This window comes from Psammomys obesus, unplaced genomic scaffold, assembly GCF_907164565.1.
Source record: "Psammomys obesus unplaced genomic scaffold, mPsaObe1.curated_primary_1811, whole genome shotgun sequence".
Taxonomy (NCBI): Eukaryota; Metazoa; Chordata; class Mammalia; order Rodentia; family Muridae; genus Psammomys; species Psammomys obesus.
This window is the reverse complement of record NW_026592510.1, coordinates 24,143,658-24,204,787: the sequence shown is the minus strand read 5'-3', so window position 1 is coordinate 24,204,787 and position 61,130 is coordinate 24,143,658. Positions and strand designations below refer to the sequence as shown.

At 41.7% G+C, this 61,130-nt stretch overlaps 3 protein-coding genes across 5 annotated transcripts in view; all 3 read left to right on the top strand.

Moving 5' to 3' along the window:
• The first annotated feature begins 7,844 nt into the window (after positions 1-7,844).
• Positions 7,845-21,833, top strand: LOC129681716 (membrane-spanning 4-domains subfamily A member 6B-like). Of its 2 annotated transcripts, none has more exons than XM_055613798.1 (7): positions 7,845-7,951; positions 9,715-9,862; positions 11,040-11,174; positions 12,109-12,165; positions 15,468-15,671; positions 20,373-20,474; positions 21,278-21,833. In XM_055613798.1, the coding sequence occupies exons 2-7, from the start codon at positions 9,731-9,733 to the stop codon at positions 21,371-21,373; spliced, it is 726 nt and encodes a 241-aa protein (XP_055469773.1). In that variant the 5' UTR covers positions 7,845-7,951; positions 9,715-9,730; the 3' UTR covers positions 21,374-21,833. The 2 variants fall into 2 exon arrangements, with proteins under 2 accessions (XP_055469773.1, XP_055469772.1); XM_055613797.1 differs by having other exon boundaries at positions 9,715-9,877.
• Positions 21,834-25,613: 3,780 nt separating this feature from the next.
• LOC129681720 (membrane-spanning 4-domains subfamily A member 6B-like) lies at positions 25,614-41,562 on the top strand. Of its 2 annotated transcripts, none has more exons than XM_055613804.1 (7): positions 25,614-25,719; positions 33,082-33,220; positions 34,185-34,319; positions 36,486-36,542; positions 39,045-39,230; positions 40,121-40,222; positions 41,014-41,562. In XM_055613804.1, the coding sequence occupies exons 2-7, from the start codon at positions 33,092-33,094 to the stop codon at positions 41,038-41,040; spliced, it is 636 nt and encodes a 211-aa protein (XP_055469779.1). In that variant the 5' UTR covers positions 25,614-25,719; positions 33,082-33,091; the 3' UTR covers positions 41,041-41,562. The 2 variants fall into 2 exon arrangements, with proteins under 2 accessions (XP_055469779.1, XP_055469780.1); XM_055613805.1 differs by lacking the exon at positions 25,614-25,719 and adding an exon at positions 29,652-29,758.
• A 17,466-nt stretch (positions 41,563-59,028) lies between these two features.
• Positions 59,029-61,130, top strand: part of LOC129681721 (membrane-spanning 4-domains subfamily A member 4D-like) — a 25,888-nt gene continuing 23,786 nt past the window's right edge. The window contains exon 1 of the mRNA XM_055613806.1: positions 59,029-59,142. The gene's annotated coding sequence lies outside the window, so the exon portion shown is untranslated. The remainder of the gene's footprint in view (positions 59,143-61,130) is intronic.

Sequence of the window (61,130 nt, the reverse complement as noted above, 5' to 3'; positions counted from 1 at the left end):
ATATATATATATATATATATATATATATATATATATATATACATATATATATCCTATAAAAGCACTTTTTTAGTGTTGTGGTTGAATCTACAATGCCCCGTACAGGCTCACATGTTTAAACACTTAGTTTACAAATGGTACCACTCTTTTGAGTGACTGCTTTCAGATACAAGGCCTAACTTGTGAAACTATGTTACTAAAGGTTGGTTTGAAGGTTAAACTTACTTCCAGTTGAAAGTTCATGTCACAACACATGCTGGAGAGGATGTGGAGAAGGGGGAACCCTCCTCCACTGCTGGTAGGAATGTAAACTTGTACAACCACTCTGGAAATCAATCTGGTGCTATCTCAGACAATTAGGAGTAGAGCTTCCTCAGGATCCAGCTATACCACTCCTAGGCATATATCCAAAAGATGTTCAAGTACACAGCAAGGACATTTGCTCAACCATGTTTGTAGCAGCTATATTCATAGTAGCCAGAAGCTGGAAACAGACCCAGATGCCCCTCAACTGAGGAATGTATACAGAAATTGAGGTACATGAAATTTGCAGGTAAATGGCAGGAAATGGAAAAGATCATCCTGAGTGAGGCATCCCAGAAGCAGAATGACACCAATGGTATATACTCACTTATAAGTGGATATTAGACATATAATATAGGATAAACATACTAAAATCTGTACACCTAAAGAAACTAATCAAGGAGGACTCTGGCTAAGATGCTAAATCCCCATTCAGAAAGGCAAAATGGATGGACATCAGAAGAAGGAGAAAACAGTGACTAGGACAGGAGCCTACCACAGAGGACCTCTGAAAGGCTGTACCCTGCAGGGTATCAAAGCAGATACTGAACCTTATAGCCAAACTTTGGGCAGAGTGCAGGGAATCTTAGGAAAGAAGTAGGAAATAGTAAGACCTAGAGAGATCAGGAGCTCCACAAGGAGACCAAAAGAACCAAAAAAAATTGGGCACAGGGGTTCTTTCTGAGACTAATATTCCAACCAAGGACCATTCATGGAGATAACCTAGAACCCCTACACAAATGTAGCCCATGGCAGTTCAGTGTCCAAGTGGGTTCCATAGTAATGGGAACAGGGACTGTCTCTGACAGAAACTGATTGGCCTGCTCTTAGACCACATCCCACTGAGATAAGGGGAACAGCTTTACCAGACCACAGAGGAAGACAATGCAGCCACTCCTGATGAGACCTGATAGACTAGGATCAGAAGGAAGGAGAGTAGGTCCTCCCATATCAGTGGACTTGGGGAGGGACATGGGTAGAGAAAGGGGAAGGGTGTGGGATTTGGAGGGGAGGAGAGAGAAAGCTATAGGTGGGATACAAAGTGAATAAACTGTAATTAATAAAAAATAAAAACAAATTTCATGTCACCTTTCTGATTAAGAGAAACATACAAAGATTCTGCTATCAGGCTAAATTTCCCAGAAAAAAATAATTGTCAGTAAATTCTTAAATAAATTGATTCTAAATGTGTGTTAACAATTATTATTCATTATAGAATAAGTCTGGATCCTGTGTTCATTTGGCATAGCATGGTTTAAATTATTTGTATATTTCCAAGCAGCCATGTTACATCTACAGGTTTCAATGTGTCCCAGGAGACCAAAGCCTATCAAAACCATAAGCCTGCTGCTGTTTCTTTACTTTTTATCTTAAATTAACTTTTAATATAAACATGTCAAGACAGTTCTCAGAAGTAAATTAGTAAGACACAACAAACAGGACTACAGAGATGGCTCCGCTGTTAAGAGCAGTTGCTGTTCTTGGGGAGGACCTGGTCCTAGTTCCCAGCACCCACATGGTTCACAGCTATCTTAACTCAGATCCCAATGGATAGAATGCCTCTTCTGACTCCTGTAGACACCAGGAACACAAGTCTTGCACATACACACACCAGACAAAAACACATAAAATGAAATAAATAAATAAATCTATAAGAAAACATAAATAATACGTAAGACAAAAATGCAAAGCAATTGGTCCAAGACCAGTGCCAATAAGGAAATGATTGATCTGAGGCTGTTTCAAGTAAAAAGAGGGATATTTTTCCTCACTGAGGTCACTCAGATGCCCAGAGTCACAGCCACGTGTGTGCTTCCAGCTGGCAATGCATCACACTCATGAGGAATCTCAGCACTTTGTTCAGCTTCCTCACGTGTTATTCTTTCTTTGTTCTTTGTGTCACTTCCTTTGTGTTCTTCTCATTACGGGAAGTGAGTTCTCAGCTATGGATGGGATGTCCCAGTCAGTCAATGAAAGTGCCCATGCTAAGCTCTCAACCCTTTGTTCTGCAAATCTGGTCAACACTGGAGCAGGTGGCCAGACTGTATTTGCAGCCTCATCTTTCCTATTGCCCAATGTCAATTTAGCCACAAGACATTATGAGCAACATTATTGCAAAATAATGCATTTTTTCTTCTCCATTTGATGCATTTAGGATTTTTTTTTCTTCTTTCTTTACCAAGAGAATACAAAAGAATAGTAGAAACGGTAAGGGAGAAAAAGCATTTTTCCTATAACTACAAGGTTTCATTTACTAAAACTGTAAAGAATTTATTCAATTTTCTTATTCTGTCTCCAATCTTACACTGCAAGTCTGCTTGGGAGAAAACACAATACTGAGTTTTTCTCTCAAGAGGACAAGATGCCTGGCCCATTGTGAGGTGGTCTAGGAGGCTGTTTTCTGTCTCATCTGACACAGAAATATGACAGGAGATAGCCTTCATACCATTCTGGAGCCCCACTGTCTCCCCACTGGGGAGACTGTAGTTCCACAGTGACCAGGGATCACTGTAGATGCTGAGTTCTAGAGGATAAACAGTGAACTAATTTAACTGAAAATTTTCACACACAAGCCATCTCAACACTGTTTCTGAGTAGTTCCAAACCTCCTGTTTTCTTGAGTGTGTGACAATCTCACACACATCCTCTCTGGAAATTCAGGGAGGCATAAGTGAGATTTTATTGTATGTGTACAACTATGGGGGGGGGGGAGGAGGAAAGTGGGCTGAGAATTTAACTAAACTCAGATAATCAGGTAATATGTGGCTCTTATCATTACCAGCTTTTTGATCACTTCCCCCTGACAGGATTGCCTTGCCAGGCCACAGCAGAAGAGACCTAACTCAGTCCTGATGGGACTTTATGAGCTGAGGTGGGTGGGTAGAGGAGCTTCCCTTTTCTGAGGAGTAGGGGAAGGGGAGGAGGGGGAGTACTGGAAGTACCCACTTGATAGGACAGTGAGATTGGGTGCTGGAGGTTGGAGCCACGAACCTCTGGTACCCAGAAGATATCTAAAGCTACATGTACCCAGAGGGTATCCACAGGACAGTGAGAGCAGCACCTGAGGTTGGAGCCTCGAGCTGCTGGTACACGAAAGATATCCACAGATGGTGGAATTGGATGGGTGGTCTGAGGCCTCCCGTGCTAGCAGAAGCCCAGGAACTTTCCCAGGATTAGATGGGTGACCTGAGGTTAGACCCATCCATTTCCCTCCCCATGGGCTCTCCTTTCATCTGGGAAAAACAGATGTTGGGGTTTGGGGACCACAGTATGGCCTGTCTGTCGGTCTCTCTGCTCTCACTGTTGTCCTGCTATTCAGATAGCTTGTGTAATCGGTGCCACCATATTGGGTCTCTCCTCTAGTTTATTTCTTTATTTATTCCCTACCCAGTGGTCACTGAGTAGTTTTCATGAGTTTGTAGGTTTTCTGTTATTTCTGTTGTTGAGGAGTTCCAGCCTTAGTCCATGGTGGTATGATAGGATACAATGGGATATTTCAATTCTTTTCTATCATTTGAGGTTTGCTTTGTAACCTAGTATATGGTCAATTTTGGAGAAGGTTCCATGTGGTGCTGAGAAAAAGGTATACTCTGTTGTGTTTGGGTGAAATGTTCTGTAGATATCTGTTAGGTCCATTTGATTCAAGATGTCAGTTAGTTTCAGCATTTCTCTGCTTAGTTTCTATTTCATTGACCTGTCCATTGGTGAGAGTGGGGTGTTGAAGTCTCCAGTTATTAATGTGTAGGGTTCAATGTGTGATTTAAGCTTCAGTAATGTTTTCTTTTATGAATGAGGGTGCTCTTGCATTTGGAGCATAGATGTTCAGAATTGAGACATCATCTTGGTGGATTTTTCCATTGATGAGTATGAAGTGTCATTCCCCACCTCTTGTTTGCTTAAAAGTCTATTTTATTAGATAGTAGAATAGCTATTTCTTCTTGTTTCTTGGGCCCATTTGCTTGGAAGAGCTTTTTCCAGCCATTTATTTTGAGGTAATGCCTATCTTTACTGCTGAAGTGTGTTTCTTGTATGCAGTAAAATGATAGATCCTGTTTTTATTGTTCATCCATTTTGTCAACCTGTTTCTTTTTATTGGGGGAACTGAGTCTGTTGACATTGAAAGATATTAATGAGTAATGACTGTTGATTCCTTTAATTTTGATATTGGTGATTGAAGTGGTCATATGTTTGCTTCCCTTCTTTTGTTTTTGCTGGTGTGAAATTAATTATTTCCAGTGTTTTCTTGGGTGTAGTTACCCTTGTTATGTTTTTTTTTTCCTTCTAGTATCCTCAGTTAGTGGAACGAATTGTTTAAATTTGGTTTTGCCATGTAATATCTTGTTTTCTCCATCTACAGTAATTGAAAGTTTTGCTGGGTTTAGTAGTCTGGGCTGGCATCTGTGGTCTTTTAGTGTCTGCAAGATATCTGCCAGGCCTTTAAAAGTCTCTGCTGAGAAGTCTGCTGTAATTCTGTTAGGTTTGTCTTTATATGTTACTTGGACCTTATCCCTTGTGGCTTTTAATATTCATTCTTTGCTTTGTACATTTAGTGTTTTGATTATTATGTTGCAAGAGGACTTTCTATTTTGGTCTAATTTATTTGGTGTGCTGTTGCATAGAGGCATTGATGGGTTATTTCCACTAACGAAATAAGCCAATCCAAGCTAGATTAATAGTACAGAAAGGGTAGGTTTATTTGGGAACTGAGGCTCTGGGGTGAGTTCAGCAGTCTCAGAGGATGAGGCCAGAGGAAGTCACACCCAGACTATGAAGGTCAGGACTTTTAGGCAAAGGAAAATGACGTGTCTGCCATCTGCTGGACTGGGGGAGCTGGTGGCTCCAGGTGAGGTGGGGGTCAGATTGAGGTGGTCCACAGGAACTGAGGGGCTTTCCTCAAAGGGGGCAGGGTTGGAGAGAGAAAATGGAATTTATGGATCATGGCAGGAGGGCAGGGTGAGAAACAGGAGATGCCAACAGAGCAGGCATTGCTTTCTTTAGGTTAGGAAAATTGTCTTCTATGATTTTGTTGAAGATATTTTCTGGGCCTTAGAGCTAGGAACCTTCTCCTTCTATTCCTATTACTCTTAGGCTTGGACTTTTTATGGTGTCCCAAATATCCTGGATGTTTTGTGTTAGAAAGTTTTTAGATTCAGTATTTTCTTTGAACAATACATTGATTTCTTCTACCATATTTTCTATACCTGAGAGTCTCTCTTCCATCTCTTATAGTGTGTCGGTAATGCTTGCATCTGTAGTTCCCATTCTCTTTCCTGGTTTTCCTCCCCAGGACTGCCTCCAATTGTGTTTTCTCTATTGCTTCTATTTTCCCTTTCAGGTTTTGAACAGTTTTATTCATTTCCTTCTCCTGTTTGCTTGTATTTTCCTGTATTTCTTTGAGGAATTTATTCATTTTCTGTTTAAAGGCCTTTACATCTTTATAAGATGAGATTTAAGGTCTGTGTGTCAGGCGTGTTAGGATATCCAGGGCTTGTAGTAGGATAGCCTGGTGCTGGTGGTGTCATATTGCCCTGGGTCTTGTTGAGTGTGTTCTTACACTGCCCTGTAGCCATCTGGTTGTCCCTGGTGGCTGTTGCCTCTGGTAGTTACTGAAGGCTGCTGTCTCTGAGATTGCAGGCAGATCTGGGACTGGTGAACTGGTGCATGGAGGGGATGGGGAAAACCTCCCCGCTGCTGGTAGTCCCCACTGACTGCTGCTTCTGGAAGCCCAGGCAGAGCTCTGCTGCTAGTCCCTAATGGCTGCCACGTCTAGAACTGCAGGCAGAGCTGCCACCCAGGAACCGGTGGTGTGGAGGTCATGGAACAGACCTTGCCACTACTGGTCCGGAGTTAACACTTACCTGAATACTGTTCTCAAACATTGTGCTGTGCTTAAATATGGCTACAACAAAATAATCTGGGCCAGACTCAAAGTCGTGGTCCTGAACTAGTTACAATAAAATCAGACTGAGCTGAGTTTCACTCTTTTCTGTTCGTGTATCATTTCCCCCTTGCCCGCTGTGAAGACTGCAGAGACTCACCACACACAACACGCTGATGTGACAGTGACAGCACACGCTGAGTCTTTTCTGGCTGACTCCCGGGAAAGGAAGAAGGAAGTTTCCAGAGTGCGGCTGCTCAGCTGCCACAGCTGGCCCCGGTTCCTCTGTGCAATGAATTATATCAAAGTCAGCTGCTGAACTGTGCCCACCCAAGGGCCTGATGACACAAGGACACCTGTCTTCATGACAGCACCCTGAGGGCAGGATTGTCAAAGTCATTCATAGTGTGTGAAACTTCCATGCTTGCTCCTTTCTTCTTCTATGACTTTCTCAGGAGTGCCCAGTGATTCCCTGGGCCCCTCCACGGTTGCAGAAGTCCAGTGGTCTAGAAGTAGGCTAGAAGAAGGAAAGGAGGAGGGATCTAGTGTGAGTAGAAGTTAATGAGTGCCGCTTGCCACTTTTTCAGAAGCCGAGGAATTAATGGGGAAAAGTACAAAGAACGAAGTACCCAAAATGCTGTAATATGTTCAATTATTAGAATTAATTATATATTACTGAATTATATATTAATTAAATATTACTGAATAGTCCTTCGTGCCTCAGAGTATTATACTGCATTATATATTGTGAAATGTGCTGTTATAAATGTATGAAAATCCCAACCATTCTATCTTACCAGTAAAGACTCAGGAGCCAGATGCTGGGGTGGAAACCTGCTGGCTTAGAGAGGCAGAGAAAGCACCCAGCTGACCTTGCTTGTCAGCTCACATTCCGAGGGAAAAAGGCCAAAAGGCTCACTAGCTCAGCTGACAGGCCAGAAAGAAAAAGACAAAAAACGCAAGGCCAAAAGCTTACTAGCTCAAAGCTCAAAAAGCCAGAGAGCTAAAGCTCAAGAGCTAGAGAGCTAAGAGCTCCTTCTGCTTCTACACAATGTCTTAAATACCCCTCAACTAAAGTCCTTCCTACTCTTTAATCCCCATCAGCTGGTTTCTTGCTCTGCCTCTTGACCTGGTGTTAACTTTATTAAATCCTGTGTACAGAAATCTCTTGTATTAAATGTGTGTGCTAGGGAAGGCTGAATCACACCATAATCACCTGTTTACAGTCAATAGAACACCACCCCAAACAAGAAACAGTGTTTTACAATTCACAATTTTAGGGTTCAAGCGGGATCAAATATCCTGCCACAGAAATGTTTTATTCGTCAATATTACTATGACTGGTGATATTATTAGTAATCAAGACAGTTCATTAAATATTACTTAGAAGCAATTTAGGCTTTTCAAAGATACTTCCTCTCATCTTCATGCATTTTCCCAGCTTGCTACTGTTCTCTGCTTAACACTTAGACAACTGAGGTTCAAAAATGTGGACTTGGGCAATACACAGCTCTGGAACGTGGTTTTGTTAGTGATTTTTCGGAAGTTACTGGGAGTTTCTGAAATAGGAAGTGCCAACTTCATCCACATGTCCACAGTCTCTAAGCAACACATCCTGTGTGGTAGTGAACGCTGAAGGAGGAAATGCTGGGACAGTCAGAAATTCAGAAGTAGGAACAAGGATCGGACTTCAAGAACCCAGAGGTAAAGCTCTTGGGGCTCCTGAGAGTCCAGCTGGGAGCAACTGGGAGGCAAGGCACACAGGCTCAGGTAGGCAACCCTCGAGATGCTTTGCTCTGCAGTGTTGTGTTTCCGGGTCTGTATTAGGGAGAATTTTTGGTCTTCATGAAAGTGATGGAGACACCTGGGTGCTTCAGAACTAAACGGGCAAAGGGATGGGCAGCTGGCTTACCTCTGTCACTGCTATTTGTATCTGCATGATCTTGGAGGTCACTGGCCTAAGGTCACGTGATTAACAGGAGCAGAGCTCTTTTCCCTGCAAAGGCTCTCAGGATGTTCACTAAATGGGCAACCTGAGGATGAAGAGTGGCACAGAGAAAAGAGAGCCAAGCTGAGCTCAGAAACCAGCACCACAAGCAACTTGGTCCTTCTAACTCACAAGGACACAGTTCTGACCTTGAAACTCAGGTTATGACTTCAGGACTTCACACACAAATGCATTCAGCTGCTTCTCCACAATGAAGTGTCTCAGACACAGGCTGCCATTGGCAGATGGAAAAACAAAGAGAGGAACCTGAGTCAGAGACAGCTGGGGTTCAGCACCAAACTTTGTGTAGGCGACCGGCAAATAATGAGAACTTTAAATATTTATTTAACATTGATTTTATGTCAATGTACAAACATAGAGGATTGTTTGTAGGACTAAAAACAGTATAAGATCACATCTACTAAAACAGGATAAAACATGAAATGCTACTTCTAAAAATGTTTTCATTAGATACACAAAATAGACAAATGGAGTTAATTATTTTGAGTGGTATGTAGAATGAGTTAGAAAGTGCTGAAGGTTGAATTTTAATATGTCATGCCTACCAGAATAACCAGAGGGTGAAAGTTATTGAATTTTTAAAATGTGTTTGAACTAGGTAGAATTGAAGAACGAGCCAGAGCTACAAAATTTTGCAAATTTTGTGTGAATATTTGAGTATGGGCACAGGAACCTCTGGTGATTCAGACTGTCCCTTTCTGTTGTGTTTATTATCTAAAATCAGTGGGCTGTTGTAGAGGAATGTCTTGTGTGTTGTATGAATGCAGCAGCTGTCAGTAAAAATCAGATTGGCCCATTAGCTAGGCTGAGAGAGGAAGGTGGGACTTCCTGAAAAAGAGAGTGGGGAATATTGGGAAGGAGAAGACTGAAGGTCTTTTCAGGGGAGAGACAGAGTTACTGATGGACCTGAGAGGATAATTGGACATGTGGCTGGGTGAGGCAAGGCTGACCGGTTAGCTTAGATGAGCTAGGTGACCATCTGCCCAGCTAAGGCCTAACCCTTGAAAATGTTAAAAGGTCTTGGCATCTTCATTCTTATGGTCTAATGGCCTCCTTGGGGCTTAGGACTTTCTTCACCAGGAGACATAAGCCCCGGACTTCAACAGGCTTACTTCATATTATGCAGAAAGGCCTCCTGAGTCTGAGGTGTGGTGGGTTTTCATTTCTCTGTACCACCAGTTTCTTCTGCGGGAGGACAGGTCAAGAATGCACAGAGGTGCACAGTCTGGGAGGTGGGGGCAGACCATGGGGGCACGGTTTGTTTGTTTGTTGTCAGAGTCAAAGCATTTGATTTATTATTAAAAATTCATACAATATATTCTGATCATGGATTCCCCTCCCCTGTCTCCTCCTAAATCCCCCCTACCCATCCAGCTTCGCACATTCTTTCTTCTCTCTCCCTCTTTAGAAAACAAACAGGCAAATCAAAGAGAGAGAGAGAGAAAGCAAGCAAACAAAAAAAAAAAAAAAAACCTCGACAGTGAACACTGTTCTTTTTGACAGCTGAGTCCACTTTCTCTTCCAGCTGTGGGAGCTCCATCATGATTCCACAAGTAGTGACCAATGAGGCTGTCACAGTGATTTCACCAAATGGAATCCACTTTCCCCAAACAGACAAAACCCAGCCAACCCACCAGAAGCAAGACAGCCTGAAGAAACACCTAAAGGCAGAGGTCAAAGTGTTGGCGGTAAATCCCACCCAGACCACCCTGGGGGCGGGGGAGGGCACAGGGAGGAGACTGTGTATTCGAACTGGAAACAGATTTGGGGTGTGAATTTGACAGATTGATCATGGAGTGGTCTGCGGCCTGCTGGAAACCCTTTGGCAAGCTGCTTACACCTCTAAGACTTTCCATAAATTGGCAAGTATTTGCCTTTAATTTGATGTACCTGGAATGAACTCCAATGAGTCACTGAGATTTTGTTTAATTAATTGTTTTCCTTTTTGGAGAGCAGTTGCTGGTATTTTAGTTCTGGAAATAATTTGTACATACATTCTAGGTGCTCTCTGAGTGTAGAACACCCTTCCCCTCTCTTGTGAGATGCAATGATACAAAAGGACCATTGGTTTGCCTCTGTGCTCCTCCTGGACTTACTAAAGAGACTTTGTTTTGGGTAAAGGAAGGAGCTGAGAAAGAATGGATGTTCTCTGCTGTGAGGAACAATGGAGTTGTTTTTCACACCAACACTATCTGCATGCGTGTCTGTGTTATTCAGTATCAGAACTGAATGGAACTGATGGCCTTGCCTTGTGCATTTAATCCTCTGGATTCCTTTGAAGTACATGTAACAAGTTTAGAAAACTGCTTAATTAAAACTACAAGAGTTGTGCATCTGTGAGGTGAAGAAAGTGTCAGGAAGACAAATTTTCTTCTGAAATGGAGGCAGGGATCAACAGAATGAACACCTGGACTACAGATGCTGTGGAGCTGGCCCAAGAGGCTGCCTCTATGTGGTGTTCTGTGGATTCTGGGAGATGTGCGGAGAGGTTCCCACAGTCTAGTGTTCACAGTAGGAGGGCTTTCAGATCCTCTTCTTCCCACAAGAGGGAGCAGCAGACTTGCTAAGCATGGACTCATAGCTCAGCCCTGGCCAGAAGCTGCTAGGAAGGGTCTTGAAGCATACAAGTGATTCCTAGACAGAAATACCTGAAGGTGGCCTGAGGCTGTGGCAGAACCACACCCCCTCCAGAATGAACTTTCCTCTCTCACCCCAGAGCTTTTACAATGTCTATGTGCTCGCTGGGAAATTGTAGAAAGACACAATCATGAGCACTGTGGGAGAAGCGGAACAATGACAAACCTGCTTGCCACTGCTGGCCTTAATCTTCAGTCTCTCTTCTTTCAACAGGCCATCCAGATCATGTGTGGTGTGGTGGTGTTGAGTCTGGGCATCATTTTGGCATTTGTTCCCTATGCCCAACATTTTACCTCAGTGTTTTCTGTCCTGTTAAAATCTGGCTACCCGTTTGTAGGAGCTTTGTTTGTAAGTAGACTTCTGTGGGGAGGGCAGGGAAGGGAGCTGTCACCTGGCTGCATTTCTGTGTACTGGGAACAAGAGGTTGACGGTAGATCTTGTTTTTCTGTGTGCCATCCATAGAAAGTCTTAGTGTAGACAGGCAGTAGGAACGTCATTTATTTCATATAACCATGTCTTTGAACACCAACTTTTTACCTCACCCATTGAGTTATGATGACCTACGTGGGCTCTTGGGTTTAGGGAAATGTCCAGGAATTGGGATCAAAATGACCCAGAGCTTCCTGTAGAGTTCAGTGATGGCCAGGGAACCACCTGCAGAAAGGAGCATTCATGCTTATAATCTGCCATTGTTGGAGACACTCAGGGTGAAAGGATGGACAGTCCTCTGAGACTGTCCCCGTCTGGAGCATGACAAGAAATGGAATGTACAGGCCAACATCCTAAAAAATGTAGCTCAAAACTCCTCACTAAAATATTAGCATGTTAAAAACTACATATTAAAAAGTTGTTTCAACATGTTCAAGTGAGATTTCCTGAAGGAAGTCTGCATGGTTTATATATGTAAATCAGAGTGTCATAACTATTAAGGAAAGGAGGGACAAAAAAATCCCATAACGATTTTCCATTCTTTCTCCCAGTAGACCAATGCCTGAGACTCTAAAATCATCTAATCCCAAACTTTCCTTTCCAATTAACAAAATATATTTTTGCTATCTCTTAAAGCCTTTATGAATTTTAATGGGATAGATTTCTGTTCTTATCTACCTTTTTCTTGTCTTTTCTGAATAGCACATGGGCAAAGACACACCTCTGTGAGCCTAAGTGTATGTATCATTGGTCATTTGTTCCATGGGAGATTTGTCATAAACACTAAAGGGTAAACTGTGGTCACTCTGTACATAGAAACTGGCCTGACAGTGGTTTCCTCTTCTCTGAGCAGTTTATAATCTCTGGAATTCTGTCCATCATCACCGAGACAAAGTCAACAAAGGCTTTGGTGAGTACAAGAAGCCATAACCCAGAACTGATAAACGTGAGTCCCAGAGAGGACACATCAGGGCCAGGCTTTCCATGTTGAAAGTTACAAGCTAAGCTCTATGGTGATTATTTGTTCTGTTTGTAAGCTGATTCTGGATTCTCCATATCCCTCTATAGGGTATTTTCCTCCTATCACAGTGACCTAATCATAGTGCACCTAATGTCTGAGAAGAGTGCCAAGGAATCTCATGTAAAGATACTGCTTTCTGGCTGGGGAGATGGCTCAGAGGTTAAGAGCACTATCTGTTCTTCCAAAGGTCCTGAGTACAATTCTCAGCACCCACATGGTGGCTCACAACCATTTATACTGAGATCTAATGCCCTCTTCTGGCATGCAGGAGTAGATGCAGATAGAGCACTCATCTACATAAAAATAAATAAATATATATCTTTAAAACACACACAATTTTTAAAAAAAAAATACTGTTTTCTTGATGCCAATGTGTAGGCAACAGGCTGTGATGATTAATCTTGATCATCAACTTGACTGGATTGAGAAACACCTAAGCGATTAATAAAGAATATCTCTGGGTATTGGTTCCATTCCCTAAGATAAAGATCCAGGTGAAAAAGAAAAAAGAAATTGAAATGTACTCAGCAAAAATATCCTCTCATAGACTCTCTGACCACTATGTTGTGAGCTGCTCTTCTGTGCCACAAGTCACACAGTGATGGGCTGAGCCTCTGAAACTGACCAAATATGTATTGTTCATGTGAGGCTTTTTGTCATGACAATAAAAGTCGATAACACCAAAGCTTGCAATTTTATTCTTCAGCAGTGAAGATAATATCTTATTGTTAAGGAGTTGCATTTGAGAATTACCAGACCAATATATATATATATATATATATATATATATATATATATATATATATACACATGTATATATATGTATATGTATAAATATATATATGTATATATATATATGTGTGTGTGTGTGTGTGTGTGTATTTATACATACACACATACATAGAGGTAATGCTCTTGCCAGACTTGAGTATGCATTTTTGAACTGAGAAGCTGTATATTTGAATTATAGAATGTTACGGTTATTTTTATAAAACTGTGTTTGTCTCTCAGGTTTTCTCTTCCCCCAGCTAACACACAAATAGTTGAGACTCTTTTATATTTGTTTAATAACAAGTTTCAGGACACAATCCTGAGAAGTATTAACTCTCTTCTTAACCCTCTAAGCTAATCTGTCTTCCTCCCTCCATACATTCCAGAGAAACTTTCAATCTGTAGCTTTTCTTCTCCCAATTCTTCTCCTGATGTTTATTGGACCTCTCCCTGGCCGAATACCCTTTTCCTCTTCTCACTTCTCTATTCTGGGTTGGCAGAAAGTCCAGCCTTATTCTCTTTCCTGCTCAGTGATTGGCTGTAAGGTGCTGTATTAACCTTATATTGGGGGACATTTGGGGAGAAGAAAGCTGAACTATAGGAAGAAGCTTTTGAAATCTGTAAAGATTCACCCAGTCATAAGTCAACTCATGCTCCTCAAAGAGTTGATTCAATAAGTCCTGGAAGAGAATGCCATGTAATGCAAGAGTTTAAGGATTTAGTTCGTAAGAGCTGACTGAGACAGTCTTCCAATTATGTAAAGTATTAATTACTTTTCTGTTGCTGCAGTATAATACCATGAGTAAAAGCAACTGAAAATATAGGTACTTTCTAAGTAGAGAAAGGTTTAGGAAATATGCTTAAACAATGCTAAAGAAGGTTCTTTTCATTCAGTGAACGGAGACAAAAGAAGAATGCCAGCTAGAGTAAACCTAGTTTGTTCTAAGAGCATACACACTATCAGCATCCTGATTGCAATTATTGTTCAAGGCATCCAAATGTTTGATTTTAGTCACTGTTTATGGAAAGTGGCATCCAAGTTCTGAGTGAGTTATACAATCTGTCTAAAATACAAGCGTTCTAAAATTAAATCCCACTCCAGTGCAATACAGCTGGGTGCACCCTGGAAATGCCTACCTATCACCATAGTTCTCAGATAGTCTTTCGCTCAATTTTCATTTTCTATAAGTTGAAGAAGAAATCCACTATTGAGAAAAGTTTATTTTGTTGACACCATAAATGTGGTAGAGATGAGATCCCAAGTGAACATTGGAAATGATTAATCAAGAACAATGAGAGGCTGAGGACCTCTGGCACTGAGGCTTCAAGTTACCAACATCTAGTCCTGTTCTGGGTTGTTTGTTTGTTTGTTTGTTTGTTCGTTTCTGCCTCACACTGTTTCCACAAATGACAACATACTTTCTCCACATGGCGTTAGTTATAGTCTATCATAAGACTTTCCAGACTCTAAAGAACAAGGCCCCCCTCTGGATGTATGTGCTTCTGGGAGAGGTAGTGGGTAAGGAATGAAGTTCTTCACCAGCCTTTTCTGTGTGGTTGATCCATGGGGTGGGGATGGGAAGGATGTGGTATTCTGAGTGTGTCAGCCAGTATTGGGTGCATCCAAATTTAACTCTTGAGATAACTCACAAGCAGGAATGGTTAAACTGGGCTCATATTTTTGAGGATTAGTAGTGTCCACTGTTGGTGAATTCATTTTTTCCAAGCTTGTATACAGGCAGTGGGTATGTCATGCTAACAGAGCAAAGACATGTGCCATATAGCAGCAATGAAGAAAACAAGATGAAGGTCTCTTGTTCTGGTCTACCCCCTTTATGGGCTCTTCTCCGATGTCCAATCTTTGATCCGGAGACACTTTTTAAAAATTCTGACACCTCATGGTATCATCTCTCTGGGGTTAGGTAATTAACACAGGGTGTCTCAGCCACATCAAATTCAAACTATAGCATTGAGAGGACATATAGCATTGAGGGACAGGGAACAGAGCTGGTGTCTGTACCTCATCTTGAGAACTTTCCAGCTTCACATTGCAGGGTTTCATTAAAAGTCGTGGGTGAAGTTTTTGCCAGGAAAATATTTTCTTTCTCACCATTGAAATCTTGTTTATTCATCCAACTGCATTTAGGCTTCAGGTTTGTGTGTTCCTGGACTTTCTCTGGGCCCAATACATGCAGTGGTAGTTGGCTGAAGTGATCTAGCAAATCTCATCTGGGAAATGGAGCATGGGAAAAATAGGGATGGAAAACCAGAGACTCTGCTCTTTCTGATGGTCACAATTAGGAGTAGGGGAGAACAGAGAAATAAATTATTAATCTGTTGTCTGCTAATGAAGACAAATAAAGAGAAACTGTGCAGCATTTTGGAAAAGGGGTATAAGTGATGCCTGCCGCTCATTTCAGGTAGATGGCAGCCTGGCTATGAACATCCTGAGTGTCTCACTTGCGATCATGGGCGTCGTCATCCTCTCTGTAAACCTGGCTGCTCTGCAGCCTGCTGCCGAGCGGTGTGAATCCAGCAAGGAGATCGCGCCAACTGCACAGTTCCCTTACCACTATGGGTACGGATACCGCACCTACTGCTCCACCACCAAGGCTGTCCTGGCAGTAAGTGCTCCTAACGGCTGCATGGAATACTTTCAGTTTGGGGGGAAATGGTGGTCTTTTCCTACCTTTTGAAGAATCTTTCCCTTTTCCTGGTTTGAAATCTTGGAGAAAGGTCAAAACTGAATAGAGCAAAGATAAACAATGTTAACGCTTTTAACCCCAAATCCTTTTTTTTTTAATCCCCCAAATGATTCTGAGTTAAAAGCATTAATGCACTTTCCAGAGGGCTGCATATAGAGAGAGATTGGACAGAGATTTTTTAGCACAATGGGAACTCTATACTTAAGTCTATACTTTTTAAGTCTGTACTTAAAAGACAACCAAAGGAAATTTAAAATTTTGGTCTTGTGACTACAATAATATTAGCAGTATTTTCCCAGAAATTGAATAATAGCTTATCGGAACTCCATTGACTCTTAAAATTCTATTTTTTTTTTAAGGAGTATAACAATAGTATAGCTAAGAAAAGAAATTTGAAGCACACTTCACTTTTTAAATATACCTTAAGTCATTTTCTTAGACCTCTACAACTTACATTGCCACACCTTAAAACACTTTCTTAAGTTTAGATCTTTACGATTTGCGTCTAAAAACACTTTTTTAGACCTTCAGAACTTACAGAGATCTAGGAAAGTGAGGGTTTTGGAAAAGGGTGGGTTCCAATAGAGGGAGAGGAGCAAGTGCCTTAGTAGGCAGAATTGCCCATGTGGTGGGAAACGGAAGGGTGCATCAGGGAGATGGTTACATGGGCACTCCAAAGGGCATAGCAGGGAATTGACCACATGACTGGTCTCGGCCTTCCTGCCCGGGTGAGAAGGTATCCAGGAAACCCACAACTCTGAAGCCTGGGAAGGTATCCCAGCTCTGAGGTACAACAGTGTCCAAATGGAAGAGCATCCTGAGACATGAGAGCCCAGGAATGATACAAGTCTGAGAGGAGGCCTCCTCAGCAGAGATATTGCAGCTCCCAGGAGAGGGTATCCCTAGCTGAGCTGAGGAGCTCAGGTGCCTAAGCTCTGCTTCTTCTCCAGCCATGGAGCTCCCAAGGAAGTGTTTCACCAACCCCTGCTGAGCCGAAAAGCTCAGAAGCCTAAGCCCTGCTCCTTCTCCGCTTCTTTTCTGGGTTTCTTGGCTTCTTCCATTGAGAGAGTCACAGCAGGCAGCAAATGTCTTAAAAGAGATTTATTGGAGGGACAAATCCAGGAGAGAAAGGATGAATTCAGGAATTCAGGAATCTTCTGCTCCCAGGAAAATATAGCAAAGAACTGAGCAAACAGCACCTTTAAGTAGGATGTGTAGAGGGAGCAGAACTTTCTAGGACAGAGATTTCCAGAGTGAGGATTGGTAGGATTTCTTAGCCATGAACTTAGGGGAAGCTTAGAAATAGCTGTGGTTTTATTCAGACTTTTCACCTAAAATTAGCATAAATCTGAGAGGGGTCCACTAAGGGTCCACTAAGGGGTCCACTAAGGGGTCCACTAAGCTAGAGGAAGCTTAGAAATAGCTGTGGTTTTATTCAGACTTTTCACCTAAAATTAGCATAAATCTGAGAGGGGTCCACTAAGGGGCTAGAGATGGCCATTGTGACAGAGGCTCAAACTGCCTGTTTGACAGTTAGAGAGGTGTGGGGAAGGGACCTAATTACCTAATGCCTCAAGGGGTTTACACAGACTTGTACTCTGAGCTAAATGAAACAACTTTCCTTAACTAAACGATGACTTTATACCCAGGGCTCAGATTCCTGGTCCTGGTCTCTGGCTGACAGTGCTCCCCACCTCGGAAGGATGGCTGTTTTATACTGTGTTGCCACAGACAGGCAGACTAGCTCCAGCTGGACACACCTCGCTCACCCTGAGCTCCCTGTCAGCAGCAGCTTTAACTTAGGCCTCAGGTGCTGCTGCTTCCTCTGTGGCTTCAGCTTCTCAGTTTCTTCAAGAGTCTAATCTCAGGTCCCAGGGCCTTGGGGTTTAGCCTCAGCTGTTCTGGAGTCCTGAGGTATGGAGAGGGGAGCAGCACAGCCTGAAGATCCAAGCCCCACTTTCAGGGGCCACAGGTGTAACAATCAGGAGCAGAAGAGCTGAGGGACTACCCAGGGAAAGATGTAGAGGGAGTGCAGAGGACACACACACACGAGCACACACAAACACACACACACACACACACACACACACACACTCACACACACTTTCCTACAAAGCATACAATGTTTACAAAGCATGCAATGTTAACAAAGGGAGTCTGGCGGGGGAGGCTTTCTCTGCTGTGAATTGCCAACAGTGGCTACCCAAAAAGGCATGACAGAGAGCAGAGAGATGGATGTTTAGATAAGGTGGAGGGAAGAAGGAGCTGAAGAGGCAAGCTCTAGAATCACATTTGGTGGGTGGTGAAAGCCAGCAGAAAGGAATGATCCATACACACCTCAGGAGAGGCCTATCAGCAGCTTGATTAGGAACAGCAGCCTTCCTTCAGGAGGAAACGCATTTATGCCACAGCTAGAGTGTCAGTACCAGATGAATGAAAACATAAAAAGGAAACAACATGATTGTTCCTAGGTATGGTGGAGGAGAATGTTTGTTGTAGACAAAAAAGGAAGCCTGTCATCCGGAGTCAGAGACACCTGGTAAAGTCTAGAGTGAACATGCCCCTGAGCCCTGTGGGGAAAGGGAGAGGAAGAGGGAAAGGGACCAGATATGGTAGGCAAGAGGACAAAGGCACAAAAAGGGCAAGTTATCAAAATGGCTGGATTGCATAGGGATGAGTAAGCATCCCACCTGGGCTGGAGAGGTCAGGGTGTGGAGTGGGGCATGCAGACTAGGAGGACCCTAATAATAGGTAGGGGCTGAGGGATGCTAGGAGAATCTGGTGGCCATGTTCACTCAGGTATGCTAAATAGGCACCTTAGCCTCTTGTCCTAAAACCTGAGATGTAACAAATAAGAACATGGAATTAAAAGGCTAGAATAAGGGGTTACATGGTATTAACACGGAGTTGAGGGGAAATTACTAAATAAATGTAGGTGATGAAACCATAAATATTATTGCTATTAAGAACTGAAAGGAAGCTTTGATTTTAAAAAGCATAAATCATGAGAGCTCAAACCAAGAGCCCTGGCCCACAGCTTTGTGAATTCAGAGGAAAACATACCCCCAAAGACTCAGGTGATCTGGAAATGCCCACAAGGAAGCCATGCACGCGTGTGTGTGTGTGTGTGTGTGTGTGTGTGTGTGTGTGGTGGTGTGGTGGAGGGCATGAAGTGAGCTGAGCAAAGCTCAGCTGAGCACTGAGAAATGGATGGTAGGAGGGGCAGGGGTAGGGGTGTCAGGGTGTCTGCTCCCTCCAGTGATCACAGTAGGCAGCACCAAGGCCCCTGTGGAGGCAATCTCACTGCTCTTTCAGCACAGTTCACAAATGAGGTGGTTAAATGAAGAGAAAAGAAATACAGAGAGGTGGGGAACAGTAATTGGCGGTGCTGTGAGAAAACTCTATTTTCTTGGAGGTAATGAAATGGGACTAACATGCCTTCAATGAAAACATCTAAGGACATGCATTTGGTCCCCAACTCATGGAGAGAAAGTTGGGCAAGATAACAATGAAGAGAGCCTGCATATTATTCATTCTGTTATGAAAATAAGAATGGGGGCGGGGAAGCTACCCCGGGCAGGAGATAATCAGGCTAACCTCAAGCTTTCTCAGATCCTAGTAGAGCTGGGTCCGGTGTGTCTTCCTCAGTTAAAAAGAAAAAAAAAAAAAGAAAAAAAAAGAAAAAGTCTACGTAAATTAGATTCATAACAATAGGTTAAATTACCACCTAACCTAAGCCTGACTTTAGAAGCCTGAAGCATTGAGAAGGAATCTGCACAGACACCAAGGATGATGGCATCCTTGTGTTCACATTTGAACACAAGGTTCACATTTGAAGTCAGAGAATGGGCTGAGCCTATTTGTGTCTAGGCATAGTGTCTAGGCAGTGGAGGCCTGTTCTGTCTCCACTCTGCCTGTGTGTGTGTGTGCAGATAATAAAGAGTTTACAACATGACATTCATGTTCCTTTCCATCACGTGACCTTCATGAGTTACAACCTCAAGACAGAAGTCATAGGCTGTATGTTCTTAACCTAGACCCTGCTTTCAATTCACTAATGATGTTGCAGACTATAAGAACTGAATTGATTTTCTGCTTTTTACCATCACAAAAAACAAATGCACACCAAGGAAGGAGGTTCTTTCAATGCTGACATTTACAAAGAACTTTTACTGTCAGAACCTCACTAACCCTCACAAGTCTCTGCAGAAGAAATATTATAGGCGTGTGATAAGTGAGCAGACAGGAGCCAGAGAAGCATACTTGCCCGTCTCACACTAGGCAGCAGAAGAGAGCCAAGACAGCAGTGTTGACTCTGTCCTGGTGGCCAATGCTCCTCTCTGCTCCCTCCCTAAGACAACAGTGTAGTCAGGGATCCCTGCCCAAGAGCGGGGAGGAGAAGCATCATGAAGCAGCTTTGTTGATTTAGTTTGTCTTCATCAGCCACTTCCTCCAGGGACCAGGCATTGATTTAAGCTCATTTCTAGGTTAGGGAGGATCCATTTTCCTTCTTGATGGTGTCTCTGATGGTGGAGATGGTTTCATCTCTACAGTCACCTCCCACCAGGCATAGGGCTTCAGCTGAGTCAGTCACACCAACCTCTTCTCTCCTGGATTTAGGGAGCCCTTTCACTGATGCTGATCTGCAGCGTGCTGGAGCTTGGCCTGGCTGTGCTCAGCGCCACACTGTGGTGGAAACAGCGTCACTCTGACTTCCCTGGGGTGAGTGTGCTAGAGGCCTAACTCAGTCATGTCTGTGGTTTCTTTAGGAGGTGTGGTCTGTGCTGCCATGCTGTCATGAATGGCACATAGACTGAGATTAGTCACCGTGGCGTGAACATCAGGAGGTTTGGACTTGGAGGGAGGACAGTACATGAAGGCAGAGAAGGCAGTTGTGCAGCTGATGAGGACAGAGAACAGGTGAACCTGGCAATCACCTGGCTCTTTCCTTTTCTTCTGCAAACAAAGGAACTGAGGCTCTGGGGAGTTTATGTATCTCCTGGCATCATCCTGAATTTGCCTGTGTTTGTGGTTCTGGAGCCTGGCTGCCTCTCTCCTAACTAGAAATATTTTCTCCAGTAGTGACTAGTCTCTTTAACAGTCTGGACTTGATAAAGACCAGCCGCACACTGGAATGTATTCAGTCAGCATCCCAGGCTCTGCTCTCCTTCCTTCTGGTCTTAAAATGTTTTTCCTGCATCAAAGATATTAAGGAAATAATGTCTAGTAGCTGCATGTAACTTTTCTCAGCCAGCTCTCAGGGTGCGCGGCTTCAGTAGCTTCGCTCTAACAAGCTCCTCAATAGAGTGTAGAATGAAGATTAGGTGATATGATCAATATGTACATTAATAATTGTGTGATATTCTCATCTTGGAACATCTACAACATTGAATGAAATTCTATCATGGGTATACATGTGTCTATATAGCTATCTAGCTTATCTGCACACCATATGTGTGCTTACATATATATATATATGTATATATTCATTTGTAGTCTAAAACGATGTATTTTCTTTATTCTAGAATGTGATTTTTCTGTCTCGTAACTCAAAAAATGAATCCAACATGGAGACAAAGGCACTTTGTAACCCTACATATGAGGAACGAATGGTTTCTTAAAGAAAAAAAAAGGCAATATACAACAGGGAATACATCTTCATGCTAATGCAGGAAACCCAACCATCACAAGGTAGCAATGATTGTTTCTTAAAATCTAGGCTGTTTATACACTGGATAACAGTAATGAGTTGAATGCGTACAATAATACCCTATTGATTTTCGTGACCTTAGATTCAGCCAAAGCTCAGTCCCGCAAAGAGTGCCCAAAGGTTCCCAGATATTTCTCAGAAAGTTAACAGAATGTTTCAGGGGATTGTGGGGGAGCAAAGTGGCAATATTTTCTTGTCCCCTGCAATTAACAGCAATAGTTAACTGTTAACAGCTCCTATGTTCAGAATCCCTGTGATGGCATGGTTCTTTCATCATATCAATTTTTTTCATTAAAACAAAGGACCAGCAATGAAGTCTCAAGAAGTATACCTGTTGTTGGTTTCAAAATAAAGGCTTTGTGGTTATGTTTTATTTGTGTAAGAGTGTTTTCCTCGTGTGTTTGCTTTGCCTTTAAGCACAGATCAAGTCAAATCCCCCCGTGATATATAAACACACCAGTTTGATATTCCTTTGTGCTTTATCAACCAAAACCAAATCAAAACCCCAAAAAATAAAAACAGGGGAAAAATAACTGGGAATCTCAATTTCTCTCTCATGTATTTTGGATGTACCAGATAACACACTTATTTCTATGATTACCACCACCACAACAAAAAGACATTTCTTACTTCTTCCAGGAGGCCGGAGAGATGTTTCAGCAGTTAAGAGGACTGACTGGTCCTGTGAGAACATGAATTTCATCACCAGCACTCCCGTGGCAGCTCACAAATATGTGTCACTTTGGTTCCAGGCGATCTGACACCCTTTCTGGCCCTTCTGGGCACTAAACACACATGTAGGGAACACATCCACATATATCCAGACAAAATGGCCAGTCAGCATAAAACATGTTTTTACAGAAATTTATAGGGAGGGGGCTACAGTGGGGATACAAAGTGAATAAATTGTAATACATAAATAAAGACATAAATAAATAAATATTTGGAAGAAAAAGAAAATATTTTATAAATAACAATATATAAAGCATGGTTTAAAATATGATGAGATGAATATTTATACTCATTATTTTATAACTTAAATATTCGAGTCTTTAAAGTTTGATGTGCTCTCTTTACAATAGCCTGCCCTTGGGGATTACAGGGCATGCCAGTGGGGTGTGAGATGTTGAAACCCAAAGACCACCTTTTAAAAGCCTTTTAAAAGCCTTGTCTGTTTCTTTTTAAGCCCTTGGCATTCCCAAACTTGTAAAACAAATATTCTACCACATCCTTGAAAGCTTCTCCAGACCTAGCAGAAGCACAAACGACATGAGAATAAGTATGAATGGCAGGGGATGAAGTCGCATGGGGAGAGCGCACACTGGGGCTGAACACACTGAGCAGTTCCACAGGAGCACAAGAGCAGCTTTGAGGGGAAGAGGAAACTGAAAACAGAGCTCAGCAGGAGTTTGGTGATGTAATGCATGGCTCTGCTGAGCTGCCTGCAGAGAGAAGGCAACAGCCCTTGTCAAGGAATCAAGTTAACTCTCTTCTTCATGCACAGGACCAGGAGGCATAGAAAGAGCTGGAGCAGGTCCCACAGAGAAAGGGTGACTGCTAGACTGAAGCCAGGCTTGCAGCTCTGAGGACTAGGCAAGTAGAGTGGAATGAGCAGAAAGAAGTTGTGCAGTTTTAGTATGAAGAAAAACCCTGATTACATATTGTGAGTTAGTATGCAGATTAAAAGGCTTACTGTTCAGTCTCTTGAAGACAGTAATTACTGCCATCAGCTCCACCCACTGTTTGGAGGTTTCTTGCATGGGGAAAGAGTCTTAATGACCATCAAAGCTTAAAGCAGTCTGAGACAGAGCCAACTAGCGTGTATAGTTAGTATACAACTTCCTATAGTATAGTGTAGAAAGTGTAGCAGGAGGCATGACTTTATCTCCATTCTCGGTGTACCAGTTTTTTATTTTAATTTTATTTTTATTAATTACAATTTATTCACTTTATCCTAGCTGTAGCTCCCTCCCTTATCTTTTCCCAATCCCACCCTCCCTCCCTCTTCTTCTGCTATGCCCCTCCCCCAGTCCAATAATAGGGGAGGTCCTCCTCCCCTTCCATCTGACCCTAGCCTATCAGGTCTCATCAGGACTGGCTTCTTTGTCTTCCCTTGTGAACTAGTAAGGCTGCTCCCCCCTCAGGTGGAGGTGATTAAAGAGCCAGCCCATGAGTTTATGTCAGAGATGGTCTCTGTTCCTATTATGGGGAACCCTCTTGGACACTGAGCTGCCATGGGCTACTTCTGTGCAGGGGTTCTAAGTTATCTCCATGCATCATCCTTGTTTGTAGTATAAGTCTCAGAAAAGACCCCTATGCACAGATTTTTTGGTTGTGTTGCTCTCCTTGTGGAGCTCCTGTCCTCTCCAGGTCTTTCTGTCTTCCCCTTCTTTCATAAGATTCCCTGCACTCTGCCCGAAGTTTGGCTATGAATCTCAGAATGTTTTGATACCCTGCTGGGTAGGGTCTTTCAGAGGCCTCTGTGGTAGGCTCCTGTCCTGTTCTGTTTTCTCCCTCTTCCAATGTCTGTTTCATTTGCCTTTTTGAATGAAGATTGATCATCTTACCCAGGGTCCTCCTTCTATATTAGCTTCCTTAGGTGTATGGATTTTAGTATAATTATCCTGTATTGCATGTCTAATATCCACTTACAAGTGAGTATATACGATGTGTCTTTCTGCTCCTGGGATAACTCACTCAGTGTTCTGCCTGCATGTATGCCTAAACGCCAGAAGAGGGCACCAGATTTCATTATAGATGGTTGTGAGCTATCACGTAGTTCGTGGGAATTGAACTCAGGACTTCTGGAAGAGCAAGCAGTGCTCTTAACCTCTGAGCCATCTCTCCAGCCCTGCTGTACTGGTTTTTAAAATATATTCCTATTGTATCCTATCTTTCTACATCTAAACTTCCCTAGTCTAGGAACCAGGAGCTGGCTGGCTGCACAAAGTGGAGAAAATCTGAAAGCTGACTAGTGTTAACCTTAATTCCTCTTTTGTAAGTACATGCTGGATGATCTCAATAACCATTTTTCTTGGATTCACTTTCTCCCATACTGAGGGAAATGGCAGCACACAATCACACAAGAATCAACTTAGATTACTCACTTGTCCTGACCAGGCACTTATTAATGTGGAGGCCTCCTGCACCCTACGTGTGAAATTTCTTTCCATGCCCTGAATAGGGAGCTTACTTTCCTCGGGTCCCTCTTCCAGGCACCAGAGTCAAAGACAAACTTTGGCATCGACAGGGTAAACTGAGGCAGAGCATGATGCTAGCATTGATCACTCACCAGACTTTTCTCTGAGAAAACAAACCTTGATTCTCTAGGGCCAGTGGAGAATTCTCTTCAGGGCCTGGCAAGAATCCCTGAGGCTATCGAGAAGGATTAGTGGGCTAGATAAACTCTCTGGGGCCAATGAGAAAAGGAGGGAAAGACTCATACACACACACACACACACACACACACACACACACACACACAAGCTCCAACCAACTTCACATATATACACACACATATACACTTTGGGATGATAGAGCAAAGCTCCAAAAATTTCACACACACACACACATACATTTGGTGGATGGTGAATGCAGCAATCCTCCAACAACTTTATTTTTTCTCCCACAGCTTCTGTATCCCAGCAAGATCTTCCAAGCAATAGAAAAATTACAATATAGCTACATTGTATTTTTCTTTAAGTGAATAATTACAATGAGCATAGACAGGAAAAAAAAAAACATGTCCCACAATACTCTCATATGCTCAAGAGCTTTACATATTATGGGTAAAAAGCAAATTGTTCTCGAGAATACACGTACATTCATGACTAATTAACATGCTATAGACTAACAAAGTGTAAGCTAAGTGTGAGGGTAGTTTTCTCAGCCGTTTTCTCTTACTGGCTGGCAGGTTGCAATTTGTGGTTACAAAGGAAGAATCAACTGTTTTATTATTTAACTTAAAAAGTAATCTTTTAAAAATCTAAAAATCTTAAAAGAATCACAAATATAAACTTTTCTATAAAAACAGTCCTTTCTGCTTTAACTCCTCAGAAGGCACATCCACCCATTGATGATGGCTGAGGTGGGAGGGGAGAAAGTGGCAGAATCAAAAGTCTCTGCCTCCAACACAGTGGGGGAAATCCTGTCACAGTCAACTGACTGGTCTGGAACCCACCTCGGTGAATCAGCCTCCTGTGGAAACACAAGGAAAGCTTCTCCCCGAATAAGCCATCTGGTCCTTTCCATTTCCTGGTTAGTAAGTCTTTTTTATTTTACTTGAGGTTTAGGAATTAATTTTGTTTTAAAATGTGTTTTAGAGACATACTTTTTCTGTAACATATTATGATTAATAACATGTAAGGCATGGTTTAAAAAATGGTGGTGGGGCGAATATTCGTGATTTTGGTTTTCTAAGTTAAATATTTGAGTATTTAAAGTTTGATGTGCTCTCTAAAATAGCCTGTCCTTAGGGATTACAGAGAATGCCATTGGAGTGTGCAATGTTGAAAGCCAAACACCATTTTTTAAAGCCTTAGAGGTATAACCAGGAGCATTGTCTGTTTTTTAAAGTTTGGCATTCCCAGACTTGTAAAACAAAGGTTGTGCCACATCTTTGAAAGCTTCTCCAGATCTAGCAGAAACACGAATGACATGAGATCTAGCAGAAGCACAGGGCTCCGGCCCTTGGGAGCACGCACTGGGTTGGGTCACACTGAGCAGGATTGCATAAGCAGCTTTCAGGGGAAGAGGAAACTGAAAGCAGGTTGCAGCCTGCCATCCCTCATAGTCTCTGACCTCAAAAAGAATCTCTCCCTCAGTTATCAAGAGTGTGCCTCTCTGAACTTCAAATTGTTCTCCAGGATTTTCTAAGTCAAAGCTACTAACAAAAACACTTTAACCTAATTTTATTAACATCTCCAAATTCCTTCTTTTTTTTTTTTTTTCTATTTTGGCTTTATCGGTTTTTGTTTTTTGTTTCTTTGTCTTCTTGCTTGCTTTTGAAACAGTGTTTCTCTGTGCAACAGCCCTGTCTTTCCCAGACTCACTTTGTAAACCAGGCTGGCCTTGAACTCAAGAGATCCTCCTGACTCTGCCTCCTGAGTGTTAGGAGTAAAGGGGTTTACTACCACACCCGGCTTCGGTTTTCTTTCTAAGACTAGTGGTTGGATAATTAATCTGATTCATGAGTATAACTGGAAAAGCTCAATCACTAATATTGTAAATGCTAATGACACTGCTCAGTGAGGGGCTGGAAGCCACTTAGAGTTTTCATACAACCCATCAATTATGAAGGAATGTGATGACTTCAAGGGTCACAAAACAGCAGGAAGTCTTCAGAACACATCATCCTCACGATGCCGCCTCTCCAAGGTACAGCCATCTTGGTTGTGCTAACAGATGGGCCACACTGCACCTGTTCTAAAGCTGCTTTGGTTGTTCCCTGGCACACCCCAAACACTGTTTCTCGGTTTTTGTTTTCTGTTTTGTTTGTTTGTTTTGCATAGTTTAAGAAGAATTGGCTGTAGCTCTTCTTTGACAGTGTCATATAATTACGCTGTGAATTCATCTCCTCCTGGATTTTTTTTTTTGTTTAGTTTTGTTTTGTTTTTGTTTTTGTTTTTAAGCTACAGGCTTTTTATTACAATTTTAATCCACTTGCATAGATGCTATATTTTGTGCGCTGGAGAAATAAAATATTGTTCACACCACAGTCGGATTTTCTGGATTGAGATGTCATGGTGTTCTGTCTCTCAGAGAAATGACAGTCTTCCTCCTAGGACTGTGCTAATTCAGCATTTCACATCCTAATGTTTGAATTCTTAACGCAGGGAAGGCTTGTCATGAGTCCTGGAGAGTATGTGGTGTGTGACACCTTGTGAACTAGAGATAGCCTTGACTGAACCAAAGAGTTGCTCCTTCAAGGACTTGTTCTGACATAGCTTTTACTTCTGAAAAGCTGGAATTTGGCTGATATATGTGACCCTACTCTCTAGACCAGACTACAAGGGCTTCCTGCCTTGCTGCCACCAGAATAGTCTCATGGGCTCTCGGTTAGAGAGTACTCTGCTTCCCCAGTGTGTGGAGACATTTCTGAACCCCTCCCTGCCTCTAGGCCCAGCTAACACAAGCTCCAGGGTGATTGCTGAGTGGCGTTTCAACAACTGGGTCTCCAGCTGACTCCACGCCCTGTGAGGTCCAGAACCTAAATTACAATTTCATCCATCTCTCTGTGGATCCTGCCTCTGCTTCCATAGGCATGCTGGAATCTGATATTTCAGCCAATGTCAGAGTTATAGCACTACTCTTCCCCCAAACAACTGGGCACCTGGCATCCTCCAGAGTCTCATACTGTGTGTGCAGACCAGACTGTATCACCCTGGAGAAAGAACAGAATCTAAATTCCAGATAAGAATAGCTTGATGGATTCCAGACCCAGGACCTGGTTCCCTGGCTCTGAAGCTGCTCTGGAAACCTGTACTTTAAAAGGCTCTCCTGTCTGGTCTCCACAGTGTAGGAAAAACAAGAACAATAACATCACAAAACATATCGAGTACCTAGTTATCTCTGATGCCCCACTCCCATCAGTACCTCCTAGAGCACAGAGCACTAAGACAGCTTCACTTTCTGCTCACACTATCGTGGCTGAAGAAGCTGTACCGGATCCTGCGATTCTGCATCATTGCCAGCAAAGCCGCTGCATTCTGCCCAGCCCGCCTTGCTGCCTCTGAACATCTTTCAGTATTAGAATCACGCATGCGGTGACTTCTTGATTAGACGGGCAGGTTTTCCTCCACTTGGATGTCTTTTGCTCCCTAGTCAGGTCTCCTTTCAGATGCTCCATCACCATCAGGCTCCCGTGAGCTCTCAGGAAGCTCTGCTTTACCACGCAGAGAACACATTCACCACCATTCTAATGACATGCTATTTGTTAGTTGTCTAAATTCCCCTGGAGCTTATTAAACACCTTGGGGAGGAGAGTTTGTGGATCATTTTTAATCATTTTATCTGTGGCCTGTAGTATTAGTCATCCATGATAAACTTCACCTAAGAAATGTCGATTAAACCATACAGATGAAGTTTGATCCCCAAGGGTTCATGCGATAGAGGCTTTGATTCCAGTATAAAAATGGTGAGGTAACAGTACCTCTGAGACAGCACATCTCAACTTGTGGGCTATGACCCCTTTAAGGTTTGAATGACCTTTTCACAGGGTTTGCCTAAGACTATCTGAAAACACAGCTATTTACATTAAAAGTCATAACTAGCAAAATTACAGTTCTGACACAGCAATGGAAATAATATTATGGTTGTGGGTCAGCACAACATGAGGAACTGTATCAAAGGGCCACAACATTAGGAAGGCTGAGAACCACTGCTCAAGAGCGAGCCTGCAGGCAGGGCAGCCCGGTCACTGGAAGCCTTGCCTTAGAAGAGATGAAGGTAGTGTTATCCAACCCTGGTTAGTTCTTATGAGGACGCATTGTGATATCAAGGGAACCTTGGGCCTTGCTCACTCTCTCTACTTGCCATGCAGTAGTAACCTCTCTCGTTTCCAGCATTAGACCTTTTACATTGTGACTCAGCCGAATAACCTTCACGAGAGTGGTCAATGCTTTCATGGTGAGTCTCCAAGAGTGGAGTTTCATGCACACTTAACGCACTTAAACTCTCTATACACAAGTTCTCTAGAAAAAAGAACACTTAACAGCAATGTGTGAATTTTTGCAAACAGATTTTGAAAGGTCATGTAAATGACATTAGTCTGAGTATGTTGTCTTTAAAATTATATAGTTATAATATTTTGGTATGTCTGCCTTGTTTGGTTTTAATTTTGCTTTTTATTAATAAATAATATACAAAATAATGGGTCATACAACATATTTGCATATCATAATATTTTGTTTATATTCCCTTGACAGAGTTTTACAAAATGTAAATCTTCAAACTTAACACCATAATAAACAATATTATTTTCTTGTGAAAAAAAAAAAAAAAACGCTGTTAGTGGGAGCAACCTCTTTTGAGTATATTTCACAATGAATAAAACTTCAGCTGAGAAATCGAAAGTTAGTTAACAGTTTTTATAGAAAAATAGGAAGTAGCTGTGTTTTTTCAGAAGTTGATACCACAGCCTTTATAATCTACGAGATGCTAGAAGAAACATGCAAATTTAAGCCGAGTGAGGTGCTGGGTGTGGGGTGGTCTCTAGCACTGAACAAACACTCTGAGGTGCCTTCCCAGAGCCTGGCCCTCCGCAGACACAGAGAGCAGCACTGCAACCTGGAAGGAGGTAGGTGCAGGGATTTGCCTCCCCAGCCTTTCAGCATGATGGCTTTAAATTTAGTGGGTGAATATGGGACATCTAGATGAAAATATGAGAACAAGGAGATCACCTTTCACTACACAAACTAGAGTTCTGAATTGGGGTAGAGTGCATTTAAGTGCACCTGAGGAGGCAGATTTTTTTTTTTAGATTTTTTTTATTTTTTTTATTAATTACACTTTATTCATTTTGTATCCCCCCATAAGCCCCTCCCTCCTCCCCTCTCGATCCCACCCTCCCTCCCCTTTCTGCATGCATGCCACTCCCCAAGTCCACTGATAGGGGAGGTTCTCCTCTTCTTTCTGATCTTAGTCTATCAGTTCTCATCAAAAGTGGCTGCATTGTCCTCTACTGTGGCCTGGTAAGGCTGCTCCCCCCTCAGGGGGAAGTGATCAACGAGCAGGCCAATCAGATTATGTCAGAGGCAGTCCCTCTTTCCATTACTATGTAACCCACTTGGACACTGAACTACCATGGGCTACATCTGTGCAGGGGTTCCAGGTCATCTCCACGAATAGTCCTTGGTTGGAGTATGATTTTCTGGGAAGTTCCCTGTGTTCAAATTATCTTGTTCTGTTGCTCTGCTTGTGGAGTTCCCGTCCCCTCCAGCTCTTACTATTTCCCACTTCTTACATAGAATTCCATTCACTCTGCCTGGCAGTTGGCCATAAGGCTCAGCATCTGCTTTGACAGTCTATACTGCAGAAGCTTTCAGAGGCCCTCTGTGGCAGGTTTCAAGGTTGTTTCCTGTTTTCTTCTGGCTTTCAGAGGCCCTCTGTAGCAGGTTCCGAGGTTGTTTCCTATTTTCTTTTTCTTCTGATGTCCATCCTCTTTGCCTTTCAGGATGGGGATTGAACATTTTAGCTAGGGTCCTCTCTTTTGCTTAGTTTGTTTAGATGTACAGATTTTAGTGGGTTTATTCTATGTTGTATGTTTATATGAGTGAGTATATACCATGCGTGTCTTTTTGCTTCTGGGACAACTCACTCAGGATGATCCTTTCCAGGTCCCACCATTTACCTGCAAATTTCATGATTTCCTTATTTTTCATTGCTGAGTAATACTCCATTGTATAGATGTACCACAGTTTCTGCATCCATTCTTCAGTTGAGGGGCATCTGGGTTGTTTCCAGCTTCTGGCTATTACAAATAAAGCTGCTACAAACATGGTTGAGCAAATGTCCTTTTTGTGTACTTGCGCCGAGGAGGCAGATTTTGATGCAAAGAATAAGGACAAGGAAAAGATAAAGGCTTGGTAAAGTGACACTAATATCTTCTCCTCCAGGGTCTATGACCTCATCAGCCACAGGCAGGTGGTTAGGGGTACAGTACCAGACATGAATTTCCTATTGCATATTCTTTAAGGCCGTTTAGACAGCTCTTGACTGCCTCCAAGATGTAAATGTTGCTCCTGTGTTCTTGAGGATAGCTTGTCATGTTCACTCTTAGATTTAAAAAAAAAAAAGTATAGGCAATTATTGTCTACTAAAGAGGAAGAATCAGTCTTCTCCAGCAACAAGCTTTCTGATGATTTTCCAATCCTAAGTGCTCATCTTAAACACGTATACCTGAAAGCAATATTTAAATTATTGACCGATCATTTCACACACATTCTTAATAAACCTCTTTTGTGGTATTAATCTGTCTCCTACATATTATTTCAACAATCCACCAGTTAAGACAATCTCTGCTCCATGCATATTTGGTGGAGATGGATAGGACGGCGGCTGAGCACACAGCCTAACAGGCTTAGTCTGCTCCTGAGATGGACTTTGACCTGGACTAGGTCCCAAAGCATTGTTGGCTTTACTGGGAGACACACAGGCCAGGAGCTGAAGCTGCTGATGCAGATGTTTATCAGTGGAAGATACTGGGAGGTTTCTTAGCAGTGTGAAGGTCAGAAAGAAGCTTGGAAGCAGATGCGCCTAATGCACTCTTTCACAGACGAAGTCACAGTAGTCCAGAGAACGTTAATAATCAGAAATTCACACCTCAATGAAAGGACCAGGAGAACACTCCAGATTATTGGAGCTTTTATGTGTACAGGTGTTTTGTCTGCATGTATGTCTGCATGTATGTGCCACACACATGCCTGCTGCCCAAAGGGACCAGAGAACGTGTTGGATACCCAACAATTAGAGTTACAGATGGTTGTGAGCTGTTAAGTCCTTGCTAGGATTACTTTGAGGATTAAAAGTTGTTCCTCTAATAAGAGAAGTAGGGACTCACTTGCCAGCTTTTTGATCACTTTCCCCTGGCAGGACAGCCTTACAGGCCACAGGGGAAGAGAACATGCTCAGGCTTGATCCAACTTGATAAGCTGAGGTGCCTGGGAAAGGGAGCTCTCCTTTTTAAGGAAGAGGCTAGGGTTGAAGGGGAGAGAAGGAGGTTGGGACTGGGAGGGGAGAGGGGATGGGGCTACAACCAGGATGTAAAGTGAATAAAATAAACTAATTAAAAAAAAGAAAAAATACTACAAGGTCATGTCTACAAAAATATGACAAAATATGAAATACTAATTCTAAAATGGTGCTGTTAGACACACAAAATATACAAATTGTGTTAAGTATTTTGAGTGATATGTAGCACAAACTGGAAAGCGTTGAAGGTTGAATTTCAGTAACTCCTGACTAGCAGAGTAACAGGAAGGTGGAAGTCACAGAATAAAAAGAAAAGAAAAGAAAAAAAAGCAAAGAAAAGAAAAAAAGCTCTTGAATGCTTTGAATTGAGGAAAGAGCCGGAGCTACATTTTGCAAATTTTGTGTGAACATTTGGGTATGGACATAGCAATGTCTGGGGATCCAGGCTGTCTCTTCCTATGATGTGTTTATTATCTAAAATCAGTGGGTGTGTTTAACATTATGGGGAAAGTGCCCTGAATCCAAGGCAGGGCAGGTTTTCATTTCTCTGTATCACTGTCTTCTTATGCCAGAAGACAGGTCAAGAATTCACAAACTTGTGCAGTTTGGGGGTTAGGGGCAGAACCTGGAGACATGGTTTGTTTTGTTTCTTTCTTTATCATTGAAAATGCATACAATATATTCCAATTATGGATTCCCTTCCCCCATCACCTCCTAGATCCTCCCTAGCCAACCAACTTCAAACCTTCTTTCTCTGTCTCTCTCTTTAGAAAAACAATAGGCAAATAAAAAATAGAAGAAAAAAACAAACAAACAAAAAAAACAGAACATCCAACCCCACCAAAACATAATCATGAAACAAACCAACCAACCACTACAGTGAGCAGAGTTCTTTTTAAGAACTGAGTCCATTTTCTCTTCCAACTGTAGGAGCTCCATCATGATTCCACAAGTAGTGACCAATGAGGCTGCCATGGTCAACCATTCCCAAACAGGCCATCCACAACCTACCCACCAGACGGAAGGCAGCCTGAAGAAACGCCTAAAGGCAGAGGTCAAAGTGTTGGCGGTAAATCCTACTCAGACCACCCTGGGGTCAGGGGAGGGCAGAGGGAGGAGACCAGAACTAGAGATAGATTTGAACTGTGGGAAGCCTTCAGATTTGACACGGTGATCATGGAATACTCTGTAGACCTGTGGAAGCCCCTTGGTAACCTGCTTTCAGCTCTAAAATTTTACACAAATTGGCGAGAATTTGCCCTTAATCTGACATACTTAGAGTGTACTCCGTGACTATATTCCATGAGACATTGAGATTTTGTTGTTTAACTCATTTCCTGGACTTACTAAAGGGACTTTGTTTTGGGTAAAGAAGGGAGCTAAGAAAGAATACACATTTCATTCTGAGAGGAAAGATGGAGCTGTTTTTCAGTGTTGCCTGTACTAACACTATCTGCCTGGGTCTCCTTATCCAGTTTCAGAACTTAATGGAACTTGGGCAAAAAAAAATCTTCTAGATTCCTTAGAATTGCATGTAACAAATAGTTTACAAAATTGCTTAATCCAAATTACAAGAGCTGTGAGTCTGTGAGGTGAAGGAGGATGTCAGGAAGACAAAATTTCCCTTTCAATATGGAGGCAGGGATCAACAGAATGGACACCTTGGCTGAAGGTGCTGTGGAGCTGGCCCGAGAGGCTGCGTCTATGTGGTGTTCTGTGGGCTCTGGGAGATGGGAGCAGCAGACTCACTAAGCATGGACTCATAGCTCAGCCCTGGCCAGAAGCTGCTGGGAAGATTTCTTGAGCATCCCAGGGCTTCAGAGACAGAAGTACCTAAGATGGGCTGCAGCTGTGGCAGAACCACACCCCCTCCAGAATGAACTTTCCTCTCTCACCCCAGAGCTTTTACAATGTCTGTGGGGCTGGCTCACTGGGACATTATAGAAGGAGACAATGCATGAGCCCGATGGGAGGAGTGGAGAGGTTCCACTTGCCACTGCTGGTTTAATCTTCAGTCTCTCTTCTTTCAACAGGCCATCCAGATCATGTGTGGTGTGGTGGTGTTGAGTCTGGGCATCATTTTGGCATGTTTTCCCCCTGCCCAACATTTGACCTCAGTGTTTTCTGTCCTGTTAAAATCTGGCTACCCGTTTGTAGGAGCTTTGTTTGTAAGTAGACTTCTGTGGGGAGTAAAGTGCGGAGGGCAGGGAAGGGAGCTGTCACCTGGCTGCGTTTCTGTGTACTGAGAACAAGAGGTTGCTGGTAGATCTTGTTTTTCTGTGTGCCATCCACAGAAAGTCTTAGTTTAGGCGGGCAGTGGGTATTTCATTCTAAAGATCTTTTCATCTATTTCAAATAAACATTTCTTGTGAACGTCACCTTTTTACCTCACCTAATGAGTTGTGGTGAGTTTAGTGGCCTCTTGGGTTTAGGGGAAAGTACAGGAATGGGATCCACATGATCTAGAGCTTTCTGTAAAGTGCAGTGACACCCAGAGATACACCTGCAGGAAGGAACACTCATTTTTAGGCTTTGGCTCTGTTGGAGGCATTCAGGGTGATAGACTGGACATTCCTCTGAGACTCTCATGTCTGAAGTGAGGGGGTCATCATGGTTCTTCTCTCAGAGGACACCTCTCCTCCACTACGATAGAGCTGATGAATCTCGCTCACAAGTGAGGTTTCCTGTCACTGTGGCTTCCCATCTGCTCACTGCAGCCCAGTAGCAGTTTTTTTTTTTTCCTTTCCTGTATTACTTCCTTCGATGCACCCGCAGCTCTGCCTTTCCTTCTGTTGTGTCTGTGGTTTCAGCTTCACAGCCATCTCAGGCCAATCAGTGTCTGGTTTCAACAATTTTCCGTGAATGTCCACTGTTTCCATTCAAAGACACAGCATTTCACAGTTGCTCTATCTCCAGAACTAGACTTCCTGATTTGGACCTTTACAGACTTTCCTTGCCATTAGAGATTTTGACAGATTCTGGGTTGTGCTGGGCTGGATTTTTGTGAAATCTTTCTAAATTTAAGTTTGACTGGTTAATCTGTAATTGAGCACAGAGTGGGGGCTGTTGAAATGACAATGACAGCAGTGACCTGGCCATACTGCCAGGTCCCCATGAAGGGTCCCATCATTTCACCTACATCCTTTCACTGTTGACTTAGCGCTGATCATGGGGCTGATGTGGTGATTTCTAGGCCAGTGCTGCTACTCTCTTCTTCTCTCCTCACCGTACTGTGCTCTTTACACTATGTACCCCTTGCATTAGAAGAGGCACTCAGTTCCTTTTAGTTTTATGAAGACTCTACATGTGAACCTTCGGGGTTAGCTTAGCAGTAGAACACATACACAGAAAGTACAGACCCCTAGTTCCATCCATAGCACCACAGAGACAAAAACTCAGTGTGTAGTTATATGGATTTATATTTATATGGAGAGTCTCTTTAACTTTGGAGAATAGAAATCACAAATTTTCTAACTTTTTAAAAAACTTCTAAAGATTGCTTACTACTGGTTTCCTTTAATTTATTGGATGAGAGATTTTTTTTTTCTGAATCATATTGAAGATTTCTCACAGTGAAACTCTGCTTCCTTTTGTTCTCATGTATGTTCATCTCTAGGACCAGTTACTGAAAGCCCCTTTGTTTTCATCTGATCTGTGTTTGTTAATATCTTCCCTTATTTCTTTTAAAAAAAACTAGTATAAATAACTCTCAAACTATTACCAAAATCTGAAAGAAAGAAGTATGTTTCCAAATCCATTTTAGGATACCAGCATTATCTTGATGCCAAGATCATGGTATAATGCCAGCCAAGAGAATGACAAGAAAAGGACAGTACAGGTCAACATTTTAAAGGATATAACTGCAAAACTCCTCACTAAAATACTACCACATTGAAAACTGCAAATTAAAAAGTTATTTATAAATGTTCAAGTGAGTTTTATTGAAGACCTCTGCCTGGTTTGTATATGCAAATCAGAGTGCCATAACTCTATTGAAAGGAAGGACAAACAACCCATAGCTATTTTCCATTCTCTCCTCTTGTAGACCAAAAATCATCATGTAGTCTCTAAAAATCATCTAATTCCAAATTTTCCTTTTGAATTAACAAAATGTTTTTGCTACCTTGTAAAGTATTTATGGATTTTAATGGATAGATTTTTGTTCTAATCTACCTTTACTTGTGGTTTCTAAACAGAGCACATGGGTTAAGAGACACCTCTATGAACCTAAGAATATGTATCATTGCTTATTCATTCCCTGAGTGTTTGTCATAAACTATGGTCACTTTGTACATAGAAATTGACCTAACAATGCCTTCCTCTTGTCCGAGTAGTTTATCATCTGTGGAATTCTGTCCATCATCACCGAGACAAAGTCAACAAAGGAGTTGGTGAGTACAAGAGCCATAACCCAGAACTGATGAGAATGAGACCCAGAGAGGGCAAGTCAAGGCCAGGCTCTCCAGGTTGAAAGTTACAAGCTCCGTCTACAGTGATTACTTCTCCTATGTTTGTGAGTTGATCCTGGGTTCTCCGTATCTCTGTAGAGCACCTTCTTCCTCTCACGGTAACCAAAATAATAGTGTGTCTGATGCCTCAGAACAGTGCTAAGGACTCTCATGTAAAAAAAAAAAATGCTGCTTTCTTATGATGCCAATGCATAGGCAACAGTTTATGATGATTAATCTTGATCATCAACTTGACTGGATTGAGAAGCACCTACCTGACTAATAAAGCATACCTTTGGAGCTGTTCTATTTCCAAAATGATTTGGCTCCATTTCCTAAGATAAGGACCCAGGTGGAATAAAAAGGAGAAAATGAAATGTGCCTAGCAACAGATATCCTCCCAATAGGTTTCCTGACCACCATGTTGTGAGCTGTTCTGCTCTGCCACACATGTCCCTAAATGGTTGGCTGAGCCTCTGAAACTGAGCAAATATATATTTGCTTTCCCACTTTCAACATTTTCCAGAAGAAAACTAAAGTTATGGGGAGAAGAAAGCCAGACTATAGGAAGAAGCTTTTGAGAGCTGTAAAGATTCTCCATCAGTCAACTCACATCCCTCAAGGTGTTGATTCATGGGAGAGAATGCCATGTAATGCAAGAGTTTAGGAATTTGGTTAGTAAGAGCTGACTGAGCCAGTCCCCCAAATACACAGAGTATTAATTATTTTTCTGTTGCTATGGTACAATAGCATGACTAAAAGCAACTGAGAATATACGTACTCTCTAAGTACCATAAGGCTCATGAAAGATGCTTACCCTATGCTGAAGAAGGTTCTCTTCATACAATGAATGGAGACTAAAGAAGAATGCCAGCTAGAGTAAACCTAGTTTATTCTATCAGCATCCTGATTGCAACTGTTGTTCAAGGCGTCCAAGAATTTGATTTCAGTCACTGTTTGTGGAAAGTGGCATCCAAAAGCTCCAAGCTCTGAGTGAGTTATACAGTCTGTCTAAAATACAAGTGGCCTGAAATTAAATCATGTTCCAGTGCAATACAGCTGGGTGCACCCAGGAAATGCCTACCTATCACCATAATTCTCAGGGAGGTCTTAGCTCAATTTTCGTTTTCTATAAGTTGAAGAAAGAAATCCACTGTTGAGAAAAGTTTATTTTGTTTACGCCACAAGTGTTGTAGAGATAAGATCCCAAGTGAACACTGGAACTGAGTAATCAAAAACAATAAGAGGCCAAGGGCCTCTGGCACTGAGGCTTCAAGTTACCAGCCCCTGTTGGTAACTTGTTTGGCAACTTTTGGTAACTGTTGGTAACTCTGTTTCTTTCTGCCTCACCCAGTTTCCCTAAATGACATCTTCAGTCACATGTCCAGGTTTATGTCTGCTGCCATCTCCACTTGGCCTTACTTAGAGTCCATCATAAGGCTTTACAGGCTTCAAAGCCTACCTATCACTGAGCACCCTCGGTGTATGAGCTTCTGAAAGAGGTAGTGTGTAAGGAATGAAGTGCTTCACCTGCCTTTTGGGTGTGGCTGATGTATTCATGTGCTGGGGCTGGGAAGGATGTGTTTGTTATTCTGAATACATTAGCCAGTATCAGGTGTGTACAAGTTCAAGTCTTGAGATAACCTCAACTCAAAAAGAGCAATAGGTTAGTTGGGCCCATGTTTGGAGGCTTAGTTCTGGTGGCTGTATTTGTTCTGAACTTGTAGACGGACAGTGAGTGTCTCATGTTACTAGAGCAAAAACATGTGCCACATGGCAGCAACAAAGAAAAATGACTAAGATGAAGGTCTCATGTTGTGATCTGTTCCCTTCATGGGCTCCTTCCTCTCTAAGGGCCAACCTTCAATCGGGAGGTACTTCCTATAGGTTCTGAAAGCTCATGGTATCATCTACCTGGGGATTTACATCTTTGGTACATGAGTCTCAGGCCACATCCAACCCAAACTACAGAACTGAGAATGTTGAGGGACAGAGAGCAGAGCTGGTGTCTGTTTCTCCTCCTTTGCTCCGATGTCCTGAAAACGTTCTAGTTTTAAATTATAGGGTTTCATCAAATGTCAAAAAGTGAAGATTTTGCCAGGGAAGTATGTTCTTTCTCACCATTGAATATTGTTTATCCATCCAATTGCCACTTAGGTTTTGGGTCTGTGAGTTCTTAGACATTCTTTGGGCCCAATACATGTGGTGATGTTTGGGTGATGTTTGGGTGATATTTGATCTAGCAGATATCATCTGGGTGAAAGGAGCACGGGAAAAATAGGGATGAAAAACTAAGGACTCCGCTCTTTCTGGTGGTCACAATTATGAGTTAGGGAGAACAGAGAAATAAATTACTAATCTTTTGTCTGCTGATGAAGACAAATAAAGAGAATTTGTGCAACATTTTGGAAAAGAGTTATAAGTGATGCCTGATGCTGATTTCAGGTAGATGCCAGCCTGATTATGAACATCCTGAGTGCCTCATTTGCGTTCATCGGCATTATTATCCTCATTGTCAACCTGGCTGCTTTGCATCCTGCCTCAGACCAGTGCAACCCAACCAATGAGTTTATATCGCTTTTTCTCATCCCATACCACCACAGATGCTCCCCCGTCAAGGTTGTCCTGACTGTAAGTGTTTCTAAAAGCTGCATCCAACATTTTTAGTTTTGGGAAAATAGTGATCTTTTTTCAACCTTTTGAAAACCTCAAACTCTGTCTGGTTTGAGATCTGAGGGAAAGGTCAAGGCTGAATAAAGCAATGTTAAACAATGTTAATGCTTTTAACCACAAATCATTTTTAACCCCAGCATGATTCTGAGTGAAAAGCATTAACACACTTTCCAGAGTGCTGACTATATAGACAGGACAAAGATGTTTTTAGCACATTAGAAGCACTTTTAAAGTCTATGCCTAGAAGACAACAAAAAGATATTTAAAATTTTCATCTTGTGACTATTATAATATTAGCAATATTTTACCAGAGCTAGATTAATAGGTTACCAGAATTCCATTGGTTGTTTAAATTATTGATGTAGTATAACAATAGCATAGTGAGGGAAAGAAAGATATATTTTTTAAAAATACCTTAAATCACTTTCTTAGACTCTACAACTTTTATTTCCACACCTTAATACACTTTCTTAGACCTTGATAACATGCAGGGTGAGCAGCTGCACACTCCTTTAATCCTGGAAGAGAGAGCATATGATATAGCTTTGGGCTACCAATCATCTTCCTCCACACCAACTCTGAGCCTGCCATTGGTTGTTGGTCTCTGGGTGGACTCTCCAACGTGGGAGGCCTTGTACATTCTGCCTGCAAACTACTTCCATACTCACATCAGGGGAAGCTGCTCCAGGCCACAAGCCCTAATTGTCCTTTGCCAGGAATGCCCACAAGTAAAAATTCATTTTCCTTCTCGATGGTGTATTTGATGGTGGAGATGGCTTCATCTCTGCAGTCACGTCCCACCAGGCATAGGGCTTCATTCACACCAACCTCTTCTCTCCTGGACTTAGGGAGCCCTTTCACTGATGCTGATCTTCAGTGTGCTGGAGTTTGGCCTGGCTGTGCTCAGTGCCATGCTGTGGTGGAAACAGCATCACTCTGACTTCGTTCAGGTGAGTGTGCTAGCAGCCTCCTTCAGTCTTGTCTGGTCCTTCTTTCTGACGTGTTGAACTGTACTGTCATGAATGGCACATAGATTGAGATTAGTCACCGTGGCGTGAACACCAGGAGGTTTGGACTTGGAGGGAGGACAGTACACAAAGGCAGAGAAGGCAGTTGTGCAGCTGATGAGGACAGAGAACAGGTGAACCTGGCAATCACCTGGCTCTTTCCTTTTCTTCTGCAAACAAAGGAACTGAGGCTCTGGGGAGTTTATGTATCTCCTGGCATCATCCTGAATTTGCCTGTGTTTGTGGTTCTGGAGCCTGGCTGCCTCTCTCCTAACTAGAAATATTTTCTCTAGTAGTGACTAGTCCCTTTAACAGTCTGGACTTGATAAAGACCAGCCGCACACTGGAATGTATTCAGTCAGCATCCCAGGCTCTGCTCTCCTTCCTTCTGGTCTTAACATGTTTTTTCCTGCATCAAAGATATTAAGGAAATAATGTTTAGTAGCTGCATGTAACTTTTCTCAGCCAGCTCTCAGAGTGTGTGGCTTCAGTAGCTTCGCTCTAACAAGCTCCTCAACAGAGTGTAGAATGAAGAGTAGATGATACGATCAATATGTACATTAATAATTGTGTGATATTCTCATCTTGAAATATACATAACACTGAACGAATTTTATTATGGATATACATGTGTCTATGTATCTGTCTACCTTATGTACACACACATATGTGTGCTTATATATATGCATACATATTCATTTGTAGTCTAAAACAATGCATTTTCTTTATTCTAGAATGTGCTTTTCCTGTTTCATAACTAAAATTATGAATCCAACATGGAGTAAAAGGAACTTTGTAACCCTACATATGAGGAACGATTGATTTCTTATGAAAAAAAAGGGGGGGGGAATATACAACAAGAAATACATCTTCATGCTAATGCAGAAAACCCAACCATCACAAGGTAGCAATGATTGTTTCTTAAAATGTAGGCTGTTTATACATTGAATACCAGTAATGAGTTGAATGGCTTCAATAATACCCTACTGATTTTAACCTCAGCCAAAGCTCAGTCCTGCAAAGAGTGCCCAAAGGTTCCCAGATATTTCTCAGAAAGCCAACAGAATGTTTCAGGGGATTGTGGTGGAGAAAAGGGGCAACATATTCTTGTCCCCTGTAATTAACAGCAATAATTAAGTATTAACAGTCCCTGTGTCCAGAATCCCTGTGGTGGTACGGGTCTTTCATCATGTCAATTGTGCATAGAAACAAGTAGCCTGCAATGAAGTCTTAAGAAGTATACATGTTGCTGGTTTCAAAATAAAGCTTTTTTTGTGTGATTACATGTTTTATTTGTGTAATGGCTTTTTGTTGTTGCCATTGTTGTTTTACCTACAGGCATAGAAAAAGTCCCCAGAGAGACACAACATACCAGTTTGATATGCTAAAAACAAAACACAAAAACATGGAAAAGACAACTAGGAATCTCTCTCTCTCTCTCTCTCTCTCTCTCTCTCTCTCATTTTCTCACTTTCCCTCTCTCTTTCTCTGTGTGTGAGTGTGTGTTATGAATCTGAATGAACATTCAAAGTTTAGCAATATACTTTGGAGGTACCAGATAACTTACTTATTTCTAGGGTTACCAGAGCAAATAAGAGATGTTTCTTACTTCTTCTAGGAGGCTGGAGAGATGTTTCAGCAGTTTCAAGGACACTCAATGCAAAGACATGAGTTTAATTACCATCACTCACATGTGTAAACTGAGGCCCAGGTGATCTGACACCTTCGGGTCTTTCTGGGCACTATGTATACATGTAGGGCACACAAACATACACCCAGGCAAATACCCAGACAGCACAAAGCATATTTAAAAAGAAATTTATAGTGAAATACAAAAAGTAGAAAATGATAATAAAATTAGGATCACGTTGTATATGCCATTAAGGTCTATTTTGAGTTCATAAGAAAAAATACATACTCTCCTTTTTTTTTTCTCTCAGAACAAAGCTTGCAACCAGATTTGGGGGATACATAAAACAGCATTTAATTACACAATAACCTTATGCCTACAGATAAAGACCAGCTTTGCCATCCAGGGCAAACTGAGGAGGGGCTTAGAGTCAGTGATTGATCACTCAACAGAGTTTTCTCTGAGGGAACAAAGCTTGATTAGCTGGGGCCATCAAAATACTCCCTGTAGCCTTGAGGAGCCTTTGAGGGGCCAGTGAGAAAAGGAGAGAAAGAATCATACACACACACACACACAGACTTGGTGAATGAAACAAGCTTCAACAAGCTCCAATAATTTCACATATTACATGCAAACATACATACTTAATTACATACATACTCAAATACATACATATTTGGTGGATGGATCAAAGCTCCAACCAACTTCATACAAACATATGTATTTGATGGACCATATATTCAGGCACAAAGCAAGATTCAACAGATACCAGAAGATCAAAATAATCCCTTGTATCCTATCAGACCACTATGGCCTAAAACTAGACCTCAACAACAACAGAAAAAACAAAAATCCTACATACACATGGAAACTCAACAACTTTAACTCAATAGCAGCTTGGTCAAGGAAGAAATAAAAAAATAAATTAGAGACTTCCTAAAACTCAATGAAAATAAAGGCACAACTTACCCAAACTTATGGGACACAATGAAAGCAGTGCTAAGAGAAAAGTTCACTAAGTGTCTCCAGAAAGAAGTTTGAGACATCTCATACATGCAACTTAACAGCACACCTAAAAGTCCTAGGGAAAAAAAGAAGAAGAAGAAGAAGAAGCAGACACACCCAAGAGGAGTAGACAATTGGAAATAATCAAACTCAGAGCTGAAATCAATGAATTAATAACAAACAAACAACAACAACAAAAAAAAAACAATGCAAAGAATCAATGAAACCAAGAACTGGTTCTTTGAGAAAATCAACACAATAAACAAACCCTAAGCCAAACTAACTACAAGGCTGAGAGAAACTATCCAAATCAGCAAAATCAGAAATGAAAGGGGGAATATAACGACAGACACTGAGGAAATCCAAACAATCATTAGGTCTTACTACAAAAGCTTATATGCCACAAAATTTGAAAGTCTAAATGAAATGGACAATTTCCTTGATAGATTCCATTTGCCAGAATTAAATCAAAATCACGTAAATAGATTAAATAGTCCTACATCCCCCAAGGAAATAGAAGCAGTCATCAAAAGTCTCCCAACAAAAATAAGTCCAGGGCCAGATGGTTTCAGCACAGAATTCTTGGAAGTGCTAATTCCAATTCTCTTCAAATTATTCTACAAAATAGAAACAGAAAGAACACTACTAAACTCATTCTAAGAGGCCACAGTCACTTTGATACCTAAACCACACAAAGACCCAACAAAAAAAGAGAACTTCAGACCTATCTCTCTTATGAACATTGACACAAAAATACTCAATAAAATACTTGCAAACCAAATACAAGAACACATAAAAGATATCATCCACCATGACCAAGTAGGCTTCATCCCAAGCATGCAGGGGTGGTTCAATATATGGAAATCCATCAATGTAATCCACCATGTAAACAAACTGAAGGAGAAAAACCACATGATCATCTCCTTAAATGCCAAAAAAGCATTTGACAAAATACAACACCCATTCATGTTTAAAGTCTTGGATATATCAGGGATACAAGGCAAATACCTAGTAAAAAACGATATACGGCAAGCTTATAGACTACATCAAACTAAACAGAGAGAAAGATAAATCAATCCCACTGAAATCAGAGACAATGCAAGGTTGTCCACTCTGTCCATATCTCTTTAACGTAATACTTGAAGTTCTAGCTAGATCAATAAGACAAGTAAAGGAGATCAAGGGGATACAAACCAGAAAGGAAGAAGACAAAGTATCACTATTTGCAGACGATATGATAGTATACCTGAGTGACCCCAAAAATTCAACCAGAGACCCCCTTCAGCTGACAAACACCTTCAGCAAAGTGACTGGAAACAAAATTAACTCAAAAAAAAAATCAGTAGCCTTCTCGTATACAAAAGACCAAAGGACGGGGAAAGAAATTAGGGACACTACACCCTTCGCAATAGACACTAATAAATACAGTACCTTGGCGTGACTCTAACCAAGTGAAAGACCTTTTTGAAAAAAAACTTCAAGTCTCTGAAGAAAGAAATTGAAGAAAATATCAGAAGATGGAAAGATCTCCTGTGCTCATGATCAGTAGGATTAACAAAGTGAAAATGGCCATCCTGCCAAAAGCAATCTATAGATTCAATGCAATGCCCATCAAAATACCAACACAATTCTTTACAAACCTTGAAAGAATGATTCTCAACTTCATGGGGGAAAAAAACAGAATTGATAAAACAATCGTGTACAACAACAGATCATCTGGATGTATCTCCATCCCTGATCTACACAGCAATAGTAATAAAAACTGCATGCTACTGGCATAAAAACAGAATGGTGGATCAATGGAACCAAACAGAAGACCCAGAAATAAACCCACACACCTATGGATACTTGATTTTTGACAAAGAAGCCAAAACCATTCAATGAAAAAAAGAGCATCTTCACCAAATGTTGCTGGTCTAACTGGATGTCTGCATGTAGAAAAATGCAAATAGATCCATATTCATCACACTGCACAAAATTAAAGTCCAAGTGGATCAAAGTCCTCAACATAAAACCAGATACACTGCAGCTGTCGGCAAGATGGCGGCGCCGGGAGGACTCTCATTCTGAGCAGCAGCACAGCAGGATCGGCACAGTGACCAGCAATCAGAACTCGCAGCCATAAAACGCAAGTGATTGTGTTTCCCAGGTGAGAGGATACCCCACAGTGGGGGATTAAATCAGCTTTAACTCACCCGGCTAAACCTCAGAAGAGATCCCGGTTCCACCAGGCTCTTCGTCGCCAGCCCAGAGCCACATGCCAGCGTGATCTGGTCACTGTCCCAGACTGAACTGTGGGCCCACAACATCACAGACTGGATTTTCCAGTCGAGAGATAATCCCACGGAGAAGGAAACGATTGGGACCAACCTTAGGTCACCCAGACATCCCCTGGAAAAGACTCGGGTTCCACAGGCGCCCCAGGAGCCAGCCCAAAGCCAGAGCCAGGGAACTCAGGTTCCAGCACAGAGCCCTGCCTGTGTGCCTGATTTGCCACCTCAGATAGAACTGTGGGCCCCAGGGCACCAAAGACTGAGTTTCACTGTCGGGTACAAACCCACAGGAGGGAAATGGCTGGCCTGATCTCAGAGCACTCAGCTGATACCACCACCCCGAAAAGGTCTCAGGAAAATTACCCAGTTTAGGCAGAAGCCCAGGCTCCCAAAGGCAAGAAAGGCGGAGTCACGGGCGGGCGTCTGTGCCTGTGGGTTCTACTTGCCACCCCAGACAGAACGGTGGTCCCCAAAGCAAAGACTGGGTGGAAAGGAGGAAACCCCACAGCGGGGGGGATCATCAGGTCTATCGCTCAGGACACCCAGCACCAAAAGACTTTCTGGATTCACACAGACTCTAGGCTCTAGCTATCTAATACAGGCAGGAGCGCTGTGCTCAGCCGCCATTATTGAGTACCCCTAGGGCACTGGGGCACACAGCTGCATCCTCAGACCTACAAAAGCCAGAGAGCCATTACAGTAGTCCTCAGATACTGTGCCAAGGATCAACCTGTTTTCCCTAGCTAGACTGTCAAAACTATGGGAATCCCTGGTCCTTCAAAAGGGCTGCACCCACAGCATCTGGACCAGAGCAGTGCCCACAGCCACCATCCCAGACAGGAACACACAGCTTCTGGTCCAGAGTGAGGCACCCAGCCTTCAGACCAGAGTGGAGTCCTCAGTTACCAGCCTCCAGACCAAAGCAGCGCCCCCAGGTGCCAACTCAACCTAAGTGCACATTCTCCAGGCCCAGAGAGAGGAGCACTCAGCCTCTGGCCCAGAGACTTGCTGGGTGCTCCTCTCACTTTCCCAGACAGAACTGTGTGCCCCAGGATAACAGACTGAGTTTTCCTGTTGGGAGAAAACCCCACAGCTAGGGAATCAGCAGGTTCTTCAAGAGGACTGTACATGGAAAACTGTAACAACAGCAGCAGCTCACTAAACTTATAACGAGAAACCCAGCAGTGGGGCAGCTGTCTTGAGAACTTCTATGGGTAAGAGGAGAGCCCCCCCTTGCCTAACAAAGACCACAGCTACTACTCAGGTCTATACACCTGAGGTGAGCAGTGGCAACTCCGGAGAAACACTGGCCATACAGTGACCATAACCAAAAAGCAGAGGAGGACTCCTTCAGGAAAAACCATCTTCCGGCCAAGGGGATTCTCCCTACCTCAGGACTCCAGGAAGCACAGAAACTAACAGCCAACACCTAAAACAGCCCAATGGGTAGATGTCAGTGTAAAAGCTCAACCAACAAAAGACAGAGCAATATGGCATCTCCAGAACCCAGCGATCCAGGGGCAAACAGCCCTGGACAACGCAGCATAATAGAAAATCAAGAAGCTGACCTTACATCTACGCTGATGAAGAGGATAATAGAGGAAGCAAATAAAATACGTAAAGAATTAGAGGAAGATAAAACCAAACAGATCATGGTTATCCGTAAAGAAATGGAGGAAGTTAAAGACAAGCAGATTATGGCCAACCGTGAAGAAATATGGGAAGATGCAGCCAAACAGTTTGCAGACTTCAGAGAAGAAATAATTAAATCACTGAAAGAAATAAAAGAAGCAGAGTTGAAGGAACTAAAAGAAAAACAGGAAAATACAATCAGACAGGTGAAGGAAGTAAACAAAACAACTCAAGACCTGAAAAATTAAAGAAAACACAAATGGAGAAAATAATGGAGAGGAAGAATTTAGGGAAGAAAACAGGAACTACAGAGGTAAGCATAACCAACAGACTACAAGAGATGGAAGAAAGAATCTCAGGTGTAGAAGATACAATGGAAGAAATCGATGTATCTGTCAAAGAAAATGTTAAATCCAAAAAATTCCTGACACAGACCGTCCAAGAAATCCAAGACAATATGAAAAGACAAAACCTAAGAATAATAGGTATAGAGGAAAAAGAAGACTCCCTTCTCCAAGGCCCAGAAAATATTTTCAACAAAATCATTGAAGAAAATTTTCCCAAGTTAAAGGAGAGGCCAATAAGAATACATGAGGCCTACAGAACACCCAAAAAAATTTGACCAGAAAAGAAAATCCTCCCACCACATAATAATCAAAACAGTAAGTATACAGAACAAAGAAAAAAAACTAAAAGCTGCAAGGGAAAAAGGCCAAGTAACATATAATGGCAAACCCATTAGAACTACACCTGACTTTTCAACACAGAGTATGAAAGCTAGAAGGGCCTGGACGGATATCATGCAGACCCTAAGAGAACACAGATGTCAACCCAGGCTACTATACCCTGCAAAACTCTCAGTCCTCATAGATGGAGAAAACAAGATATTCAATGACAAAAACAAATTTCAATAATACCTACACACAAATCCAGCATTACAGAAGACACTGGAAGGGAAAATACAACCCAAGAATATTAGCTTCTGTCAAGAAAACACAGGAAATAATTAACCTTACTACAGTAAAACAAAAAGCAACCAAGCACACAACCTTATGATCACAGCCAACATCAAAATCAAAGGATCTAACAGCCACTGGTCATTAATCTCTCTCAACATCAATGGACTCAACTCTCCAGTAAAAAGACACAGATTAACAGAATGGATACGTAAACAAAACCTAGCAATCTGTTGCATACAAGAAACACACCTAAGGTACAAAGATAGACATTACCTGAGGGTAAAAGGTTGGAAGACGACTTTCCAAGCAAATGGACCCAAGAAGCAAGCAGGAGTAGCCATTCTAATATCTGATAAAATAGACTTTCAACCAAAATTAATCAAAAGAGATGGGGAAAGGACACTTCATACTCATCAAGGGAAAATTCCAGCAGGAAGACATCACAATACTGAACATCTATGCCCCAAATACAAGAGCATCCACATTTGTAAAAGAAACATTGATAAAATTTAAACCACATATAGATCCCCACACATTAATAGTGGGAGACTCCAACACCCCACTCTCAACAAAGGACAGGTCAACAAAACAGAAATTAAACAAAGAAACAATAACTCTGACAGAGGTCATGAATCAAATGGACCTCACAAACATTTACAGAACCTTACACCCAAACACAAAAGAATTTACCTTCTTCTCAGCACCTCATGGAACCTTCTCCAAAATAGACCATATAGTTGGTCACAAAGCAAGCCTAAACAGATACAAGAAGATTGAAATAATCCCTTGTATCTTGTCTGATTACCATGGAATAAAGCTGGAACTCAGCAACAACAGAAATAGCAAAAAGCCTACACACACATGGAAACTGAACAACTTGTTACTAAATGACAGCTGGGTCAGGGAAGAAATAAAGAAAGAAATTAAAGTCTTCCTAAAACTCAATGAAAATGAAGACACAACATACCCAAACTTGTGGGACACAATGAAAGCAGTGCTAGGAGAGAAGTTCATAGCACAAAGTGCCTTCAAGAAGAAATTCGAGACAGATCATTCAAGCAACTTAATGGCCCACTTAAAAACCCTAGAAAAAGAAGAAGCAGACACACCAAAAAGGAGTAGACGGCTGGAAATAATCAAATTCAGGGCTGAAATCAATCAATTAGAAACAAATAAAACAATTCAAAGAATCAATGAAACCAAGAGCTGTTTCTTTGAGAAAATCAACAAGATCGACAAACCCTTAGCCAAGCTAACTAAAAGGCAGAGAGACACCACCCAAATCAACAAAATCAGAAATGAAAAGGGGGACATAACTACAGACACTGAGGAAATCCAAACAATCATTAGGACTTACTTCAAAAGTCTATATGCCACAAAATTTGAAAATCTAAATGAAATGGACAATTTTCTTGATCAATTTGACTTACCAAAGCTGAATCAGGACCAGGTAAATCAACTAAATAGTCCTATGTCCCCCAAAGAAATAGAAGCAGTCATCAAAAGTCTCCCATCCAAAAAAAGCCCAGGACCAGATAGCTTCAGCGCAGAATTCTACCAGACCTTCAAAGAAGAGCTAACACCAATTCTCTTCAAACTATTCCACAAAATAGAAACAGAAGGAACATTACCAAACTCATTCTATGAAGCCACAGTCACCTTGTTATGGAAACCTCACAAAGACTCAACAAAGAAAGAGAATTTCAGGCCAATCTCCCTTATGAACATTGATGCAAAAATACTTAACAAAATACTTGCAAACCGAATCCAAGAACACATCAAAGATATTATCCACTATGACCAAGTAGGCTTCATCCAAGGTATGCAGGGGTGGTTCAATATACGGAAATCCATCAATGTGATCCACCATATTAACAAACCTAAAGAAAAAAACACACGATAATCTGCCTAGATTCTGAAAAAGCATTTGACAAAATCCAACATCCATTCATGTTTAAAGTTTTGGAGAGATCAGGGATACAAGGCACATATCTAAACATAGTAAAGGCTATATACAGCAAGCCTATAGCCAGCAACAAACTGAATGGAGAGAAACTTAAAGCAATCCCACTGAAATCAGGGACAAGACAAGGCTGCCCATATCTCCATATCTCTTCAACATAGTGCTGGAAGTCCTTGCTAGAGCAATAAGACAGTTGAAGGAGATCAAGGGGATACAGATTGGAAAGGAAGAAGTCAAATTATCACTATTTGCAGATGATATGATAGTATACATGAGTGACACCAAAAACTCTACCAAGGAATTCCTACAGCTGATAAACACCTTCAGCAAAGTGGCCGGATACAAAATTAACTCAAAAAAATCAGTAGCCCTCCTGTATACAAAAGACAAAAGGGCTGAGAAAGAAATTAGAGAAACAACACCCTTCATAATAGCTACAAATGACATAAAGTACCTTGGTGTAACCCTAACCAAGCAAGTCAAAGACTTGTATGAAAAAAATTTTAAGTCTCTGAAGAAAGAATTAGAAGAAGATATGAGAAGATGGAAAGATCTCCTATGCTCATGGCTTGGCAGGATTAACATAGTAAAAATGGCCATCTTACCAAAAGCAATCTACAGATTTAATGCAGTTCTCATCAAATTGCCAACACAATTCTTTACAGACCTGGAAAGAAAAATTCTCAACTTTGTATGGAATAACAAGAAACCCAGAATTGCTAAAACAATCCTCTACAATAAAAGATCTTCTGGAGGTATCTCCATCCCTGATCTCAAGCTGTACTATAGAGCAACAGTTTTAAATACTGCATGGTACTGGCATAGAAACAGAATGGTGGATCAATGGAACCGAACAGAAGACCCAGAAATAAACCCATACACTTATGGACACCTGATTTTTGACAAAGATGCCAAAACCATACAATGGAAAAAAGATAGCATCTTCAACAAATGGTGCTGGTCCAACTGGATGTCTACATGTAGAAAAATGAAAATAGATCCATACTTATCACCCTGTACAAAACTGAAGTCCAGGTGGATCAAAGACCTCAACATAAAACCAGACACATTAAATCGGCTAGAAAAAAAAAAAGTGGGCTATACCCTAGAACTCATTGGTACAGGAGAAAACTTCCTGAACAGAACACCAACAGCACAGGCTCTAAGAGCAACAATCAATAAATGGGACCTCATGAAACTGAAAAGCTTCTGTAAAGCAAAGGATACCGTCATCAAAACAAAGTGACTGCCTACAGATTGGGAAAGAATCATCACCAACCCTTTATCTGACAGAGGACTTGTATCCAGTATATATAAAGAACTAAAGAAGCTGAAAAACAACAATCCAAAATAATCCACTTAAAAAATGGGGAATAGAGCTAAAGAGAGAATTCTCTGTAGAGGAATATGGAATGGCAGAGAAGCACTTAAAGAAATGTTCAACCTCATTAGCCATTAGGGAAATGCAAATCAAAACAACCCTGAGATTTCACCTTACACCCATCAGAATGGCCAAGATAAAAAACTCAAGGGACAACGCATGCTGGAGAGGTTGTGGAGAAAGGGGAACCCTTCTCCACTGCTGGTGGGAATGTAAACTTGTACAACCACTCTGGAAATCAATCTGGCGCTTTCTCAGACAACTAGGAATAGCGCTTCCTCAAGATCCAGCCATACCACTCCTAGGTATATATCCAAAAGAGGCTCAAGTACACAAAAAGGACATTTGCTCAATCATGTTTGTAGCAGCTTTATTTGTAATAACCAGAAGCTGGAAACAGCCCAGATGCCCCTCAACTGAAGAATGGATGCAGAAACTGTGGTACATCTATACAATAGAGTATTACTCAGCAATGAAAAATAAGGAAATCATGAAATTTGCAGGTAAATGGTGGGACCTGGAAAGGATCAACCTGAGTGAGTTGTCCCAGAAGCAAAAAGACACACACAGTATATACTCACTCATATAAACATACAACATAGAATAAACCCACTAAAATCTGTACATCTAAACAAACTAAGCAAAAGAGAGGACCCTAGCTAAAATGTTCAATCCCCATCCTGAAAGGCAAAGAGGATGAACATCAGAAGAAAAATAAAACAGGAAACAACCTAGGAACCTGCTACAGAGGGCCTCTGAAAGTCAGAAGAAGAAAACAGGAAACAACCTCGGAACCTGCCACAGAGGGCCCCTGAAAGCCTCTGCCATGCAGACTGTCAAAGCAGATGCTGAGCCTTATGGCCAACTGCCAGGCAGAGTGAATGGAATTTTATGTAAGAAGTGGAAAATAGTAAGAGCTGGAGAGGACAGGAACTCCACAAGAAGAGCAACAGAACAAGAAAATTTGAACACAGGGAACTTCCCAGAGACTCATATTCCAACAAAGGACTATTCATGGAGATAACCTAGAACCCTGACAATGCAGCCACTTCTGATGAGAACTGATAGACTAAGATCAGAAAGAAGGAGAGGAGGACCTCCCCTATCAGTGGACTTGGGGAGGGCCATGCATGCAGAAGGGGGTGGGGAGGATGGGACTGGGAGGGGAGGAGGGAGGGGCTTATGGGGGGGATACAAAATGAATAAAGTGTAATTAATAAAAGTTAAAAAAAAAACAGATACACTAAATCTGTTAAAAGAAAAAGTGGGAAATAACCTTGAATGCATTGGCACAGGAGACAACTTCCTGAACAGAACACCAACAGCACAGGCTCTAAGAGCAACAATCAATAAATGGGACCTCATGAAGCTGAAAAGCTTCTGTAAATCAAAGGACACTGTCATCAGAACAAAACGACAGCCCCCAGACTGGGAAAGGATCTTCACCAACCCTATATCTGACAGGAGGCTAATATCTAGAACATATAAAGAACTCAAGAAGTTAAAAAGTGACAAATCAAGTAATCTAATTAAAAAATGGGGTACAAAGCTAAACAGAATTCTCAATAGAAGAATATAGAATGGCAGAGAAACATTTAAAGTAATGCTTAACATCCTTAATCACCAGGGATATGCAAATCAAAACGACCCTGATGTTTCACCTTACACCCATCAGAATGGCCAAGATCAAAAATTCAAATGACAACACATGCTGGAGAGGATGTGGAGAAAGAGGAACCCTCCTTCACTGCTGATGAGAATGTAAACTTGTACAACCACTTTGAAAATCAATCTGGTGCTTTCTCAGACAATTAGGAATAGTGCTACCTCAAGAGCCAGCTATACCACTCCTAGGCATATATCTAAAATATGCTCACATGTACAACCAGGATATTTGCTGAACCATGTTCATAGCAGCTTTATCGGTAATAGCTAGAATCTGGATACAACCCAGATATCCCTCGACAGAGGAATGGATACAGAAATTGTGGTACATTTACATAATGGAATACTACTCAGCAATTAAAAACAAGGAAATCATAAATCTGCAGGCAAATGGTGGGAACTAGAAAAGGTCATCTAGAGTGATGTAACCCAGAAGCAGAAATAAACACATGGCATATACTCACTTATAAGTGGATTTTAGAAATATAATATAGAATAATCATACTAAAATCTGTACACATATGAAAGCTAATCAAGAAGGAGGATCCTGGGTAAGATGATCAATCCTCATTCAGAAAGGCAAAGTGGATGGACATCAGAAGAGGGAGAAAACAGGGAACAGGACAGGAGCTTACCACAGATGGCCTCTGAAAGACTCTACCCAGCAGGATATTAAAGTAGATGCCGAGACTCATAGCCAAACTTTGGGCAGAGAGCAGGGAATCTTATGAAAGAAGGGGTTGATGAAAGACCTGGAGGGGACAGGAGCTCCACAAGGAGAGCAACAGAACTAAAAATTCTGGGCACAGGGGTCTTTTCTGAGACTGATATTCCAACCAAAAATCATGCATGGATATAACCTAGAACCCCTGCAGAGACGTAGCCCATGGCAGCTCAGTATCCAAGCAGATTCCCTAGTAATGGGAACAGGGATTGTCTCTGACATGAACTTAATGGCTGGCTCTTTGATCACCTCCCCCTAAGTGGGGAGCAGGCCACAGAGGAAGACAATGCAGTCAGTCCTGATGAGACCTGATAGGCTAGGGCCAGATGGAAGGGGAAGAGGACCGCCCCTATCAGTGGACTGGGGGAGGGGCATGGGAAGAGAAGAAGGAGAGAGGGTGAAATTGGGAGGGGTGAGAGAGGGGACTACAGCTGGGATACAAAATGAATAAATTGTAATTAATAAAAATAAATTAATTTTAAAAATAAAACTTTATGGTTATCTTTAAAAAAAAGAAAGAAGTCAAATATCACTATTCTCAGATGATATGATAGTAAACTGTGACCCTCAAATTTCAACCAGAAAACTTCTACAGCTGATAAACACCTTTAGCAAAATGGCTGGATGTAAAATTAACTCAAAAAAAAGTAGGCCTCCTTTATACAAGTGATAAATGGACTGAGGAAGAAATTAAGGAAACAACAACCTTCGCAATAGCCACAAACAATATAGACTATCTTGCTGTAACTCTAACCAAGCAAGTAAGAGTTGTATAAAAAGAACTTCAAAAAAAAAAAAAAAAAAGAATTTCAAGCCTCAGAAGAAAGAAATTGAAGTAGATATCAGAAGATGGAAACATCTCCCATGGTAATTAACATAGTAAAAGTGTCCATCTTACCAAAAGCAATCTACAGACTCAATGCAATTTCCATCAAAATTCCAACACAATTCTTTCCAAATCATCAAAGAGCAATCTTTAACTTCATATGGAAAATTAAACACCCACGTTAGCTAAGACATTTCTGTACAATATAGGAACTTCTGGAGGTATCACCAACCCTGATTTCAAGCTGTACTACAGAACAATAGTAATAAAAACCACATATTATTGTCATTAAAACAGACAGATTTATCAATGGAATTGAACTGAAGACCCAGAAATAACCTCACACACTTCTGAACATCTGCTTTTTGACAAACAAGCCAAAACTATACAATGGAAAAAAGAAAGCTGGTTTAACTGGATGCCCACATGTAGAAGAATGCAAATAGATCTATATTTATCACCCTGCACAAAACTCAAGTCCAAGTGGATCAAAGACTTCAACATAAAACCAAAACATTAAATCTAATAGAAGAGAAAGTGGGGAATAGCCTTGAACTCATGGAAGACAACTTTCTAAACCGAACACCAACAGCTCAGGAACTAAGATTAACAATTATAAATGGGGGCTCATGAAATTGAAATGCTTCTGCAAGGCAAAGGACACGCTCAATAGACAGCCTACAGAAAGGGAAAAGATGCCTACCAACCCTACATCTGACAGAGGGCTAATGTGCAAAATATATAGAGAACTCAAGAAATTAAACACCAAAACAAAAAGCAAAAAAATAAAAAATAACCCAATTTTTAAAATGGGGTACAGAGTTAAATAGAGAATTATCTATAGAGGAATCTCTAATGGCTGAGTTCTTAAAGAAATGTTCAATATCCTTAGTAATCAGGGAATTACAAAACAAAATAACAGATAATCCATCTTACACCCATCAGAATGCTTAAGATCAAAAACTCCAGTGAAAATATATGCTGGAGAGGATTTGAAGCAAGAAGAACTCCATTGTTGGTGGGAGAACAAACTTGTACAACCACTGTGGAAATCAATGTGGAGTTTTTAGTTTTGTGTTTTTTTGTTTGTTTGTTTGTTTGTTTGTTTGTTTGTTTTTTCAGAATTTACTTCAAGACCCAGCTATACCACTCCTGGTCATATACCCAAAAGATATACCACCATACCAGAAGGACAATTGCTCAACTATGTTCATAGCAGCTTTATTCATAATACCTAGGAAATGAAAACAACCTAGATGTCCCTCAACTGAAGAATAGATAAAGAAAATGTTGAACATTTACACAATGGAATATTATTCAGCAATTAAAAACAAAAAGATCATGAAAGTATCAGCAAGTGGATAGAACTAGAAAAGTTCATCCTGAGGTAACTCAGACCCAAAAAGACAAACATGATATATACTCACTTATAAGTGGATATGAGCCATAAAGTACAGAATAACCTTGTTATAATCCAAAGACCCAAAGAAACCAAAGATGGTCCAAGGGAGGATTCTTGAATCTTACGCAGAAGAGGAAATAAAATAGATATCTAAAGTAGATGAAGGAAGAAAACTGGTTGGGACAGGGGCTGAAGAAGCTACTGGGTGGAGAAGGGGAATCTGGTGTGAGGAAATCAGAGTGTGGGAGAAGAGGACTGGAAAAGAGAATGGAAATTAAGGGTGAAGTACCTCTGGGACTGAGGAGGCTCCTTGGAGTCTATGGGGGTGACCCTGAGACTCCTAGCAGTGGGGATTAAAAAGCCTGAAATTGCCATCTCCTGTAGCCATGTGGGACTTCCACTGGAGGAAGAGGGACAGCAACCCACCCATAAAACCTTTGACCCAAAATTTGTCTTGACTTCAAGAAGTGTAGGGATAAAGATGCAGCAGAGATTGATGGAATGGCAAACCAAAGACTGACCCAACTTGGGATCCACCCCATGGGAGAAGTCAACCCCTGACACTATTAATAATACTTTGTTATGATTACAGACAAGAACCTAGCATAACAGTCTTCTGAGAGGCTTCATCCAGCAGCTGACGGAAACAGAGGCAGAAACCCACAGCCAAACAATAGGCCAAGCTAGGGGAGTTTTGGGAAAGAGTGGGAGGAAAGACTGAAAGAGCCAGAGGGGTCAAGGACACCACAAGACCTACAGAGTCAACTAGACTGGGCCATGTTGCTCACAGAACCTGAACCAACAACCATGGTTGTTGGACCTAAACCCAGCTTGGGCTGGACCTAAACCCTGTACATATTTATACCAGATATACAGTTTGGTAAAATGTAGGTCCCCTAACAATGGGAGCAGGGGCTGTCTCTGACTCTGTTTTCTGCCTTTAGATCCCTTTCCCCTAGCTGGGCTGACTTGCCTGGCTTCCGTGGGAGAGGATGTGCTTAGTGTTGCTGCAATTTGATGTGCCAGGATGAGTTAGTACCCCTTAGGGAGTCTCCCCTTCTCTGAGAAGAAAGAGAGGAGAAAAGGGGTGCAGAGACCATGAGGGTGGGACTAAGAGGACAAGAAGGAGGAGGCTGGGATCAGGTTGTAAAATGAATGAATGAATGAATGAATGAATGAATGAATGAATGAATGAATGAATACATAAATAAAATAATCAAAAATCTAAACTTTTTTAAATGTTTTTATTTCTTTATATTAATTACAGTTTATTCATTTTGTATCCCAGCTGTAGTCCCCACCCTCATTCCCTCCCAGTATCACCCTCACTCTATCATCTCTTCCCATGCCCCTCTCCAAGTCCACTGATAGGGAAGGTCCTCTCCCCTTCCATCTGACCCTAGGCTATCAGGTCTCATCAGGACTGGCTGCATTGTCTTCCTCTGTGGCCAGGCTAGGCTGTTTCCCCTTCAGGGAGAGATGATCAAAGATCCAGCCGCTGAGTTCATGTCAGAGACAGTCCCTATTCCCCACTTGGATACTGAGCTGCCATGGGCTACATCTGCACAGGGTTCTAGGTTATATCCATGAATGGTCCTTGGTTGGAGTATCAGTCTTAGAAAAGATCCCTGTGCCCAGAATTTTTGGCTCTGATGCTCTCCTTGTGGAGCTCCTGTCCTCTCTAGGTCTTTCTATCCCCCCCTTCTTTCATATGATTTCCTGCACTCTGCCCAAAATTTGGTTATGAGACTCAGCATCTGATTTGATACAATGTTGGGTGGAGTCTTTCAAAGGCCCTCTGTGGCTCCTGTCAGCTATACCACTCCCAGGCATATATCCCAAATATGTTCAAGTGCCCAGTAAGGACATTTGCTCAACCATGTTCATAACAGCTTTATTTGTAATAGCCAGAACCTGGAAACAACCCAGATGTCCCTCATCTGAGGAATGGATGCAGAAAATGTGGTACATTTACACAAAGGAATACTACTCAGCAATTAATGCCACGGACCAGCCCGGTTGGGCTCCCGGCGTCCTCGGGAGAACAAGGCTTTGAACAGGAAGACATGAATTCAGCGAATTGACAGACAGAGACCAGTTGAGGCTTTGGAATCTGTTGCAATTTTACTGAAGTCAAGCTAATATTTTTATAGTGATCTCACAAGGAAGCACCTTAAAATTGGCATGCTTTCCAGAACATTCAGACTTTTACCAAGAATACAAAGTTTATGTTTTAACATAGGGCAGTGCCCACAAGAAATCTTTGCCTAGAAACTTTCTGATCAACGCAAACAAGAAACAAAAACCTCAAACTATAGTTTTATTATCACTGACTAGTGAAGAGGAAAGTCAGGAGCTGTAATAGTCCTCCGAGCCAAGTCGAATACCTGCCAAAGTCTAAACACACCTTTGTCAACCATTCTCCCTTATGTCCTGCTAACGATTTATGATCTTCCCTAGGAACAAGATGCTGAAGGGAGGGGTAAACTCGTGCCAGCTGTACTTCTCATGTTATTTTTTCTTAAGAAGGAGCCCATTATTTCTTTTACTATTCCTATAATGCCTTTTGATACTAAATCTAATTTATTACTTTTCTTAAATTTATTCTTTTTACATTTTATCTTTATTAAAGCCTTTAATAATTTACTAATGATAAATTTCTTTATAAAATTAGTTGTACTGTTTCAGGAGGAGTCACAGAGATCAAAAAACTCATTAATCCAGCCCCAGAACCGCAACTGAAAAAGCGTAGAAATCTCAGAACGCGTCTCTTTGCCAGATGGGGGGGTCTGCCAGGGACCTTCCAGGGAGCGAATATCCAAAGAAAGCGTGTCTCCCGCCCTGTAGCACATGCTACTATGGCGACACTGGCGTGGGTGCAGCAAATTAAAAACAAGGAAATCCTGAGATCTGCAGGCAAATGGTAGGAACTAGAAAAGACCATCCTGAGTGAGGTATCCCAGAAGCAGAAAGACACACAGGGCATATACTCATGTATAAGTGGATATTAGACATATAATATAGGATAAACATACTAAAATCTGTACACATATGAAAGCTAATCAAGAAGGAGGACCCTGGGTAAGATGCTGAATCCTCATTCAGAAAGGCAAACTGGATGGACATTGGAAGATAGAGAAAACGAGGGAAAAAAATCTAAACTTTTATATAAAGCAGTCATTTCTACTTTAAATCCTTGGAATGCATGTCCACTCATTAAGCTGGCTGAAGTGGAGGGGGAGGGAGAAAGAGGAAGAATCGAAACTCTCTGCCTCCAGGTCAGTGTGGGAAATCCTGTCACTGTCAACTAACTGGTCTGGCAACCACAAAGCTGGATCAGCGTCCAGTGGAAACGCAAGCAAAGCTTCTCCTGGAGTAAAACATCGGGTCCTTTCCACTGCTGGTTAGTAGGTCTTTTTATTTTATTAGAGGTTTAAAAGTAAATTTTATTTTTAAATGTTTTTAAAGGACTTATACTTTGTTCTGTGATATATGATTGATAGCATTAATTATGGTTTAAATATGATGAGGAGATGAATATTTATAATCTTTACTTTGTAGGTTAAGTATTTGAGTCTTTAAAGTTTAATGTGCTCCTCTCTACAATTTGCTTTTCCTTGGGGATAACAGAGCATGACAGTGGACTGTGAGATATTGAAAGACAAACACCATCTTCTTTAAAAAGCCTCAGTGGTTAATCCCAGCACTAAGCAAGGCAGAGACAGAAGGATCTCTGTGAGTTTGAGGTTAGCCTGGTGTACAAGGGCTACACAGAGAAACCCTGTCTTGAAAAACCAAAATCAAACAAACAAAAAAGTGTTAGTGGTATAAATACGAGCATTGTCTGTTTTTCAAAGACCTTGTAAACTTGTAAAACAAATATTCTACCACATCCTTGAAAGCTTCTCCAGATCTAGCAGAAGCACAAACGACATGAGAATAAGTATGAATGGCAGGGGATGAAGTCGCATGGGGAGAGCGCACACTGGGGCTGAACACACTGAGCAGTTCCACAGGAGCACAAGAGCAGCTTTGAGGGGGAAGAGGAAACTGAAAACAGAGCTCAGCAGGAGTTTGGTGATGTAATGTATGGCTCTGCTGAGCTGCCTGCAGAGAGAAGGCAACAGCCCTTGTCAAGGAATCAAGTTAACTCTTTTCTTCATGCACAGGACCAGGAGGCATAGAAAGAGCTGGAGCAGGTCCCACAGAGAAAGGGTGACTCCTAGACTGAAGCCAGGCTTGCAGCTCTGGGGGCTAGGCAAGTAGAGTGGAATGAGCAGAAAGAAGTTGTGCAGTTTTAGTATGAAGAAAAACCCTGATTACATATTGTGAGTTAGTATGCAGATTAAAAGGCTTACTGTTTAGTCTCTTAAAGACAGTAATTAATGCCATCAGCTCCACCCACTGTTTAGAGGTTTCTTGTGTGGGGAAAGAGTCTTAATGACCATCAATGTTTAAAGCAGCTGGACCTGAGGTAGAGCCAACTATAAACAGCAGCACTGCAGGAGAACAGGACTGATCTGGTTCTGGGAGGGTTAAAGAAGCCTTAGTTTCAGGGTCAATTCTCTCAAGGACTTTGGATCAGCTTTCCTACAGAGGTTGGCAAATTATAAAGACTATAATTTAGTTGCAGTTATTTTTCCAAAGAGATGAATCTAATTTACATCTCCAAGGAGTTTTTGAAAATTACTTAGGGTTTTTAAAAACCCCAGTAATCCACCCTGAGAGCACAGCACAACATAGGCCCCTTTCTTTTCACATTTTTCAGGAGGCATTAGGATGGCCAGAGAGGCCAGTCAGAAGTATGATACTTTGCTGCCTTCTCCTCCAAGTTAAACTCTTCTCCAAAAGTCAGTTTCTCCTCTCCTGCTCCATCACTATCCTGTCCTGAGCTATCTTCACTGGGAGCCTTTATCAAAAGAACAATATATTTTTAGATCCTGAGAAAGGGGGACAGCAAGGAAGTTCCCTCATGGGCAGCAGGAGCAGAAGCTGGCACCGGCTGCTTCACTCCAATAGCAAAGGCAGCAGGGGGCATGACTTTACCTCCATTCTTAGTGTACTAATCTTTAAAATATATTCCTATGTATCCTATCTTTCTACATCTAAACTTCTTTGGTCCGGGAACCAGGGGTTGGCTGACTGCACAAAATGGAGAAAATCTGAAAGCTGACTAGTATTTGCCTTAATTCCTCCTTTTGTAAGTACATGCTGGATGATCCCAATAACCATTTTTCTGTCCTTAGATTCACTTTGTTCCATACTGAGGAAAATGGCAGCACACAATCACACAAGAATCAACTTAGATTACTCACTTGTCCTAACCTGGCACTCAGTGTGTGTGTGTGTGTGTGTGTGTGTGTGTGTGTGTGTGTGTGTGTGTGTGTGTGT

Coding starts and splice junctions, on each gene's coding strand:
- LOC129681716 (XM_055613797.1), top strand. CDS start 9,731: ATGATTCCACAAGTAGTGACCAATGAGGCTGTCACAGTGATTTCACCA. Junction 11,175..12,108: donor CGTTTGTAGGAGCTTTGTTT/GTAAGTAGACTT, acceptor TTCTCTGAGCAG/TTTATAATCTCTGGAATTCT. Junction 12,166..15,467: donor CAAAGTCAACAAAGGCTTTG/GTGAGTACAAGA, acceptor CGCTCATTTCAG/GTAGATGGCAGCCTGGCTAT.
- LOC129681720 (XM_055613804.1), top strand. CDS start 33,092: ATGATTCCACAAGTAGTGACCAATGAGGCTGCCATGGTCAACCATTCC. Junction 34,320..36,485: donor CGTTTGTAGGAGCTTTGTTT/GTAAGTAGACTT, acceptor TTGTCCGAGTAG/TTTATCATCTGTGGAATTCT. Junction 40,223..41,013: donor ATCACTCTGACTTCGTTCAG/GTGAGTGTGCTA, acceptor TCTTTATTCTAG/AATGTGCTTTTCCTGTTTCA.